Source organism: Haliotis rufescens, unplaced genomic scaffold (genome assembly GCF_023055435.1).
Source record: "Haliotis rufescens isolate VD_foot unplaced genomic scaffold, xgHalRufe1.0.p SCAF_6, whole genome shotgun sequence".
NCBI lineage: Eukaryota > Metazoa > Mollusca > Gastropoda > Lepetellida > Haliotidae > Haliotis > Haliotis rufescens.
Genome location: NW_025964334.1, coordinates 27,718,524 through 27,774,318, shown reverse-complemented (window position 1 = coordinate 27,774,318; position 55,795 = coordinate 27,718,524). Strand labels below are relative to the sequence as shown.

Here is a 55,795-nt window from a genome sequence, read left to right as displayed (position 1 = left end):
CTTTAACACATTTTTCGGGATTGGATTGGAGAAGTTTGTAAAAAGTCTGCTTATCTGAATAGAGATATAAAAATTATCTAAAAGAATATTTCTTGTGAAGTTTCTGTGTTAAAACTGAATTGTATCCAGTATACCCAATCATTTATGTGTTCTGGTTGGTATATTCGATGAACTTGACCGTTGTCTGATGAAGAATGTACGTGTTTGGATATGCGGGTCATCACATCTTATTGCCAATGAGGGTTGGTAAAGTGTGATTTTTACTCAGCACCGCTGGCCGTAGGTACAGATACCAAGAGGTCATGAGTCCCCCAAAGCTCGGAAAAAACGCGACACATGCTTCCAAAACGAGTCCATATCGAACATGTCAAACATAAATAAATGGAATACTTTGAAGAAAATCGTTAATAAATTACATAAAGTAATAAATAAATTCAACAAAAATATTTCTAAGAATTGTAAACTTGCATCTAAGTTTACTGTTTCCATCTTTTCGTTTGGTCGTGCAATATAAGTCAGATGACATCTCAGCATTTGTCGCCTCGTTTTATAGGCTCGGAAACATGTGGCAGGATTTATAATACTTTTTATTATCATTTTCTGATAAGTTAAAGATTGAAAATATATAAAAGATAGGTAAGTGTATATTATGAAATCTTATGATTGCCGAAGATCGCCATAATTTTCGCTTAATCTGGACGTTATGAATGTGTTTCGTTATATTTACAACGAACTTAAGTTATAAATGCATTATTTAAATGTGATAAACACAGCTTTCAGGTTTATAAACAGTCGGTTGAGACCTTTCAAATGGTGTTTGACATGTTGTAGCAAATATGTTTTACGAACTGAAAAATTCCTTGATAAATGTATTTTCATCTATCACGTCTCGGGGAACTCAATGTCACAGCAGTAAAAGCTACTGGTTGACTGCCGTTGAATGCGTTAAAGAAGCTGTTTGTTATCATTTTATTGAAATCTAGTTTTTATCATTATTCCATGGTCATTTAACAGCAGGAAAACGTTTAGATACATTGTACTGAAACCCGAAAGTGTAAACCACAAACCACACACCAAGAATGAATTCATTTTTAGCTATCTGAATCCCGCTCTGTTGAATAAATACATTTACATTTTCAACATCTCCCAAATTATCAAATTTCCATAGTTGAACTCTCAAGAAAAACTTAAGTTATGGTGTCTCCAAATATTCTTGACGAATTCTGTTTCGATTACGGCCAATGTGGCCATGTACAAAATGTTATGTGTGCCCATTACTCAAACACTTCTCCATGTAGCTCAATGAATGTGTATTTGAAGTGAGTTTCTGGTATGGTGAATACAATTTTAGAGTGTTTTGATTTTTCACCCAGCTGTGGCCATTTGAAAATGTCATTTTGTAAGTTTATGAAATTGTTATATGCATAACTTATGTTGCATGTCTAAAATCACCTTACATTTTGTTCTGTAATACGGCACAAACTCACCTTTGACCCTCAACTCTATATCAACCTGTATGTAATGTACATGCAGCGACAATATGTTGTATAAAACCGTCAGTTACTGTCAGCCCATCATACCAAACAGAATATACAATATGTACTTGTGGTTACCCAGTTTGGCGTTCGGCATTAACTCTTTCAACACCGTAGGCCGGTTATCCGGCCAAGAAGCATCGAGTCCCCAGACACCGCAGGCCGGTTATCCGGCCAAGCCGTAGTCACGTCAAAATAGTACTATATTTTTATGGACCTACCTGTAATATCATTCATTTATTAAATCTATCACATTTCACAATGTCTGAAATACATATTCCATTTCAATTTAACATTTTTTATCGTTCAATTAAAAAATTATTGACTTTTTCCCGCGATGTTATTGAAAATAAAATTCTCGGACACACATTTCGACAACCGGTCCACATCGAACACGTCAAAGAGGAAAATAAAGACGTTTTAAACAAATCTTTAAATATATTATACAAAGTAATATATAAAATCAACAAAAATATATCTAAAAGTAATCAAACTTACATCTAAGTTATTATTTTCATCTTTTCGTGCGATCGCGTGTAATGTAAGTCAAATGACATCTCGGCTTTCGTCGCCTTGAATTCTCGGCTCGGACACGATGTTTAATGCAAAAATATATGCATGAAAAATCTTTGTCACAGCTCGTAACCTAGCACGATACATTCACGAAGTTCCATATTTTTAATATATATCGTGATTTCCTGCTCAAAACGTTCAGAATAACACGATTTAACAAAATTATTTCGCAAACTTCTGTAATTTATCGAACACGAGCTTGGTATCAAAGCTGTAATTTGATTGGCTGCCTTAGGTCACGTGCTCAAAATTGACCAATCACGAAACTTGTAGCAGATTTCAGCAAGAAAGCGTCATTAGAAACCAATTTTAATCCAATGAAATCGCTTGTTATAACTACGGAAAAAAACCAGTCGATGTTACGAGCGTGTAGATGAAGGAATAAGCTTTCCAGCGATGTGTCATAGGCCATTCTTCGACGAACGTGTTATTCATACGAAACCTCGAAAACGGGGGTATTTCTTCATTTTACTGAGCGGACAGTCGCTGTTATCGGGAAATGGGTGATGACAGAGACTATTTATAATTCTTTTTAAAATGATTTTCCAATAACGTAAACAATGAAAATAAAATAGAAATAGGTACGTGGATATTGTGAAATCATATATTTGCCGAAAATCGTCAAGTTTTCGCTTCCTTGGTCCTTAATCTGGATGTTAACAACGTGTTAGCGTACATTTTTTATTTACAACGAATTTAATTAAGTTGTAAATGCATTATTTTAAATAATGTGAAAAACATAACTTTCATATTTATAAACCATAGGATCAGACCTTTCAAATGGTGTATAACATGTAGTAGCAAATATATTTTACAAGCAGGTATTTTCTTTGATAAATGTTGGCTTCATCTATCATACAAGAGCCTCTGGGAACTCGGTGTCCCAGCAGTAAACACTTCTGGTTGACTGGTGTTGAAAGAGTTAACAAGGGCTGGTCAGGTCGGAGTCAGTTTAACAGGGATAGAAACTAACTGTTTTAGTTCACTAGTCCTTTTAATGAAAGCATATAGCAAAACCCTAAAAAAATGGCAAATTTCTACTAGTCCTCATGATACCCTAACTATTAAGCAGTTTGGCAAGCTATAGGACTAGTGCCTATTTCTTACGCTGGAACTATACAGTGTTTATGTTAAACTGTGGCGTCGTATGTCAGTAGACAAGCACAATAAAACCGGACTGCTACAAGTAAAAAAAACACACACACACACACATTTTTAAATATTCGCAATATAACCGGTCTTCATAGAGGGACTAGCGATAGTTCACCTTGAACATAGAGTGAACGAGTGAATAAGGTTTTACGCCGCCATATATATATGTTACCTTGGGCTTTGCTATTATATATGAAATGAATATGATAGATGGTAAATACTGTTCAAGTAGTGTTAAGACTTTGTCATTAAATCGGGTGGAAATGGGAAATAGTATGACGTTTTATACTAATGGGGGGAAAAAAGTAACTGCTTGAAATGAAGGTCAGTAAAAATAAATTTATTCTGAAATTAAATGATGCCTCTTTCATGAAGACGTCGACTTTAAGATCAATTTGCACGGGCATGTCCATACCGCATTATCGAGAGCAACATGACAATTTACGACCCAAGAAGTCGAGTAGGATAATCAAATGATAATAAGATAGATAATGTACATTTAGCTGAAGTGGTCACTAAAAGTATGGTTGTGGAAGTAGTGTTTTACACCGAAAATCAAAGAATACAACACAATCCCATTGATTAACATATTCAAGTATTCGGTACCATACACTATTATTAGATGACATGGTTGGTTGTTGTCAAATTCACCGGCTAGTTTATCCAGGAGGTCAAGTAGGTTGCCAATATTGTCAGAACTGATATAATGATGCCGATTGGGTTTGTCTGCTTCATTCCGGAACTGAATGGACATTGCGGACGTTCGCTGGCCTGACCCCAACAGGCTTGTTGCTTAGTTTGAATTTTTTTGACGGCGTACGCCATGTACTGGCGGTAGGTGTCGGGGATCGTCCTGAAGTATCTCAAACCGACGAGGGAGAGGTTGTTGTAGCGGATGAAGTCGCCAGCCCTGAACTTGCATCTGCAACAAATCCAAGTTGATAAGTAACTGTAAATAGGTACTATCTAAGTGAATTTTAGTCGGTATACACAGTGAAATTACTGCATTTTAGACCAAGAAGACGTTTTCGGGAAAAGTAAATCATTTTGGAGGAAAACCTGAGACACAATTAAATTCCTGTATTATCTTGACAAATTATTTTCAAAAGCCAGTGTAACTGTCTCATTGTGTGAATAAAGTTACTAAGCTGCCGGCCAAAAGAAAGTATACACAAGAAAACGGGATTTGACCACAAAATTATTAACGTTATCAGAACGTTAACTTTACTTGGCAGAACACACCGAAACACTGCAAAACCATTTCTTGTTTGTTTCATATTAAGCCGCCTTCAAAAGTGGGTGCATACTTTATTTTGCCTGGCTGTTAATAGCACACCCGAATTTTTAAATCCATAGGACAAGGGACATAACTCTGTAAAGCATAGATTTACGAAGAAACTTAATTGTCGTCCTTGGACATCCGGAATATCCACACTGAAGTTGGGGGGGGGGGGGGGGGGGGGGGGGTAGCATTATTACAGCCCTAATATGTCGAGCGCCAGAGTTACCATGCATCTTTTACCTCTTTTGATATGACGTGGCCAGTGATGGAACCAACGACCTTTGGCTATTCTGGGCAAACGCTTTATCCAAGATCATGTAGTTTTTTGTTTATTGATTGTTATTTAACGCCATACTCAGCAATATTCCAGCTATATGACGGCGGTTTGTAAATATTCGAGTCTGGACCAAACAATCTAGTGATTGATATGAGCATGGATCCACGCAATTAGGATACGTAGCATGCATCAAACCAAGTCAGCGACCCTGATCACCCGATCCCGTTAGTCGCCTCTTACGACAAGCATAGTCGCCTTTTGTGGCAAGCATGGGTTGCTGAAGACCTATTCTATCCCGGATCTTCACGGGTCAAGAACATGTAGTGTAATGGGAAGTTCATGTACCTCGTAGCTGGACGGCAATCTGTTGATCCGAAGGATCCAGCTGTTGTGGTGCTGATAGATGTCGTCTGCTCGAACAAGGCAAACAGGTAGAGCTGATTCAACACTGGTGCCATGGGCAGTAGCCATTCATACACCACGTCACCGGAAGTGATGTCAGTACCCCGGATGTTGACCACCATCCAGTGGACGTAGGCGTCCTGTTCAGTTTTCCCCAGCTCCGGGGTGGGGTCGTACATCAACAGCGTGTACTGCTTGTCTGAAAACAGAAGCAGATCTAAGAACGTGTGTATACTGAGGTAAGTAAGACACGCACCGCCTTGGTATTGGTGTATAACCGTTATTATAATTCAGCGATATATTCATAATTGTCATATTTTGTGCATTAAGGCCATAATACTTTAATAATCAGATTTTCAGCTCCGCCCGCACCACATATTGTCTACAGACTGAGAAATTCAACTGTCTTTCCTTCTTTTCTCCAATTAAACTAGGTCAAATCGAACATCCATGCTTCCTGTGAATCAAATCCGTCGAAAGTAATCAGAAAGTAAAACATACATTTATAAACTGCCGGGGAAAAATAAAGACACGCTTGATGGTGGCTAAAAATTTTAATGAAAAAGAACAAAAAATGGTTCATTAGTGATGTACATGTATTTGATACGGGTATCATAATTGTGTTTTGGACCTTAAGTTTGCAGTGTATAAGTTTTGGCCCGGCAGTTTCTATCACCTGAATGTATATGAGATTTCCTATGTGACATTTTTCTGTGTGCAAAACCTGAGAATTAGTTTACTTTTTCTGGAAGAAATTATTATTTTTCACTCACCTCTCAGTGTGACGACACTGATTTCCTCGGGAACCAGACTGACTTCGGGGGACATCCGAGTCTCCACGGCGCCTAATAGATCCCTGCTTCGATAATCAACAGTGACGTTCACAGGGCTGGAAAAAAGAATTTCGTCTTCTTCAACCTACATGCTATTTGGACCAGCATTTGTTACCTTATTAACACGGCAAGTGGCATTGTTTACACGCACTTAAGATCATTCATCAACGGGAAGATCGGTTTGGTTTTGGTTTGGTTTGTTGCTTTACGCCGTACTCAGCAATATTCCAGCTATATACCGGCGGTCTGTAAATAATCGAGTCTGGACCAGACAATCCAGTGATTAATATCATGAGCATCGATCCACGCAATTGGGATCGATGACATGCATCAACCAAGTCCGCGAGCCTGACCACCTGATCCCGTTAGTCGCCTTTTACGACAAGCATAGTCACCTTTTACGGCAAGCATGCGTTGCTGAAGACCTATTCTACCCCGGAATCTTCACAACTGAGATGTAATGCATCTAAAATTCGGTGATTTTGACACTGAATAGAAATAATAGTTCCACTGAGAAAAATTCGTCTTCCACGATACGCTATTCCGCACGATATGTGTGATAGCGGGGGTATGAGAGTACCCACCTCTGAAATGCTTTTCCGCACGAAGTGTACGTTATAGAGGGGAGAAGAGGGTAGCAACCTTCTCTGATAGACTATGTCGCACGATGTGTACGTTATAGCGGGGACATGAGAGAGTGAGTGAGTATGGTTTTACGCCGCTTTTAACAATATTCCAGCCATATCACGGCGGGGGACACCAGAAATGGGCTTCACACATTGTACCCATGTCGTGAATCGAACCCATGTCGTGAGTCTTCGGCGTGAAGAGCGAACGCTTTAACCACTAGGCTACCCGACCGCCCAGGGACATGAACGAACCCATCTTCAGTGATTCACTATGTCGCAAGATGTGTACGTTATAGCGGGGACATGAGATTACCAACCTTCTCTGATACACAATGTCGCACGATGTATACGTTATAGCGGGGGCCGTGAAGGTGACGTCAATGGATACGGTGAGACCAAGACGCACCGGAAGTGACGGGAGCCCACCTCTTTCCTGAATGTAGCTGCTTAACCCTACGTAGTAAACATATTGTCAGAATTCAATCATAATTTTGAGTGAATTTATTGTTTAGAAATGTGTGCCCATGTTTGATATAATAACTCGATTGCATTCTACGTATGATAAAACGCTCATATCAACTATTGGTAAATCATCCATAACTAGACGTATTTCACAGTGATTTTGCCAATTCCCAGCCTATAGATTTGGAAATTGCTATTCGTGTCTTAACACATCATTGGTACGCAGGGTAATCGTGTGCTGCTAGACAGATATGGGCACAGCAGTTGATGGGTACCTGGTAGGACGATTGGATGGGATGGTAAGTGACTGTTAACCTTCTTGTTCCTTAAAGGCGGCCTGGGTTGTACAAGAATGAAATTCCAGTGCATACCGATCCATGTGGGGTAATACATGTATTTATGTAGCCCCCATGGGAATTCATTTTGTGAATGGAATCTGACGCATTTTAAATGGTCTTAATGTTGATATTACTTTATACATCGAATGTGATAAAGCAGAAATACAACGCGGATTTTGATTGACTTGAAACATACTTACTAGGATTGGCCCCACTAATTGAGATACATTTTCTTAGTAAAGTACATCCAGGATTTGAACCCACACTGCCAGAGTGAGGCACCTAATCGCCAGCACACAAAGTCAGCGATCTAACCAACTCAGCCACCGCGGCTTCCATCAAAAATAAAAGTCCGACTACTGGTAGTCTAATCAGGTACTTTGTCTAACCCTTTGACAAGTGTAAATTGGCACGGCTCCCATAGCGAGGGCTATGAACACACGAATGCCAGTTAGAAAGTGTTCGAATGTTACATATGTTATATTTGGGACAACACTTTCGCGAACTTTTTTGCGATTAGATTCATATCAGGTGACTCACTCTGGCAGTGTGGGTTCAAAGCCCAAAGCCCCCCACCCCAAAATATGAACAAATACGAGAATCTGAAAGTTTTTTTTGCATTTGACCACTTTCTTAATGGCATTCGTGTGTTCACTGAGAGATGGTTTGAAAGTCTGATGGGCGAGAGATTTCAGATGTTTCCTTCACTGTATAAATCACTTCATACAGACTCGAAACAATTAACCAGAATAGAATAGTTTGGTTTGGTGTAATTAAATAAATGACCATAAATGACCATAAATTAAACAAGTTAATGACTGATTTCTGTACAACTTACACTTCCCATAGAAGAATGGACATCCGTTGCGAAGTCCACGTGAGCGGAGGCGGAAACTGGCGTACTCGTCCGTTGCGGCCATGACCACGTTGATGCCATACGACTGCACTGCAACCATGAACAAAAAGTATTACCTTTACAAAATCAGGTTTGTGCACAATGGAGAGTAAGTGAGTCTGTGGCTCCAGATGAATGTTTGAGCCAATGAGTATTTTCTCACGTTATTCACTTGGTGTTTTGATAGTTTTCTTTTAGGCATTCAATATAGCTATACCCTTTGGTCCAGTATATTGGGTATTGTTAAACTAATGAGTAGCCCCTTGTAAACATAAGTTTAAAAAACTTAAAAAGCTGTTTCGGGTGACTTCTAATTTGCCCCAAGTGTGTCACACATCACACAAGATCATAAGTTACAATAAAGCCAGTTCTAGATCCTTTTTGCATGACTAATCGTGGAGTTTGTTTGTTTGTTTGTTTGTTTGTTGCTTAACATCGCACTCAGTACTCGTGATGAGCTGCACTCATTCCATCAGTAAATACAGGTGGGTAATGACATACAGGCCCCAAAACCGAAAAGGCTAGGTAATTACGCACAGTGTTATATTATTGTCATTTTTTTTATAATCAATTGGGTTATATCGATATATCGATTTATCGCACGTATTTTACCATATACAGCTTCTCTGGAGCACTGCAGTGAATATTTTTTTACGACGCTTTCACCGATATTCCAGCACTATCACGGCGGGTGACACCAGAAAACAGAAAAGGAATCTAAAGAATGTACGTTATATATATATATATATATATATATATATATATATATATATCTTTTACTCCTGGTTTGAAAAAAACAAACCATCTGATTCGGAAAAAAAGGCAAAATAAAATATCATTGTATCCAAACCAATTACGTTAATAACAGCTTAGAACCTTAAATTATTTCGTTAAAGCCGTTTCTCGCAATAATCGATTTATACGAAGTGTAAAATCACCCATCTTCCTGTACCAACTAAAGACATGTGACTGTGACTCATGTTGACAGTTCAGCATGGTTCGTGATGTTAAAATGATATTTTATAATAGAGAAATAAATAGTAAATAATCTTCCTAAATGTAATTCTTACTTGAGAGCCCCAGTGGCGAAATGAAGTCATCCACGAAGACACTGGATTGGTTGCGGGAGCTCAGTGTCGTGTAAAGGTTGTTGACAGTCGCGACGTCCAGTGACCTCTGTTGCTTGAACACGAGCCAGACGTACGGGTTGGCCCGGTCCACGGGATTGCCAGGCCCAAAGTGGGGAACTATAGTCTGCAACAAAGGATGTACAATTTAATGAAGCCATCGAGCAGTAACTCAAAGCGTAACGCGTGACCTAAATACGTCACAGTGGCATTCTCTGTTTTGGGACGTATTTGCTCCTTCATACACATAAGTTTGTGACGTATTTAGCTATACCTGGACATGAGGGCTAGTTTTAGAACTTATGTGTAGGGATGCAAATGACTCTAAAAATAGCACGATGATTTCATTTTATTTGGGGGATTAAGCAGTGCTCGGTTGATATCTACCTTTTGCACCAATCATGGGATTCAGTGACCTGATCATAGCGACCTTATGGATGCTTGGAGTTGCTTTTGCCAGTATTTCCTTACGCCAGATAATGTCAGCTTTACTCATAATTGATGGCATGAACAAAGATGAACGCTGCAGGGCACGGGGAGACATTTAGCCAGGTCACACATCGTTATCACCCTGTAGTCATTTGTAGGTTCTGAAGACAAAGAAAGACAAGCAAGGAAGACTTGACCTGCCCCGAATTTCCGCCAGATTTCGTCTAAAAGAGATCAGTAGTCTAACCTTACTTTTTTGGAATTTTCCTGATTAAATATTGAATTGGAGACAGCACCGTACTATGACTCTCAGTATCAAGCGACACGGTCTACACACAACCTGACATTGCAAGGTACATAAGTTGAAATTTCAAGATAATGATCTTGAAATTTCAAGATGATAAGTACTTCCGTACTATCGTGTCACTGGATTTACTGTTTCTTCGGTCACTTGATTGTCTGGTTCGTTTTCAGGCCACCGTCGCACGGCAGAACGGGGTCAGGCAATAAATACTTACTTTCCGTGCAAATTGTATCCCGCGCGCGTTAGAATTGGTTCCAAACAGCTTTTGCTTGTTAAAGGCGACTAGAACTGCACCTGGTGCATGGTTCGATGATTGGGTTACTGTATTACATATTATCGCACCCCGGTGTCGTTGGGCGCTGTACATAATGTGACATTGTGTCAACCACTGATTTATCCGGCCCAGATCCCCACGGACAGGGTATTGGTCTGTCAAACCATGCAACATATTCAGGTCAAATCTAGGATTCGAACCATGGATCAGCGGATACTGGCACGACTGAGTCACGCAACACTGCAAGCAAATTCAGATGACTGGACCATCCTCACCTATCTCTTATTGAAAAAGAAGAAGAAATAATTTAAGTGTGTTAAAATTCAAATGCATGTCATGGTTGGGCGAAGTCTCGTGGTGTATTCTGGGATTCTCAGTTAAATATATAAACTGCCAGGCAAAGGAAAGTAGACACCCATGTCTGATGGTGGCTAAATATGAAACAAACAAGAAATGGTTATTCGATGGTGATGTCTTCAAAATGCGTATTAAAGTTGTGTTTTGTACCTTAACTTTGCAGTGTTCTGGCAACTGTTTCAGACTTGTAACGTTTTGAAAACGTTCATAATTTGGTGGTCAAATCCCATTTTCAAGTGTATAATTTACTTCCTTTTGCCCGGCAGCTTATCTTGTACAGAGGAAATGTCACCCACGTCTCCACCCTGCAGCCTGCCGCCGGCGACGTTGACGTACAACCCATGCGTGAAGCAAAACCCAGCGTCATACATTATAACAGTGTAGAGGGCGTTATCCTCCGCAGGCCACGTCACTTCCGGTAGTTCGCGCACGTCGAATGGGGGATACTCGGTGCCGCTGAGGGGGTCGATGGATAAATATTGTGGTCCTGCCAAGGGTACGTCCACTATCCTCCCACATCCGGTGTATGTTCCTGGTGATTATCAAAGACACGTATATAATTATGACGGCATAGTTTGTCGATTTTAAGAAATGTTCAAGACTAATATGAAGAGTCCTCTCCGAGCTGTAACATAACTTGTCTCAGCCAAAGACGTATATACGTGTATGTACGTCCGTGTCTCAGCTCACCATGATTTGCAACATATCTAAAAAACTTGCAATAAAAACTTACCATATATTGTTTATATATTCTTACTTTTTAGTTTAAGATCTTTCCGGTGATGTGATTGGTATATTTGCTGCTCACATAACCCGTTCATTTTTCAACAATCTTTAAAAAGTAAAGTTTACAAAGTATAAACTTCACGTTTTGACGTTTACATGATTTCGACCGAAACTTACTTTTCGTAAGCCCCGGCGTTTACATGACTTGGTTGGTTGGTTGGTTGTTTAACGCCGCACTCAGCAATATTACAGCTATATGACGGCTGTCTGTAAATAATCGAGTCTGGACAAGACAGTCCAGTGATTGATATCCTGAGCATCGATCCACGCAATTGGGATCGATGGCATGCTTCAACCAAGTCAGCGAGCCTGACCACCCGATCCCGTTAGTCGCCTTTTACGACAAGCATAGTCACCTTTTACGGCAAGCATGGGTGGCTGAAGACCTATTCTACCCCGGATCTTCACATGACTTTAATTTGCACGGTCCAAAGCGTTCACACAATATCAAAATTATTTTCTTAAATGTCTCAAATCCACTTTGTGAATATATCAAAAGATGTATTATCAGGTAACACAAAATGAATAGTTGACATCACTTAATCGATATTTTTAAATTTAAAAAATACTTCTGATTTTGTAATATCACAAATTCATGTTTAATGTTATAAAATACACATTTTAAGATCCCACCAAATATATATTCAGATTTCATTTACTGATATCTTTTGTGAAATCAAGAAATAGTTTCTAAAATAAAATAAAATTTGTGATTCAATATACTCGTATGAATTATTGGTATTATTAAATAGCTAATGGGTAACAAAACAGCGACTCATATGTTGATTAAATGAGTATTTATTGGAGTAGGCAAGGAGGGTTAAACTCACGGTCAGTGCCATCAGCTGAAAATATAAGAAATCACATACATGTATGTGTGAAGGGTAGTATATTGTTTATCTAAGACTGTTTTCGTTGCAGAGTCTTGACATAAACTCTAAATAGGTCTGCATTCTCTGTATCCCCCTGTGTTAGCACCTGTCACTAAGTGCCCCCTCCCCCCGTGATATATTGCTGAAAGCGGCGTAAAACCATACTCACTCCCTCACCTGCCACTATATACAATATACAAGAACACAAAATGTCTGACTCTGCCTCAGCAACGGTATAGTTTTAGTTTTCTAACAACATCATATAAGAGTGACCTCCCTTTAGCTTAGGTCAAGTAAAAGTCGGAATCAAACGGAATTGGGTTCCATCGTAAAGTCAACTGTTTTCCTGTTTCACTATATATAGAAACAAATAATTTCTCATACTATGTGATTCGAAACTACAACATTGAGTTTATTTCTAACTGAATTTGTAAAATGTTAAGGAAAAACGCCGCCATAGCGAAGAAGTTACTCACCCGGAAGAGTAATTGGGTAAGTGACGTTGATGACGAAGGTTAGACCGCTGGGGTCGCTGGCGCTGTCCCCCAGCAGTCGAGTGATGAGGGAGGTTCCTGATGGTCTAGTATTTCTGCACAAGACTCCCCCTCTGCCCGGTGGGCAGTCCGTCGCGAACCTCGTCCCAAACCAGTAGGCCGAGGTGTTGGTGTAGAGGGATCTCATCTCCGCCACACACGCCGCGTCTTGCCGGACGCTGCAGGCAGTCTGGGCGTGAACATCTGTAGGGCGTTGGATTCAAACAAGAATAATGATAATATACCTACCCTTATCATTTAGTGAATACTTGGTGCGATAAACTTGTTGACATGGTATTGTATCAACATTGCAAATGTGGTCCAGGCAGGAAGGACGATTCATATACATCGATGCAGAGTCTATTTTGCACTATACCAGCGTTAGAAATTGGCACTAGTCCTGTAGTCCTTACCAAACTGCCCAATAGTAAAGGTATCCTAAGGACTAGTAGAAAATTGACCCATTTTAAGGGTTTTGCTATATGTTATCATTATAAGGACTAGTGGACAAAAACTGTTAGTTTCTAACCCTGTATACACGTGCTCGGACATTACAATAGTGTTCATCTTTGGACAGTAACCCATGCTTGTCATAAAAGGCGACTCAGGGGATCGGATGGTCAGGCTCGCTGACTTGATTGATGCATGTCGTCGTATCCCAATTTACGTAAATAGATGCTCTTGATGTCAATCTTGTTCAGACTTGATTATTTACATATATATACATCCAGCTGGAATATTGCGTTAAACAACAAACACTAAAGCGGTAGTTTCATCACTTCAGGCTTGACAGTCAGGATATAACTGATGGACGTTAAACATTAAACCAAACTCACTTTAGACGCATTGAATTTCTCCAGACCTCGGTAATGGGGTCGATCTCTCTCTCTCTCTCTCTCTCTCTCTCTCTCTCTCTCTCTCTCTCTCTCTCTCTCTCTCTCTCTCTCACACACACACACACACACACACACACACACACACTCTCTCTCTCTCTCTCATCTGTAACTGCAAAATTAGAAGTTCGCGACGTATATACATTTACAGGAGATTTGCTCTAATCCTCTAGACCGCGTAAACAAACATGTGCTGCTCTCATTTTTGCCAGTACAGAAACCTCTCTCAACGTATAACGCACTAGGATCGGAATGTATGAGCAAATATCACTGGGCCACATTCCTATTTACAGTTTGCACTCAAACTTGTGCATAAAAGGTTTAAGAAGCCCTTTACAGATGAGAGTAATGACGGCTCTGTCCATAGAAAAACGAATGTATACGTATCATCCCAATCGCGATGTGAATTATAAGAAAAGGAAACGTATTAATATATTCGACACCGACACTTCTAGAGATCAGTTTACACACGACATTTCAACAACGTATACACGATAACATATCTTCACAGCGTACATGTGATTCGGTTGTATAGTCACGTCTTTTACTGTCGGTTTAAATCCATGTTTGATTGCTCCTAACAGTGTGTTTCGGTCTACTAACGTTTAGGGTCAAATCTGAAGTTTGGGGTAAAATCCAGTGTTCAAGTGTATGCTGTCTTTTGCGTGGCGGTTTATTAAAGCTAATTCCATGTAATGAGTCTGTGGGCGTATGGATGAGAGAAAGGTTCTTCTTGTGTGTCTCAGACGGGCGTATTTATATAAGTCTGGTGACAACGCGGCATTCATGCCCAGGAATATTCTCCCTACAGTTCCCTTTGTTGGAGGATCAGTTATTATGTGATGTTGCCTGTCCCAAGACAGCAAGGTGGTCGCTGTGCAGATATGTGACAGATACGGGCGTCAAATCCTGGATCCTACCGTTGTACCACATTTTAATAACAATCCTATGTCTGCAAGGAAGACAACGCGAGACCACTTTGTTCCCGACAGGTATCTGAGACCTGCATCACTCCGGGTTTCCTCCCACACGCCGTGATATGACTGGAATACTGTTAAAGCGGCGTTAAACCCAACTCACTCACTCACTCTCGACAGGTAACCGGGTTCCTCCAGCTGGACACCTTCACGTCCATCCCTTGGCCCGACAAAAGTCCAGAACACATCTGGGACACCTGGGCCCACTTGCACAAAGCGATCTTAGCGCTAAGATGATCGTAACTCCCATACTTTAACATAGGCTTACAATAGTCTTAGCGCTAAGATCGTTTTGTGCAAGTGGGCCCTGGTACAGAAGCTGGACTAACCAGTAGCCAGTCTATAGAATCACGGACAACCATTGCATCGAGAGTGGCGAAAGCTGACGTCACAATGGAGGCATGAGACGTTGGTATCCGTGCACGCCAGTGACAATCTCGTCACAGGGAGATCATGCTGGGTCATTTGTAGCAACGGTATTTTATACCAGCCATACCTTAAGGTCCAAAACCGGGGTAAAATAGGTCTTAAGCAACCCATGCTTGCCGTAAAAGACGACTATGCTTGTCGTAGGAGGCGACTTATGGGATCGGGTGGTCAGGCTCGCTGACTTGGTTGATGCATGTCATCGATCCGAATTGCGTGGATCGATGCTCATGATATTATGCACTGGATTGTCTGGTCCAGACTCGATTATTTACAGACCGCCGTCATATAGCTGGAATATTGCTGAGTGCGGCGTTAAACAACAAACCAAAAAAAAAAAAACACAATTATGAAACCCGTATCATATACATCAACATTAAAACAATTCTTGGTTGTTTTTCAGCCACAATCAAAGATGGGTGTATTTTTTCTTTTCCCCGGCACAATCGTCTTGAGACTGGATTTCAAGACTTACGGGGATTCAATGTGTCAGTATGATATGTTATCCTCTAATGGATAGTGTTATCGGTGCAATAACCCAAATTAATAATTTTGGTACCGATAAATATGCAAATGAGGAATCTTGCAGGAACTTTTAGTAAGCTCTATGCATCGTTGCGAAGCCCACTTGCTCAGAAATCTTTGCATGGCGTTCCCAGTTTAGATAGGTTTCCCGATTTTCCCGATGTGTGAGTGCTTGTGTTTAGAAACATTGCTGCAAATATATTTGGCACAATATAATAAATTGGGCGGTTCACTCAGACATTATATAACTACGCTATTTCTGAAGTCACTTTAATGAATCAAAATGGTCTTGACAATGTCTAAAAAGTATCCCAAAAAATTATTATTTTGAAAATGACATTATATGATATAACTACGCTATTTCTGAAGTCACTTTAATGAATCAAAATGGTCTTAAACAATGTCTTAAAAGTATCCACAAAAATAATTATTTTGAAAATGACATTATATGATAAAGACATCCTCGTATTTTCCCGTATGTTAATTATCATATATTACGAATGAAAATGCTATCATAATACAGTTTGTATTCCTAATATATATTACTCATGCGGTAACTAACACGCTCGGCCGAAACCTTCTCTGGTCCCACAATGGGTTGTTTCCGAATTTAGAAGCACTTCGTGTCACGAAGATTAGATGAAAGGCTGATCCTGCGTGAGGCAGTTGTTGACAGGTGGGTGCACGGATCTGTATATAGCCCTGCTTTGTCATCACGACACAACCCTTTATTACAACCTATTCAACCACCACGTGACATTCTTCGCTGCATGCTTATTCATGTATTGATGAGAAATGATGATTTCAGTTCGTATTTCGTCTTTTCATCATTACATGTTATTGGCATGTTTTAACATACGTCAACACTGTATTAACCTCAAACAAGTATTTACACAGTATAACCTCTATCTAGGGGAACCATTGCAACAAACGATGCAGAACATCGGCAAGGATTCTGACCCCCCCCCCCCCCCCCCCCCCCCCCCCCCCCGCGTCAACACGTCTGCACCCTTTGTGACCAGCACCGAAACGTCGCTCTTAATTGTAATAAAGAAATTGTTCATCCATAAATTATTATCCTTACTTAGTACTCCAACTTCCTATGCCTGTCAAAGAAATTACATCCAACCCAATCATCCAATTTAAGAAACAGACAGACAGACATATTTATTTGTATAAAGCCATTTGACCCATTGTACAAAATACATTTACATTATATTTATCTAAGAGTTACCTGATTGATTTTGTGTGTGTGTGTGTGTGTGTGTGTGTGTGTGTGTGTTGAGAACACGTACATTAGAAATTTTGCAAAATGTATCATTGTATCGTTGTTGCATAGTTGACAGAGATTTTCCAAACAAAAATAATTGTGATTAACTGTCTTTTGGATATACATTTCCCGCCGACTTGCATAAAGAGGACAGTTGTATATAACATGTTCATCCTCAATTACATGACAGTGTTTACATAAGACGGCGTCATCCTTAATATTAGCATCATTCCTACGAATAAGTTGAATACCAAGAGTATTCTGTCCACATCTAAATTTGGTTATTAGCCTTCTATATTCACAATGCTGAATATTTCATAAATATTTTTCACAAACGATATAAAATTTATGCAGTTTATAGAATGAGAGGGTCTTGCTGCCCAGAAATGCATGTCAACTCTGAAACGAACAATCTTTAACTCTTTCGCTGAACACATGTACAAATAATTCTGCATTGCCAATGCTTTGTGCAGCCCATACATCCCCAAAACCATAATGACTTAGCAAAAGTCTGATATGCGATGCCCAGTTAGGACGTTTTCTGTCAGCAATGGATAATAACATTTTATAACACTGGTATGGGTATCTGTTTGGACTCATTTGCAAAATCTTAAACCAATATTTAATGGATTTTACATAATAAATAGTATGAAGTTGAAACCTACCACATTCACTAGGCTACTGCGTTTGCAGTTCTGTAGCCCGTGTGAAGTAAGAATTTACAAAATTGGTGGTGAACCAATTCAATCGAATTCCATTTTTGGTATCCCCAAATCTCAGCACCATACATTAATATCGGAACAATTTTTGTTATCAAATATAAAGAATGCTTCAGTAACCGAAATGTCATAACGTCTTATTAACGCTTTAACTGACCAAAGTGCTTTGCTTGCATGCTCACATAAATTTTACAGACCTTAGTCAAAATTACTTTGGGAGTGAAAACAAGTTCCAAATATTTATAGGCATTAACCGTATTCATACGTTCACCGTTATAATACCATTTCTCATTTTTTGTCAAGGGTCCTCCCATTTTAAACTCAATAATTTTACTCTTCTCAGTATTAATATCCATACCCCATTTATCAGGTAATTCATCAAGGCGTTTTTGTAATTTTAATACACTGTCTGCAACAAGTACTACATCGTCGGCAAACAACAGGGCAATTATATTTAACATTTCCTCCGAGATAAAAACACCATCCTGGAAGTTTCTTTCCAAACATATAACTAATTCGTTGATAAACAAAGAAAACAGCTCTGGACTGAGAGTACAACCTTGTCTTACCCCACATGAAATATCAAAATACTCAGTAAAAAAGTTTCTTGCCACAATCGTATGTTACAGGTGCTTTAACATGATTATACATACTCTGGAATTAAGAAACAGCTGTCAATACAATTAAACACATCACACTGATAACACTTACAGGGTGTGGCCGTCAACAGCAGAGCCAGCAGGGCGGGTACTTGCCCCATCGCGGTTGTGTCTTGATGTGAGTCTACTGCACATTGGGGTAAATATAACCACATATACCCACTGAACTGATTGAAGCAGGTCAGCCTACGTTGACAACTATTGCGCCATCCACACCAATGCATACCTTATTTCCCCTAATTGACGCCAACACACACCGGCCTCTAATCCTCTATTTAACGCCCGGTGTTGAATACTGTGATATGATGATTATTAATGACCGTTTCCTGCAAATGTACGCAAAAGACTTTAGTATTTGGGATTTGGTAAGATAGTGAGTTGCCACTGTACAGCAATACACAGAATATACAAGGGGGCCCTAAATACACGCCAGGTCATCGGTTTGCGCGAAATTAATAGACGCCCGAATTCAGGAAATGCCCCAAGCGTTAAGACTGTCGTTTCACAGTGATATATGTTCAATATATTGTCATGCATAGTGCGTGTGATTGATTGCGAGTGACGTCATTAATATGTCTTTTGGAAATGGTGGTCCCCTTGAGACACTATGGTTATTCTTTTCGATACACACACATCCATTTATTCGTGTTCCGATGTTTGTTTTGTTTGTTTATTTGTTGTTTACGCCGCACTCAGCAATACGACGGCGGTATGTAAATAATCGAGTCTGGACAAGACAATCCAGTGATTGATATCACGAGCATCGATCCACGCAATTGGGATACAATGACATGCGTGAACCAAGTCAGCGAGCCTGACCATCCGATCCCGTTAGTCGCCTCTGACGACAAGCAGAATCTCCTTTAAAGGCAAGCATTGGTTGCTGAAGACCTTATATATTCTAACCCGGATATTCACAGGGACGTGTTCCGATGTACACACAGGGGCCTAAGTGTGTTCTAAAAGCAAAACCTCAGTCAGGTATATATTGCATCTGTTTGTCATTTCTTTTGACTGAAAATTAAAACGCTAAATCCCAAAGGTCATAGATGGTGTTTTATTAAGACTTCACAGTTATCTATATCAATCTCATTAAAACCAGATCTTAGTTCTCCCTATCGCTAAACGTATATCTGAGGACATCCCATTAAGGGTCACGCCAGAACGACCTTTCGGGAATTTGAAAGACCAATAAAATGAGTAACAAGAAATGGACATTAGCCAATCAGAAAGCAGTTTTCTCGAACTTTAGGGCACTAGTTTTAAAATGACCACTTCCCATCCAGACGTTGCTTTGAAAACTATTTTAACAACATTTCAGATTAAACGTTTGAAAACTGAACTAAAAACATTCTAGGAATGTCTTACAGACGGTCGGGATTGTATGGCAATACCCCCACGGGTCCGTTTCAAATGTAGCGAGAGAGAAAGACCATAATGTTGACAGAATCAGACGTAATGAAATAAAAAGTCGAGGTCGTGACAAAGAATGGGTACAACCAGGCTATCAATCATACAGACGGAGGAAGGGGGCGAAGTAACACTTGAGCTGCTGATGGTCTGGACTGGCTGGTCAGTGTTCGTCCATCCTTGTCCCTGGCTTGCGTGAATATCCTGTCAGCTTTTAAAGGCAGATGACCGACCCATTCTAATGAGCTGGATATTTCTAATTGGGTAAACAACTCTGTTAGATGGACATAGCTCGGGGGTGTTCGGGGCTGCTCGGGGGTGCCCGGGGATGTACAAGTCATGATAAGTTGTAGGATGTGTAACTTGTTTTAAGATTCCTAGAAGATGACCGACCGCCATTCTATTTATCTGGACATTCCTCGGTGTGAAGAAGTCTACTTAACGGACACAGTTCGGGGTTTACATGTCATGATAGGTTGTTTCAGGTGTAACTGTTTTTTAAGATTTGTAACTGACCATGTTTCTATGGCCCTCCAACTATGTCCGACGACTAAACAATGTAGTTGGCCATAGTTTGGAGACTCCCATGACAAAAAGTGTTGCATTCGCCCTTTCCTCAACAAAAAAATGTCATCACAAATTTTCTATTCTACTACTCAATTGACATGGTTAATCATTAAACTACTTCCATCACATGTCAAGATAAGTATCACAACATTACTACATAGATTATGGTCAAGGAGAATCCATCGATTCAACAATTACTCAATACTAATAGAAAAGTCGTGATACAGATGAGTTGTGATACTGTACATCAATCTTCAGCAACGTGTATAGTGTTATAGGGTATCATGTTGATATCGCACAAAAGTATTTAGATCCATGCATATTCATACATCACCACCTTCGTACGGTTGACGAATATTCATACGTACCGTATTAATAACAGGCCGTGTGCATCAATCTGCAGTGAATTAAATATGGCAACATGTCCACATGCTTATATAGTTACCGAAAGGCCCTTAGTTCTGACATATGGAGTTTATCTTAGCGATTGGTCCACCATTCTAACATGGCTACTGACCTGTTCTTCGTAATTCTTCGATATCAATCACTGGATTGTCTTGTCCAGACTCGATTATTTACAGACCGCCGTCATATAGCTGGAATACTGCTGAGTGCGGCGTAAAACAACAAACTCACATCTCTTATCAAGTGGTCAGCTGTTAAATATTCTGCCACCGGCAATATAGCATAACTTCTGATTTGGCAGTAACTTTGGTGAGGGATGAGTGCACATTTCGACCTCAATAGTGCATAAGTAGTAGGTTTGGCATTTACAGATGGCAAGGGTAAGTTATTACCTTGATAAACTTCAGATTTTCCATTGATACTTAACAAGGATATCGGTTAATTATCAAAATGTTATCAGCACCAAATACCCCGGTGTCATTGTTTTATAGAAGTTCCATTAATCACCCTCCAGTTTGGCGGCTAATTTATATTTTGTAGGCTGGGAGTAATCGTGATCGGAGATCAACGTTCTGGTTCCCCCATTGCCCCTGGCTTAGCTCCCTGGTGGACTTACTGCTTTACCTTCGATGTTAGCCGATTCTGTGTTGCTTGCATATCCTGCCAGATGACCGATCGACATTCTAGTTAGATGGGCATTTCATAGCCTAACAACTGTGTTAGACATTGTACATCTTGTGATAAGTCTTTCGACATATAATTGTTTTTAAAGATTTCAAACTGACCACGTTCCTATGGCCTTCCAACTATGTCCGACTAAACAATGTAGTTGACCATCTTTCTGAGACTTCCATGACAAATGTGTAACTTTCAAATAACATCGTGTTTTCTACTCGTGATTATTACTTCGGGAACAGTGTATCAAGTCAGAGAACGCTGTATAATACGCGTCATGCACGTGCAGTTACATTTTGGGCGCCTTGTTTTTTAGGAAATGTTTGTGCGTATACCAGTACACTCTTGTGTATGTTGTTCGGTACTGGAGTCATTCATCTCATTCTGAAACCACGGAGTCCAGAAAGAGTATATTTTTCTTTGTGTAAAGTTATACTTACATAATACTGGCCGGGCATGACCCATGTGATGTAGTTATGAAATGGTTAACAGATGCTATCATAGCTGTGTTTTGGACCTTAAGTTTGCATTGTTTCAGCGACTGTTTTCACTCTTGTAACCTTTAATATTTTTGGGTCAAATCCAACTTTTAAGTGTATACTTTCTTTGCCCGGGAGTTTACTTGTTTCAAAGGTGACACAAGCTGGATGGGGTTTGTGAAAATCAAGTACATATTAGCAGCCACTTTGGTCTGCTATTCCCGTTCAAACGGTCAACACAACGACCCAAATAATAATAATTGAGACTGGTAGTCAAACAGCCGCGCCCCGAGAGAATTCGTGTAAGGTATTCTCGCACTAACAACACTCTAAACACCTGACTGAGACTCCGTGCACGGAAGCAAAGTCCACTTGCGCAATACGCTTTCTCACACGTGAAAATGCTAACTCATATATGTTTATATAACAACTAAGACTGGTGTCAATTTACAGCTTGAACAAACAGGCGCCGTCCTCATTTGGCCGGCAAAGACAGAACCCCCTCGTGTGGAGAGTATTCGCAGGACGTCGACATGTTGGCCCAAATTATTTTCACTTAATCTCAGTGGGTATCCTTTCGTAATTAATCCACTGAACGTTTTTTTAAAAAGGGATCAAAACCGAGGGGCTATCTTGTGAGCGATGTCAGTGGTTATGTTACTCAAATTAGTTAGTGTCAAGTTGTCATATAGACGTCTGGGTTAGACCTCTAATGTGCTTGTGTCATATGGTACTTCTACAATAATTAAACTGTAGCGACCACGGCAACATACTACTATTACTACTACTACTACTACTACTACTACTGCTACTACTACTAACCTCGCCACTAGTTGATGTCTAGAACTACGGCTAATACAGCTACAACTACTAATACTGCTACTACTACTACTACTACTACTACAACAACGACATAGTGAGTAGTCAGTGTAACGTCAGTATGGTTTTGGGCAATATTATGCACAACACCAGAAAGGGTAGCCTTATATTCAGAAGGTTTCCGGTCATATTCAAATAAAACCCTGAGAGGGAAAAAGTGCGATATGAAATAGTCATGATTTTACTTTTATTCACTATGATGAATCATTTGAATGGTATTAGCATGTGTAAAGTCGTAGCATCCTACATTGCAAGGAGGGTCACAAGGACATGGAACCCCTGGAGATCATGAGTTGGCCTTTAGCAGCCCATGCTTGTCATAAGAGGCGACTAACGGGATCGGTCAGGCTCGCTGACTTGGTTGATCCATGTCATTGCATATCCCAATTACGTATAGCTCGATGCGCATGATGTCAATCACTGGATTGTCTGGACCAGACTGGATTATGTACAGACCGCCGTCATATAGCTGGAATATTGCTGAGTACGATGTTAAACAACAAACAAATAAACACAAAGACAGCGATATGCTCTGCTTTGACAAGACGTTGGTGTCATCGCAGGGCGTGGGACACGAGTTGACACAACCTGACTGATTGAAATACGATTTCTTTCTGACAGTGACATCCTTTCAGTAGCATCGCTACTTAAAGTATTCCCATTTTCTAGATTATTCTGTATAGTATGAAAATTTATTCTCTATCCTATATAAGAGATTGTGTTTTAAACATGCTTGGTAGCATGGGGGGTAAGACATTTAGTGAGTGAGTATGGTTTTACGCCGCTTTTAGCAATATTCCAGCTATATCACAGCGGTCCTCCACGAGGTCGTTCAAATGTCGTTCCCGTGTCGTGCCCCGCTCATGGCCATTTTGCGACCGGGTTCCGTCTTAGCGCAAACGGGCATACCTAAAACAATTGTCAATTCGTTGCGTAATGGTTCACATATATATTCCCCATATATTATAATATATTTCAGAAGCAATTTACAGCACATCTGGACATGCGGAATTATACAGTATGATTGAACGCATTTAACTGTGTCTTGGGTATATTTTTAAATGCAAGACATGTGTAAAATCAAAAATTGGTTCTGAGGGATTCTTTGACAAAGAACTTGAAATCACATGCGCATTCTGATTGGTTTGTCGTATTTTCGCACATAACATTCATCGATAGGGGGACGAGTCTTCTTTCAGGTTACGGAAAGGGGCGAGTGGTGACGAATGCTTATGGGCAGACTACGTTCAACCTTTTCGCTAACCCCTGATCTCGTCACTACTTGATAGTGATTTATAATCGCATGATCACGATATTGTCAGAATCGCACAGGATTTGGTAACCTTGAATTGAGTTATTTACTCTTTGCTTTAGAGACGACCCCACTCTTAACCCGTATTAAACAAGACACCTGCGTGACTGATTTCCAGAAACATTTGCACGACGTCCCAGTAGGGGATTAATGAAAAATCAGTTGGTTACTTTCCTGCGACTGATCCGTATAGAATATGTAAAGTTATACACAAGCTTACAAATCCACTTAATTAATCATTATGTCCCTTAGACATTAGGCAGTTATAGCTTTCATAATACTGGCAAATAAACATTTACGTCGCACAGTACTTTGATCGGTGTACGATTAAAAGTGGCCAAATTTGCAGTTTTTCAGGCATAACAATAGTTCAGACAAAACTCTGCGGCATGTTTTTCATCCAATCTGAGACTTCCAATTAGTTTTACACCCTCAAATATGTGTGGTAGTGAAATGGGGTTTAACTTCGTGTCCAAGATTATTGCACATATAAAGCGACGTGCGTGCACTTGTGTGTGTGTGTGTGTGTGTGTGGCACACCTATTTATGAGCTAGCCCACTGAGATACCCCATGTTTAACATGAATACCCCACTCAGACACGGTATACTGACTCCGAGCCGACCAGTCCTTGTTTGAGCCCCTTAATGCCGAGCGCCAGACAGGGTAACAACTAGTACCATCTTTTAACGTCTTTTGGTATGAGGCGGCCGGGGATCGAACCCCGGACCTTCCGCTCTCCGGGTGGACGCTCTACCATTAGACCACGGAGGCGGTCTCCCTCAAATATGAACTTTAACATTCATCTCTATGTAAATTGTATATAGTCAGAGGTAGACCCAATGCTGCGCGACAGCAATTCTCACACCGTACATTTTTCAGTACTTATATAATGTGCGTCAGAGTCATAACTCTGCATTCAGGCGGTAATACGTCTGAGTAGGGGAGGACTTGACCATTACTGCGTTCAGTGCAAAGAAGGCGGTCTGGTTCGATCATCAGGACAACTGTAGTGTATACCTTCTTGGTGATCAGATTCGGGGGCACGGGTGACACAGTCGTCTAAAGCGATGCAATTCGCCTTGCAGAGTTGCGTCCCTTGGGCACGCCAGAAACCTTTGATTGTGGGTTCGAATCCCGATTCGCCCCGGTTATGTTTCTAGGTTTTTGTGAGCACAATACCACGTGGTAAACATCCGAGGCCTGCATCACTTCGGGATTTCCTCCCACATTAAGCAGACACGCTGTGCCATAACTGGAATACTGTTAAAAGCGGCGTTAAACCAATTCACTCACTCATGATTGGCACCAGTCGCTCAATAGCTGAAGCTGCCGATGCGACGTTAAATTGAAACTCGCTCGCGCCTCCTGCCCACAAAGACAACATGGTTAAATGATTTATCAAAAACGATTTAATGGGGAAATCAAATCAAAGGCACAATATCAGATGATCGAGAGTAACATGACAATTTACGTTCCTTGAAGGCGAGAGGAATAATCAAAAGATAAGAAGACGGATTATGTACATTTAGCTGAAGGGGTCCCAAAAGGATTGTTGTGGAAGTGTGTCTTTTATGTCATTAAAGGGGAAGTGTACACGCAAAAATCACTTTCTTTCTTTTTCTTAACAAAACGCAATTTTAGAATTAATTAGTATCTGTGTTTGAAAATATACACTCATTTTTTTCACAGTGAAAGTAGGAAGCTCACAATAGTGTGAAAATGATATGCCGTTATGAGGCCTTCGTTTTTCGAGCTAAACAGGCCTGAGTTATCCCCCTTAGATTATGACGTAATTGGTGCCAATTCAACTGGGTCCCTGTCTATTCTCAACGCAAAAGATATCAAGTACCAGTTTGCGGTAAACAACATGGCCTACGACACACTCCGGCGCAGTGGTGACTCAGCATAACACTATGCTGGCTGGCATCTGAGACGCTAGAATCACACACCTAGACCTACACAACGTGAAGCGGCTCTAACAAAGCATGATGACGTCATAATGTTTATCAATTGGCACCAATGACGTCATATTGCAAGGGGCATAAGCCATGGTGTTTTTGTTGTGGAAATAGAACACTTGGTAAATGTGAAAAATATAAATCGTTTTAATGCGAAAAATATGTTAATTCATTGTGATATTTTTATATTTGTGTCTATGACACTTCTAGGTTAACACTTTTAATGTGGAAAAAGTACAAGAAAAATAGGTTCATTTCCGTGTGAACTTGCCCTTTAATCAATAATTGATTACCATCGTATTTAAGTATTCTGTACCATACACTATTATTAGATGACAGGGTTGGTTGTTGTCAAATTCACCGGCTAGTTTATCAAGGAGGTCAAGTACGTTGCCAATACTGTCAGAACTGATATAATGATGCCTATTGGGTTTGTCTGCTTCAATCCGGAACTGACTGGACATTGTGGACGTTCGCTGGCCTGTCCCCAACAGGCTTCCCCCTTGGTTTGGAACTTGGTCACGGTGTACGCCATGTACTGGCGGTAGGTGTCGGGGATCACCCTGAAGTATCTCAAACCGACGAGGGAGAGGTTGTTGTAGCGGATGAAGTCTCCAGCCCTGAACTTGCATCTGCAACAAATTAAAGTCGGTCATTAACCTGTAAATAGGTATTATGTGAATTTGAGTACTTATACACAGTGAATGGAATGTGTTTTGAGGATCCAGTGAACGTTTCCGGGACAAGTAGACAGTCATTTTTGGGGTACAATTTCAGGCACAATAATTTTCCAGCACTATCTTGAACAAATTATGTTCAATCGTGCGTCCCTTAACGGAGTATACGACCACAGAGGAATTGTCTTAATGTGTAATTTAGGTAATTACACTGGCAGGCAAACAAAGTATACACCTATGTTTGAAGCCGGCTAAAATACAACGAACAAGTATTGTTTATTCGATGGTGATGTTTTTGAAACGGGTATCATAGTTGTGTTTTGGACCTTTATTTTTAATGTTTCGGCCTAGTTACCTCATCATAACGTTTGTACAGTAAACTACGGTTATAACGAACACGCTTATAACGAACTGACGGATATAACGAACTAACTTTTTAGTCCCGACTATTTGCTGTAGTTATGCTGTATATATGCTTATAACGAACTACGGTTATAACGAACTAAAAATAGTAGTCCCTTTGAGTTCGTTATAACCATTGTTTACTGTAATTGTTTGGTCAAATCCATTTTCCCAGTGTATACTTTCTTTTGCCCGGCAGTGTAATTATTTTAATAACACAATGAGACTGCTTGTAGACTCCTTTAAGGGTATTAACTGCAAGAGTGCTAGGTAACTAAAATGTGACAAAGCATACAAGTAACTCTCTGCAGTAACATAACTATAAAGTGGTAATTCTTGATGCTGGTTTTCAACTTGACGAACATATTTATACTTGCAAAATGTGGTTTCCATAAATGTCTCCTATTTAAAAGTATAAAGCAAAGGGACATAACTGTGAAATATATTTAAACGAAGACTTGATTCCTTGTTGTTGTACATCCGTAATACACACTGAAGTTAAAGAGTGACGAAGCATTCTTACAGCCTAATAACAAGGATCCTAGGAGGTTAGGTGAAATGGGGTTTAGCTTCGCGTTCAACACTATTGCACATATGTACATTGGGACGTATGTGTGCTTGTGTGTGCGTGCGTACGTGCGTGCGTGCTTGTATTATAATGAATTATGCCGGTGTTATACTGACAGCCCTGAGATATGCGGCAGTTGAACAGTATACCGCCTCCCAACCAACCAGTCGTTGTTTGGGCCCCTTAACGCTGAGCTCCAGGCAGAGTAACAACAAGTATCATCTTTCAACGTATTTAGGTATAACTCTGCCGGTTATCATACCACTGATCTTCCACTCTACCAGCAGACGGTCTATCAACTAGGCCATGGAGGCTAGCAAAATGGTATTGTATTATATACACGTCATGGCAGCTTAACCTATTTTTAAGATGTATTTTCAAATACTTCATCAGCCTCAAATAACATCTTTTTGCTGGAAATGTCCAAGACAACAATCCCAAGTATTCTTCTGTATACGTTGCATAATTGTCATGTGAAATTGATACCTTGAAATGTCAGTGTAGTGTGTATTTAAACGTTTTCTTTCCTTAAATCAATTCGGCCACTGAGGCGATCAGCAAGTACATGAAATGTAATGGGATGATTTTGTACCTCCTGGGTATAAATGGAGGACAATCTGTTGCCCCGTAGGATCCAGCTGTTGTGGTGCTGATAGATGTCGTCTGCTCGAACAAGGCAAACAGGTAGAGCTGATTCAATACTGGTGTCATGGGCAGTAGCCATTCATACACCACGTCACCGGAAGTGATGTCAGTACCCCGGATGTTGACCACCATCCAGTGGACGTAGGCGTCCTGTTCAGTTTTCCCCAGCTCCGGAGTGGGGTCGTACATCAACAGCGTGTACTGCTTGTCTGAAAACAGAAGCAGATCTACGAACGTGTGTATACTGAGGTAAGTAAGTAAGCCTTGGCTGCCTCACTGCATAATCATCCTAAGCGTTTGATAAATAGCAACTTCAAAGAAAAAATGTGACATATTCATAATTATCAGTTTGGGCGCATTAAGGCCTTAATACATTTATTATAAGATTTTCAGCCCCGTTCGCCCACATGTTCTGTTCATAAGTGTCCACAGACTGAGAAAATCACTTGTGTTCCCTTCTCTCCTTGACTTCATGAAATAACCCTACTCATACCGACCATCCATGCTTCCTGTGAATCAGATCCGTCGATAGATCTGTTTGATAAACTGCCGGGCAAAAAATGTATACACCCATGTTATATGGTGGCTAAAATGAAACAAACAAAAAATGGTTATTCTATTGTCTGTTGTTTAACGCCGCGATCAGCAATATACCAAAATAATCGAGTCTGGACCAGACAATCGAGTGATTGACAACATGAGCATCGACTCACGCAATAGGGATACGATGACATGCATGAACCAAGTCAGCGAGCCTGACCACCTGATCCCATTAGTCGCCTCTTACGACAAGCATAGTCGCCTCTTACGGCAAGAATGGGTTGCTGAAGACCTATTCTACCCCGGATCTTCACGGGTATTGGATGGTGATGTATTTGATACAAGTATCATAGTTGTGTTTTAGACCTTAAGTCTGCAGTGTTTCGGTGAGTGTTTGCAGCCAAATAACGTTTATGATAACGTTTGTTTGCTCAAATCCAATTTTAGGTGTATACTGTCTTTTGCCCGGTAGTATATATCCACTAATTGTTTTCGGTCACATGTGTGTGTGTGCAAAAGCTGAGGTTTAATTAACTTTATTTTCTGATACAAATTAATATCATCCGAAACATCCCTGAACACCCCCAAATGGGTGAGTTCACTAACCTCTCAGTGTGACTGCCGGGGGTTGACCTGAGAGCTGCTCGGGAACCAGACTGACTTCGGGGGACATCCGAGCCTCCACGGCGCCTAATAATAGATTCCTGCTCCGATAATCTATAGTGACGTTGACGGGGCTGGAACAGAGAAATTCGTCTTCCTCACCTCAAGGCAGAAAACCCTCACGCTATTTGGACTAGCATTGCCAACAGACAGGAACGTGAATGTGAACCTTATATACACTGCAAGGGCCACTGCTTACACGCATTTTAAATCATTCATCAACGGAAAGATCGGAGTAGTACCTATCGGAGTAGTGTCCTGTACCTAAATGCATGACCACACAAAAATACAAATGAGACGTAATGCGTCTTAAATTCCGATTTTGACAATGAATATAAATGAATAATTCGAAAGCGTTAAATACACCTTCTATGACACACTATACCACAAAGCGGGGATATCAGTACCAATCTTCTTTGATACACGATTCCGCATGATATACGTTATAACGGGACATGACAGTACCCACCTTCTCTGATACACAATGTCGCACGATGTGTACGTTATAGCGGGGGCCGTGAAGGTGACGTCAATGGATACAGTGAGATCGAAACGCACCGGAAGTGACGGGAGCCCACCTCTTTTCTGAATGTAGCTGCTTAACCCTATATGGTAAACATATTGTCATAATTTAATCATTTTATTTTTCAGTGAATTTATAATTGTTTTAAAATGTGTGCCCATGTTTGATATTACAACTCGACTGCATTCTACGTATGATAAAACGCTCATATCAACTATTGGTAAATCATCCGGACTAGACATATTTCACAGAGTGATTTTGCCCATTCCCAGCCTATAGATCTGGACATTGCTATTCGTGTCTTAACGATTCATTGGGTACGCAGGGTAATGTGTGCTGCTAGATAGATATGCGCACAGCAGTTGATGGGTACCTGGTAGGACGATTGGATGGGATGGTAAGTGACTGCTAACCTTCTTGTGCTGTAAAGGGAGCCTGGGTTATATACTCATCTGGGAGCTGAGAATGAAATTCCAGTGCAATCTGATAACATGGCCGGGGTAGATATAATGTGGCGCCAAGAGAATTCAGTAAAATCCACCGCACAAAAGTCCCCCCTGTTGGTCTTGTTGTCTATCCCTCTGTCCGGTTATTAAACAATAGACAATTCTTGTTACATTATGAAACTGACTCAAAAGGCAAGATAAGGTACAAAAACAAACACGAATTCCAATGATTATTCTAAAAGAGTTTCCGTACTTGAAATAAAATTATTACAATTTATAAACATAAACATTACATTAACATTTACTATCTCGTGCAAATATGACCATAATGCTAAATTAAATGAAGGATAGATTTTTGTGCAACTTACACTGCCCATAAAAGGCTGGACACCTGTTAACAGATCCAATTGATCGGATGATGGCAGCGGCATACTCGTCCGTTCTGACCATGACCACGTTGATGCCATACGACTGCGCTATAAGCAGGAACAAAGGGTACTAACCTTTACAAGGTCAGGGTTGTAGCAACAATAGAGAGTTTATGTTTGTCTGTATATTGTACACTAACAACTAAAAATCAGTTGGGTTATTGTGATTTATCGTGGATATTTTATGCAAACATAGTTCATCTGGAGCTCTGTATTGATTATTTTCTTACTTAAGAACATTTCCAAATTTGACGCATCAGTGATAAAAATGATGTCCGATGCATTTCCCTATTTTGACTTGTACCATATGTTCTCGTGTTTTTTCGGATGTACAATTGACTTGCCTTTGCGTCTGTTTATGACGGGTGCTATCGGTGTGGCAGGGTATTAACACTTGGTATTTTTGACAGAGAATTCTTATGAATATAGGGTTTTGTCGCTTTTGTTTTCACTTCTCCTTTGAAGACAAATAAAAATAAAATGTCATTGTATCCAAATTAATGAAGGTAATAATGGCTTTGGATCTTAAATTATTACCTTATAACCATTTTCGCAATATTCGATAAGTGTAAAATCACCCACCTTCGTGTATCAACTAAAGACATGTGACTGTGACTCATGTTGACAGTTCGGCATGGTTCGTGATGTTAAAATGATATTTTATAAATAGTAAATAATCTTCCTAAATGTAATTCTTACTTGAGAGCGCCAGTGGCGATATGAAGTCATCCACGAAGACAACGAATTGGTTGCGGGAGCTCAGTGTCGTGTAAAGGTTGTTGACAGTCGCGACGTCCAGTGACCTCTGTTGCTTAAACACGAGCCAGACGTACGGGTTGGCCCGGTCCACGGGATTGCCAGGCCCAAAGTGGGGAACTATAGTCTGCAACAAAGGATGTACAATTTAATGAAGCCATCGAGCAGTAACTCAAAGCGTAACGCGTGACCTAAATACGTCACAGTGGCATTCTCTGTTTGTGACGTATTTGCTTCTTCATACACATATCCAAGTCTTTTAGAGAACAATAAGTATCCAAAGACTATATTTTAATGCTTTTAATGATTATGTTACGTTCTCAATGGAATTCCCTTTTTGAGCACAGGACACTCTGACAAATTTAGTTTTTTCTACACATAAATTTTAATTATTAGAACTTACGTGGAGATAAACCGAGTGACGCTGTGAATATATATATATATATATATATATATATATATATATATATATATATATATATATAAAAAGTAGCAGGATCCTCTTTGAGAGATTAAACAACGTTTGAAATGAACTCTTGATGACTACCTTAGGCCCAATTATGTGTTTTGTGATGACCTGATCATAGCGAAAAAGTCCTTAGAAATGTTTGGAGTTGTATTGTGACGCATACTGTCAGCTTTACCCAATGGTTGATAGTATGAGCAAAGATGAACGCTTTGGGGCACAAAGAGACATTTCGCCAGGTCACACATTGTTATGCCCCTGTACTCATATGTAGGTACTAAAGACAAGCAAAGGATGACATGTTCTGCCCCGAATTCCCCCATAATGTCTGAAACGGTACTCTAATTTTCACCACCTTGTAACACGAAACACACGAGGCTAATGATCAGCAACCTGTTTATGCTTCTAAAAGGCGATTTAAAGGTGGTTCGACTCGAGGACTTGTTGATTGTGTGTCATCGTACCCCCACCACTGACTTGGCTGGCCCAGACTCGACTACGTACAGGATAGCGTGACACAGCTGGAATATTGCTGTGCAAAATCATGAACAAACATGCGGACACATTTCTACCGAAAAAGTAGACTTAATATGGTTTTTTTTATCGGGCGTTCCCCGCGACAGAGATTATCGACAGTACTCGATAGACATAGGACGTAGACTTTTGTGAAACCCACGGACATGGTGCAGACAAACCATGCGACATAATCGGGTCGAATATAGGATTCGAACCATGGCTCAGTGGAGACCCGCGCGACCAAGGGACAGCAAGAAACTTCTTTAGATGACTGGGCCATCCTCATCGATCAGAGAATGGATCTTTTTATTAAAAAAATTAAGAAGAAATAATTTTAACCTCTCAAAACCCAAATGCATGTCATGGTTGGGCGATCGCTTTATTTTAAAAAGAAGAAGAAGATGAAGAAATCATTAATACCGTTAAGACCGCCTCCGTGGTCTAGTGGTAGAGCTTCCGCCAGGAAAGCGGAAGGTCAGGGGTTCGATCTATAATCATCTTCTGTTTGGGCGATGTCTAAAGACGTATTCTGGGATTTTCAGTTAAATATATTGTTTGTTTTTTAACGCCGCACTCAGCAATACTCCAGTTATATGACGGCTGTCTGTAAATAATCGAATCTGGACCAGACAGTCCAGTGAATGATAATATGAGCATCGATCCACGGAATTGGGATACGATGACATGCATCAACCAAGTCAGCGAGCCTGACCACCCGATCCCGTTGGTCGCCTTTTACCACAAGCATGGGTTGCTGAATGTATAAACTGTCGGGCAAAAGGAAGTAGACACCCTTGTTTGATGGTGGTTAAATATGAAAACAAAGAAATGGTTGTCCCATGGGGATGTATTTTTATACGTGTATATCATTGTGTGTTGGTGCGTTTGCAGTGTTTCGGCGACTGTTTTCAGCCTCGTAACGTTTTGGTAACGTTCTTTTAGTCAAAACCAATTTACTTTCTTTTGCCCGGCATCTTATCTTGTACAGGGGAAATGTCACCCACGTCTCCACCCTGCAGTCTGCCGCCGGCGACGTTGACGTACAACGCATGCATGTAGCACAGGCCGGCGTCATACATCATAACAGTGTAGAGGGCGTTATCCTCCGCAGGCCACGTCACTTCCGGCTGCTCGCGCACGTCGAAAGGGGGATATTCGGTGCTGCCGAGGGGGTCGATCAAGAAATTCTGTGGTCTTGTCAAGGGTACGTCCACTATCCTCCCACATCCGGGGTATGTTCCTGGTGATTATAAAATAATTATATAAATATGACCGCATGGTTTGTCAATTTAAGACATCTTAAAGCCCAAATGTGAAATTCATCTTAGAGCTATTACTTAACGAGACTAAGCTCTATGTCACCATGACTTGCAACATTTAAAAAATTGTTATAATTTTCAGTATCTTCATATTTATAAGGTGCGGTAGAGTAGCCTCGTCACTTCGAAAACCGGCGTAAAACCATTTTCACTCTCATATCTCAAATTCATTATTTAATGATATCACAAAATAAATTCTAACATAACAGTAAATTAATTATTGACATAACTAATTCGTATTTTTATATGACAAATTTGAGTTTTTATGTATTATATCACAATTTAATAATTAAATATCACAAAATACATATTTCAGATATCATATTCATTCATTTACTGATATATTAAGATGGAATTTGTGACAGCAATAAATAGCTAATATAATAAAATTATATAAGTAATTTAATTTGTAAATAGTAAAACGTCGCCTCGCATGTACTGAATGAGTGTATATTGGAGGACCCCATTCGTCACCACTCGCCCCTTTCCGTCCCGGAATAACACGAGTTGGTTAGGAATGGGAGTGCCCCGCCAGCATGAAGGCATGGGGCCTCACTTTGGGGTTAGAGAGGGCCAGGTGAAGCAAACTGGTCAAGGGTTTCAGCAGCTGGGTTCCACATGGGTCCCAACCCCATGATTTATCGAGGTTGTCACGAGAAGGTGTATCATGTATTATTTAATAAACCTCGCATTAAACGAACCTTGGTGAGCTAACTATATATATTGTATATGTTGTACGTTGTATATTCCTTATACATAATATTTATCACCTAACACACACAAATGGACAGGGCTTTTATCCAAAAAAGAATAAATTGTCCCCGAAAATTCTTGTAAACATTAAGTATGTTTCAGACTGTTGAAATAAGGAAATTGTCTGTTTGTCTTTGACAAAAAAATCTGGCTTATAGTTTTCAAATTGGAGATATATAATATCAAATGGTCGGCCCCTTTGTCAGTCGGAAAGTGACAACAGGCAATATTTGTCCAACTGAAACTTGTTTTTAGGCAGTGGCGTATCGACCATTTATGCAGAAATTAGGACTTATTACGTAATAATCCATCTACATCTTTATGGACACCCGATTCGGGCGATAATATACAACTTGACGATCAGGAAGATTCGTTTCTTGGCTGGTATCGACCTGAGCTATAACCAGGAAGACAACATGTACATCGGAGCCTGCGTCAGAGGAACTACTAGTATCTAAAATCCTAGACAATGTATTTGCCACGAAATTAAGTTTTAATTAAAAATGCAAATAACTTAATGAAAAGTACAACAGGCTAGCCTTGAAATTTGGAAGAAAATGAAAAATATGAATGAAAGGAGAGAACTCCGATTTTGCAACATTCAGAGATCGTTAATCAAGGCTGGTATTTGTGTGACAAAATGCACTGAAAACCAGAATTGACGGTACGACACCAAACCTAAAGTCGCTTACGACTAAACTGGTTCCACTGTTGGTACGCGACGCAAGCTTGGCGCGATTTCACAAACTTGTGTCCAAGTTAAGTGGATATAAATAACACAGTTAACTCAGGGTAATGACTGAAATGTATCAATCTTCTGCATGTCACACCAAAAGTGCATTAAGTCTAATAGTTATGACTACACAGAAGCTATAGATCGGCACTAGCCAAGTTTAGATGTCGAGTGGCTCCTATTCGAGTGGAAACCGGTCGATACGAAGGTGTACCTGTCAATAATAGAAAATGTTTTCACTGTAATGACAGCGTAGAAGACGAGGTCCATGTTTTGTTTCACTGCGCATTATATGATGATATCAGGGCAACTCTTTTTAATGAATGTATTGATAAATCTTATAATTTTTTAGATATACCTGATATCGACAAACTTTGTTTTATTTTCAGTGACTCCAGTGTGTGTTTTATACTTGCCAAAGTCTGCTTTTTAATTCTTAATCGTAGAAAACATCTTTTATATGGATAACTTTTTACTACATCATCTTTATATCATTTATGTATAAATTCTGTGCTAATTCGTCTCTCATAATTCTATTAAATGGTTCTGTACATTTTATCTATGTCAGCTGTTTTATGTATGTACAGAAGTGAGACGTTAATAAACTATTGTCTGTCTGTCTGTATCAATCTTCTGCATGTCACACCAAAAGGGCATTAAGTCTAATAGTTATGACAACACAGAAGCAACCTCCATAGTGGGATGAAAAGTTAGAGACTGTTAAACAGAGAATAGATGCAGCTTTGAGAGCTCACTGAGACTATGGAGAGAATATTGACAACTTCAGTGTTCTACGTAGAAGGACACCTGTGAAGATCCGGGGTAGAATATGTCTTCAGCAACCTATGCTTGCCGTGAGAGGCAACTAACGGGATCGGGTGGTCAGGCTCGCTGACTTGGTTCATGCATGTCATCGATCCCAATTGCGTGGATCGTGCTCATGATATCAATCACTGGATGTCTGTCCAGATTCGATTATTTACAGACCGCCGTCAATTAGCTGGAATATTGCTGAGTGCGGCGTTAAACAACAAACAAACAAATACATAGAAGGAATAGGCTTGTTGTTGCTAGGAACAACCCCAAGTTATTTTGGAAAACTAGATGTGTCCAGTGGCTTGAGAAACACATTGATTGTGATCCTAACTCTCTGATAACAGGTATACATGACGAGGATCCAGCGTTGTCTCACACAGACATATGTCATGATCTCAACATGCCTTTCACTGATGACGAAGTTCTTATGAGTTTTCACATAAAACACAATACATCTCCAGGGCCCCGTTCCACAAAGCGATCATAACTACAATCAATCTTAGAGACTTACGTCGATTCTAAAATTGTCTTAGCTAAAGTTTACAACCGTTCCACAAAGCGATCTTAGGGTGATTGTAACTTTACAAGTTCTTAAGTAGCCGATCTTAACAAAGATCGGAATCTTCAGCCATAAAGATACGAAATTTTCCCTTGGAGTGGCCTCCCTTGGTCATGTTTAGCAGACGACGCATTTCCTTGCACACCATAATAAAAGTCGCCATCTTTGTTGTTATGGTACAATATTTAAGATCGATTTTAGCAATCCTAAGTTGGTCCGGGACAACTTAGCATTTTGATCTTAACTTACAACTCTCTTAGTTAAGATTGCTTTGTGGAACGGGCGGCTGATCGTAACAAAAATTTAAGATCGCATACTTAGTGAGTTACAATCAACTTAGCCCTAAGATAGCTTTGTGGAACGGGGCCCAGGGCCTTACGGTATTTTAAGTGAGTTTATGAATTCAGAAGACATTATATTGCACCAATTTACAAAAAAACGCATTGTTCAACAGAAGCCTCTACACTGCCTTTTTTCCTGAGGAGTGGGGAAAGAGCATAATATACCATATTCAAGGGAGGGGAATATTTCTTTATGTAAGGTATTGACTTCCACTCTAGACAGACGCCTCTAGTCCTGGTGTGACACTAATAATATCTTAAGTGAAACACAAGCAGGTTTTAAACCAGGATACACCACCACAGACTCTTCAAGTAACTGCACAGAAATACATCTCAAAGACCAAGGGTAGATTTTACTGCATCTTTATTTACTTTTCGAAAATTTTCGACAGAGTAAATCACAACATTTTTTTAAAAGGTAGAGCTGGAATAAATGGGAACTTATCATCATGTGTGCGAATGAAGGGTAATCTTTCTGATTATTTCACCTGTAATGTCGGCATCGGTCAGGGATGTGTTTTGAGCCCAAAATATTATCTTTTTTAATGAAGTCATAGTGATGTTTGAACAAAATGGTGGTCAAGGCATATTTATTAGAAGTGAGATACCACATCCATTTGCGTTGTTTTGCGTGGACGATGTATTGTTGCAGACAGTGCTTTACAGCTGCGAAAGAAAATACATGTTCTTGAAAATGTCTGTATCCACTGGTGTGAAAGTGAAGCTAAACAAACCTAATATTATTGTCCTAAAAGCTACGAAAAATGGTATTTCAAAGGAGAAAAAATGAAGTTGTGAATTTTTATAAATATTTATGAAAGGTTTTCACCCCCAAGCTATCGTGGAGTAAGACCTTCAGTAGCCTATCAGCTCAAGCAAACAAATCATTCAGATTCATCAACTACTATCAAAAGAATAAAATGGATACCTATCATTTCAAAATGCCTTTATAATATTTGAGTGTTATCGTTCCGTGTTATGTTACGGAGCTGAATTTTGGGGAACCAGGGATGCAATTTGGATAATTTTAAGTGTAAACAAAACCGATGTTTTTAAGGGCATTTTCTACTTTGCTTCTATCCAGTCAACCTCAAGAAACCCATCCACTTCACCCGGTATATTTGGATAGAAATGTTTGGTTATCAATAGGCCAGTAAAACAAGACCAGTCCCACATATTATGCCTGAAGAGCTGTTTTCACTACCAGAGGACCGTGAACTGTGTATATTTTCTTGTTTAGAATTAAGCAAAGACTGACGCATTAAGGGACGAAAACCCTCAGTTTTGTTCAGTTTTCAGAAACATTTTTGGGCCTGTTTGCTGTGACACCATAAGTACATGGTTGGTAGACTAAGCAAATCTGGAATAGATGTCAGTGTACATGGTCCATAGTTTTCCGACAGCATCTTCTTCTACACCTGATCCGAATGGTTGGATGTTGAAATTGCAGGTTAGAGGCAATTGTTTAAGTAAGTATTTTTCAGAAATTTTCTTGTAAAACAGTAACTACCATGCAGATGTATGGTTCTATGTTCTTAAACATGTTAAAATCATTTACAGGCTGACTGATTTATTTGTGAAGATATTTTATGATGCTCGTTCGTAATTGATAAGCCAATGTCAAAAATACACATGAACTTCATGGGACATAAAGGGTTTAATCTGTTTTTGGGGCAATTATTGTGTTTGTTTTTTCTTCAGGACAACAGTGGATAAAAATTTCACATGAATATGGAATGACGTCAGAGACGAAGTAGAATTGCTTTCTTGGATGGTATAATTTTTACAAGGTCTCTAAAAGGAAATGGAGTTTTCAGGTGCCCTCCCTCAAACAATATTTTTTTGGGGGAAGTCCATTTCTATCACCGCCATGATATTGCTGGAATATTGCTAAAAGCACCGTAAAATCATACTCACTTAAGGAGACCTCGTAGAATTACAATCATTCTTCAACTTCCAAGTAAATTCGTTTACTTTAACAATTCCGTTACGAAATGTATTCAGGCGCTCCCCACACAGAAACTATGACAAAAAGCAAGGTATGAATGCAGTCGAATAACTTGCAACACATCATCCTTGGTTTCATTGAAAATATGATAGAAAAGCCAAAAGGTCGAAATATGCATGACTGCTGTTTTTGAAGGCACTCAATAAACAACCAAATCTGTAGTCTGTTCTTTGTGCTGACTGTTAACTGTTGTCATGAATGGGTTTTTTTATATATTAGAGTAGAAAACGGGGTGTTTATTTATCATTATTTGACCAATATATATTGATAAATTCATAATAAACCATCTCATGTGTAACTTACGGTGAAGTGTGATCATCTTGTTCACGTGCACAACAACTGGATAACCGTGATAAAGTTGCGTTGTGACCTGACAATTAACCCCGTAAAATATGCATGGCGCGTGGCGCGTACCATTGTGAAGAAAGGGGGTGCGGGCGGTCTGCGACAAGTGGTAGGATGGATACACGTGTCCAGTCTCGGTTTTTGACAATGCTTGAAATTTATTTTTACATTCTTTCTCCATGCAATTTATGACATTATTGGCCATGCTTATTAGCTTTGACATGTGTATTTGTTCTTAACTATAACTTCTATCACACATTTCAGAGAATTCTGGTATCGACTTGTCATATCGACCTCTTAATAGTCTCATGAGTAACACATCTGTCCGATAGTCAATTTCATGGTCATGGCCTGCTCGTGAACAACATGCGTACTACCTGTCACAAATAAATATGTTTGCCTAAATTCTGTTCACGCCTACTTGTCTACTTGTCTCACACGTGAGACATGTTTTGGGAGTTCGCGTAACAATCCAGGATTACCAGTATAGTGTTCATCTTAAAGATGGTATAAATGAGGCCCCACTCGCCCCTTTCCGTAACCTGCAAGACTATTCGGCTTGTCCCGGAATAACACGAGTTGGTCACGAATGAAATGAGGCCGTTTTATTAGACAAGAGGAACTATTACTCAGTATTGTAATGTTGAATTTGAATCATAACAAGAGTTACTTATAAATAATATTTTACTAACCCATGCAGTAATTACAGAATGTATTCAATCATGACAAGTACTCTTTTAATTCTTAGCATTCTTTAAGTATTATTATTCGGGAAAATGCAATATGTATATCAATAAGTTGTGGAATATATACCTAAACAAAATGTGAATATATGAGGTAGTGATACCCCAAAAGCATTCGTGACCAACTCGTGTTATTCCGGGAAAAGCCGAATAGCGACTCATGCCCCTCTCATGGCCATTTTTGCGACCGGGTTCCGTCTTAGCGCAAACGGGCATACCTAAAACAACTGTCAACTCGTTGCGTAATGGTTCACATATATTTCCCCTTATATTATATATATTTCAGATGCAATTAAAAGAACATCTGGACATGCGGAATTATACAGGATGAGTGAACACATTTAACTGTCTTGGGTATATTTTTAGATGCAAGACATATGTAAAATCAAAAATTGTTTCTGAGGGATTCTTTGACGAAGAATTTGAAATCATACGCGCATTCTGATTAGTTTGTCGTATTTTCGCACATAACATTCATCGATAGGGGGACGAGTCTTCTTGCAGGTTACGGAACGGGGCGAGTGGTGACGAATGACCCCAAAAGGGTTCCATTTAGAGTAAAAACACGTAAACAGCTTCACAGGCACATACAGCCGATCTTGGTCCCTTGTGGTCTAAAGATGTATGCCCGGCCACGCAGGACCCAGTTGGAGCCTGTGGACATATCCGAAAGGGCTACTCATTTAGGACCCATTCCCCAGCCCACATGAACCCCAAACTGTTTCGTTGCCTTGGTAGTGGAGGAGGGATGTACTCACGGTTAGATCCATCAGCTGAAAATAAATCACATGATTTTTTTTATGAAGTTTAGTTGGTATATTGTTTGAAGCGTATTGAATATAAACTCCAATAAGCCTGCGCCACCTGTATTAGCATATGCCACTATATAAAAGAATACAGTCTTACTCTGCCTAGTAGTTTTAGCGTTTATATGCAACCATCATAAGAGTTGCCTCCCTTTATCTAAGGTCAAGTAAAAGTTGGAATCAAACGGAATCGGATTCGCAAAGTCGTAACGCAGCCGTATTGTCCCAATACGTGTCATAAAATATAATTATGAACAAATCATGAATTAACTTTACTTTTCTCAAAATATGCGATTAAAATATGTAAAAATAGTTTTATATTTCTTCTTGAAATCGACAAATGAAAGGGAACAACGCCGTCACTGTCACTGATAGAAAACATGTTGCTTACCCGGAAGAGTAATGGGGTAAGTGACGTTGATGACGAAGGTTACACCGCTGGGGTTGTTGGCGTTGTCCCCCAGCAGTCGAGTGATGAGGGAGGTTCCTGATGGTCTAGGATTTCTACACAAGACTCCCACTCTGCCCGGTGGGCAGTCCGTCGCGAACCTCGTCCCAAACCAGTAGGCCGAGGTGTTGGTGTAGAGGGATCTCATCTCCGCCACACACGCCGCGTCTTGCCGGACGCTGCAGGCAGTCTGGGCGTGAACATCTGTAGGGCGTTTAAAAAGAAGAATTAGTTTTTTTCAGTTCAGCAAACGAAATGAATAACAGCATCAACAACTCCAATCCCACCGTTCTCTCATGTAGGTATCTGAATACAATAACAGTTCAAAATCAACGTTACCTTATATAATATGACATAAAAACGCCTGCCTTAATTACTTGTATATATACGCGTATTACTATTATGTAGTTGAACATTGGAAGAACTGTTGTTAAAATTGATTGTCTTTTTAACCATCACTCATTCCTGCAACAATTTGTAAAAAGTAATCTGTGGACGGGTAACTTTGCGTAAAAATAAATTGGTTCAATGAAGACTGGGGTAAGAAATGAATTTGTCATTGCATGACCCCTACCGTGTTTGAAATGTTGTAAATTTGGGCCGAAAACATAAACATAAGATAAAATCATCAGATGTCTAAGGTACATGTACCTGTCAGCAGTTGTGTATTGTGGTTTGTTGTTGAATTGTTAAAAGCTTGAAATCAAATTATATGTAATCAATAAAACCATGTAAAAGTATTCTTCGAGTGCTGACTAAGCACAGGTACAGTTAATGATTTTGAAAATAATATCGCTAACTTAATATATTCCAATTGAAGATCCAACATACTGATAAAATAAACAGACACCTTAACGCACACTATTGGCTCATCTTCAAGTTTAATATTAGACTTATGCATTGTTATGTTCATATAATCCCTCAGGCTGCTTGAACAAACATGCGCCGCTCTCATTTTGGCCAGCAAATACAGAAACCTCTCACAAATTAAAGTACATGTATAACGTATTGCTATTACACATACGTATAACGTATTACTAGTACATACACGTATAACGTATTATCATTTAATGGGTAGGTTTCTCGGCTGGATAAAGCCAACGGATAAAAACGATAGTGATGCAAATATCAAACTCAAAGGTCAAGTAGGGACTACCTTCAGTGTTTATAAACAAACATGGCGTCGCATTGTCATTCGGCAATCGAGTCAGAATTAACCATCGAGAATCTGGATAAACTACAGAGATAATTGCTATCATTATCAAAAGAACAGTCTAATATACTTAAAATCAGTGTCTAACTGTGACGTCGCTGAAGCATTTTGTATGTTTGGGCAACTTTGGAGATATAAATTTCGAAACAATTTTGCGAGGGCGCTAGGCCTAGCCAAACGGGATCAGTAGCCACATCTGTGCTTTTAGACCTTAGTCTGAAACCTTTTCCACAAATTAAAATAGTTGGATTTGGCCGAAATATATTTGAATTGTTACCTTGTTTCGTTTTGTCGCTGTGTGTACATCACTTCTTAACGTTATGACAGGACAGGCCGACTATCAACAACGTCTGAACGTGGCCGTGACGTCTCATAGACAAGGGTTAGAGTAGCTTCCCTTAGACAAAGGGCCGTTACTCTAGCGGACAGACCGATGGATTGCCGCGAAATGCAAGTAAAAGCAATTGCTGTTTTGCATATATGTTTCTTCGCCACTGTATAAGAAACAGATTTCAGTTGGAACTATATTGGCTACTGTCACTGTCAAACTGACACATCACTTAACCTGTGACGTAATAAATATTAATGCGCGCATTCCGTGAAAACTCGCAATGTTGAGGTAATATTTGTGAGAGAGGGAAAGCGATTTCCAAGCACAGGATTAAAGAATGACATTAAATGATAAAGAGGTTATCACGCTTGTGTGTTTGGGGATGGTAAATATCCTGCATTAGGAATAACATTGTATAACGCATTGCTAGTACATACACGTATAACGCATTGCTAGTACATACACGTATAACGCATTGCTAGTACATACATGTATACCGTATTACTAGTACATACACGTATAACGCATTGCTAGTATAAGCACGTATAACGTATTGCTAATATACACGTATAACGCATTGCTAGTACATACACGTATAACGCATTGCTAGTACATACAAGTATAACGCATTGCTAGTACATACACGTATAACGCATTGCTAGTACATACACGTATAACGTATTGCCAGTACATACATGTATTACGTATTGCTAGTACACACACGTATAACGTATTGCCAGTACATACACGTATAACGTATTGCCAGTACATACACGTATACATGTATAACGCATTTGGATCGGATTGCATGAGCTTTTAGTCTCCCTTACTCGCATCACCCTAAATAGATTGGGTTTTTTTTCATTCCAGCAAAGGAAAGAAATAACGGCATCAAAAACCTAACCGTTCTTCTGGAAGCTATTTTGCGGAACTAAATAACAGTTCAAAATCTGCGTTACTTTTTCATAAAGTGACATAAAAACGCCTGCCTTAATTTCTAGCACATACTCGTATAATGTATTACTAGTATATACAATAAGGTATTACTAGTATATACACGTATAACTTAGTACTAGTACAAACACGTATAACGTATTACTAGTATATACAATAAGGTATTACTAGTATATACACGTATAACTTAGTACTAGAATATACACGTATAAGTTAGTACTAGTACATACACGTATAAGCTAGTACTAATATATACGCGTTTAAGGTATTGCTATTACATACACGTTTAAGGTATTGCTATTACATACACGTTTAAGATATTGCTATTACGTACACGTTTAAGGTATTTCTATTACGTACACGTTTAAGATATTGCTATTACGTACACGTGTAAGGTATTGCTATTACGTACACGTTTAAGGTATTTCTATTACATAAACGTGTAGGGTATTGCTATTACGTACACGTTTAAGGTATTGCTATTACATACACGTGTAAGGTATTGCTATTACGTACACGTTTAAGGTATTGCTAGTACATACACGTTTAAGGTATTGCTATTACGTACACGTTTAAGGTATTGCTATTACGTACACGTTTAAGGTATTGCTATTACGTACACGTGTAAGGTATTGCTATTACGTACACGTTTAAGGTATTGCTATTACGTACACGTTTAAGGTATTGCTATTACGTACACGTTTAAGGTATTGCTATTACGTACACGTGTAGGGTATTGCTATTACATACACGTTCAAGGTATTGCTATTACGTACACGTGTAGGGTATTGCTATTACGTACACGTTTAAGGTATTGCTATTACGTACACGTTTAAGATATTGCTATTACGTACACGTTTAAGATATTGCTATTACATACACGTTTAAGGTATTAGTAGATACACGAATGAGGTTCTAATAGTACATACACGTAAAAGGTATTGCTAGTACATACACGTAAAAGGTATTGCTAGTACATACACGTAAAAGGTATTGCTAGTACATACACGTAAAAGGTATTGCTAGTACATACGCGTAGAAGGTATTGCTAGTACATACACGTAAAAGGTATCCAATGAATCATGTGTGGTTAATCAACCAGTTATAGACTATAGTTTTGCTCTAAATCGAGAATGCATCGAGCTGATGAACTGATCAGCTTTTAATTACTTTTTTTCATAATTGTTTCAAATTGCTGGTTAGTGATCAAACTGAAAATATATAGAGAGTCACGTGATGCACGACTTTTGTGTATAGTATGGAGAGTGTAGTCTTTAAAGTACGTCCGTCCATAGGAACCGAACTCGTGACAACAAACGTAAAACGTTCGAGTCACGATGAATTCGCACTTGTTTCGGAAGCGTGCAGATTTTGTGTGCTGTTGTATAAGAAAATTTACCGAATGGTGTTGCTCTAAACTCATTCACCCGAGTGACTGCACAAAGGTTTACGAGACCCTTTGCAGATGCCTTTCATACGAAATTCTGCAGTCCCCGGTGCAAAGGAAATGGGGACGAAGTCTACAGGCTCTGTCTATTGAAAATCGCATGCAAAACATACCGTACCAATCCCGCTGGGTATTAGAAGAAAAGAAAACGTTTACATACATACAACACAGACATCTCAATAGATCAGTTCATATGACATTTCTAAAACGTATTCAGAAGAATACGGCTCACTCGGGAGTACGTAATTTAAAGATAAAGATGTGTGTGTGTGTTTATTTTTGTTCCTTGAAAATGGGATACTAGTATATTACACATGTATAATATTACACATGTATATAATACTATATATTCTGGACCGTCTACGTAGTCTAGTGGATACAGCGTCTGCCGTAGACGGAAGGTTTGGGGTTCGATCCCAGGCCGCGTCATATCAAAAGACGTTAAAAGATGGTACTTGTTAATGCCCTCCCTGGCGTTCGGCATTAAGGTGATAAAACAAGGACTGATCGGCTCCGAATCGGTGTACTGTGCCTGAGTGGGGTACCCATGTGAGCCTGCGGCATGGTATCTCAGTGGGCTAGCACTATAAAACCTATAATAAATCTGGACTAGTACAAGCAGTCACAGTACTCCTCTGTGGTCTAGTGGATAGAGCGTCAGCACGGGGAGCGAAAGGTCATGGGTTCGATCCCAGGCCGCGTCAAACCAAAAGACGTTAAAAGAGGTACTTGTTATTCTGCCTTGCGCTCGGCATTAAGGGGCTAAAACAAGGACTGGTCAGCTTGGAGTCAGTATACTGCTTCCGAGTGGGGTATTTATGTTAAGCTGGGGGCGGTCGGGTAGCTCAGTGGTTAAAGCGTTCGCTCGTCACGCCGAAGACCCGGGTTCGATTCCCGACATGGGTACAATGTGTGAAGCCCATTTAAGGTGTCCCCCGCCGTGATATCGCTGGAATATTGCTAAAAGCGGCGTTAAACCATACTCACTCATTCATGTTAAGCTGCGGCATGGTATCTCAGTGGGCTAGCACTATACGATCGGACTAGTACTTCCCTGAAGTGGTTACCCGTGAAGATCCGGGTTAGTATTGGTCTTCAGTAACCCATGCTTGTCATAAGAGGCGACTAAGGGGATCAGGTGGTCAGGCTCGCTGACTTGTTTGATGCATGTCGTCGTATCCTAATTTACGTAGATAGATGCTCATGATGTCAATCTTGTCCAGACTTGATTATTTACATATATTTACGGCGGAGTGCGGCGTTAATCGGCAAAATAATGTGGTAAAGGACCGTCCGTAAAGTCTGAACGGCATCGTGTGATGTCACCACGCGAATATCGTGATCTCATCTGGTTGGTAAGGCGACAAACCTTTGCCACAAACACATGTCTGAAGGAGAACTGGATGCCTCACGGACATTGAGAAATCGACTCAAATCAGCAAGTTTCCGGTTCAGGAGGGTATTCAAGCGTCCGGTGCTGTCAGACCAACCTCACGGGGACCATTTGTCCTGGTGCTTCATGTGGCTGGAACATGGAGGAAGATCCACGGGATGAGAGCAGGTTCCTGTGTGTCTCGGACGGGCGTATTCAGTCGGGTCTGGCGGCAAGTCACACGACACACACGCCAATGAACCGCCGTCCCACAGTTTCCTTTGGTGGATGATCTGTCATGATGGTTGCCTGTCCCATGACTGAAAGCTGGGCGTGGTCACTGGGGAGCACGGGGGGCACGGGGGTCCAGTAGGCTAAGGCGTTAGAATGGGTTGTGCAGTTGCGTCCCTTGGATACGCCAGACACCTATTGTGGGTTCGAATCCTGGTTCACCCCGATATGTTTCTAGGTTTGTAAGCACCATACCCGTGCTCGTGGGTTTCACCAACGTCGTAAACGTCTTCCTCCAACCTCAAGCTGTCACGCCGTGAAATAACTGGAATACTGTTCAAAGAGGCGATAAACCCAACTCACTCACATTCATGGAGCGCAGGGTACAGAGGCCAATCTACAGAATGTGCGACAACCATTGCAGCAAGAGTGGCACAACCGACCAGCAGACGTCTCACTGGAGGCCGGTGGAGGAATGATAGCCCACTTATATTGTGAATACCACTACTTGAATGTCATGATTGTTGTCCTTTTTGATCCGACAGATATAATGCTGACAGTAGTAGTGAGTGAGTGAGTGAGTGAGTGAGTGAGTGAGTGAGTGAGTATGGTTTTACGCCGCTTTTAGCAATATTCCAGCAATATCACGGCGGGGGACACCAGAAATGGGCTTCACACATTGTACCCATGTCGGGAATCGAACCGGGTCTTCGGCGTGACGAGCTAACGCTTTAACCACTAGGCTACCCGACCGCCCCAGTAGTAGTAGTAGTAGTAGTAGTAGTAGTAGTAGTAGTAGTAATAATAATAATAAAACAATAACGACAATAAATGGTTTCGTAACAATAGTTGTACTTTATAACTGATGATTTAACTACTACTACTTCTACTACTACTGCCACCCTGACGATACTAATTAGTGTCGTTTTCAATTGTATCGCATTGCAATTTGCAAAAATAAAATAATATTTAAGAAATCCTGCGACATTGTACTTTTACCTTCATTAAAGAGAAATAATGTAATACATATCAACCATAACATTGTTTAAGTGATTTCTCATGATTTCTCCATTGCATCCTCCAAATCAACGAACCATTATCAACATAGTACCTTTTCCGTTTGGTAAATATCAAATATCAAGATTAAATGTCTCTTTGAATACAAAATGTTTTCCTGAAATGAATATTTATTAACACGATACCAAAACACACTCAGCTAATATTCTCTATGGCCCTGCATTTAGAAGTTTAATATATAACTTGATGTTACAAGGACTAGAACAGGTTGTACCGACTGGAGGAAGGCGGCTCATGACTGATGGGTGTATTTGGCTATGTATTTCGCTCTTCTCCGTCAATCATGACATTGCGGGTTTTTACAACCTATTCAGCCATCTCGTGACAGCCGCATGCGTTTATAGATTGTGATTGATGACATTGGAATGTATTTCGTTTTTTTCATCGGATCTTAAATTGTTCGTAATTTCGTATGGATGTAGGCATGTTGTAAACACTATCTTAACGTCCCACAATTATATTGCTGATAGTAGTAGTAGTAGTAGTAGTAGTAGTAGTAGTAGTAGTAGTAGTAGTAGTAGTAAAACAACAACGACAATAAACGGTTTCGTAACAACAACAATATTACCCTAACGATACTCATAGTTGAAGTGTCGTTTTGACTTGTATCTATGGGGCAATTTGCAAAAGGGAAAAAATATATAAGAAATCCTGCAATATTATACTTAGATTTTAGCAAACAAGACGATTACCATGTTTTTCAACGGTTACCTTAACTTAAAGAGATCTTTAAATATAATACGCAATGAACATAAACAAATACATCCAATGTGGGTAAATATGATGTTTATAGCCTCTTTTAACAAAGATGTGGATATACATCACGAAATTGAATAATATTTCTATTGTCGTGGGTACCACAATGGTCCAAGGGTTTTCCCGATATATAGCTGCAATAGTAGGTTTATTGTGACTAATTTCGAATCCAAGATCCTCCCAGACAATGAATGACCCTTGGTTGGTAAAATCCATAACAGTGGTTACGACTTTAAACGGAGTGGAAAATCTGCAAACTAACCTAATCATCTGCCCCTGTTATTATTGCAAAACAATTACATTCAACCCAATCATCCAGTTAAGAAACAGCTGTCAGTACATATAAATACATCACACTGATAACACTTACAGGGTGTGACCGTCAACAGCAGAGCCAGCAGGGAGGGTACTTGCGCCATGATCGTTTCTCGGTGTGAGTCAGATTTGATAATGTCAACTGTCTATAGTTGGTTGTAAATATGACCTACATATACCCCATTGAGTTAATGATGTTCCCCAGCATACCCTGACAAGTACTACGACAGTGAAATCCACGCCAAAGACTGTCGCTTCGAAAAGTGCTGTTTGTTTCGCACATTGTCTGGCTGTCTAGCTGGCTGATTGATTGTGTATATAGGCTATTAACCTTTAGCCTGCTGAATTGTTGTCACACTTAATTCTTAGATCCGCCTGCTGGGTTAATTTTAGCATGAGGCACTGTAAAGAGTGAGTGAGTGAGTGAGTGAGGTTTTACGCCGCTTTTAGCAATATTCCAGCACTATCACGTCGGGGGACACCAGAAATGGGCTTCAAACATTGTACCCATGTCGGGAATCGAACCCGGGTCATCGGCGTGACGAGCTAACGCTTTAACCACTAGGCTACCCGACCGCCCCTGTAAAGAAGGTGGGGGATTTTAAACAGTCGAGGCTCCATGAAACAAGGGACAATTGAACCAATATGTTGCACATTCATTCATTCCTGAGAGAAAAAAGGGGGCACGGGTGTCCCAGTCGTCTAAGGCGCCGCGATTCGCTGTGCAGAGTTGCGTCCCCTGGACACGCCAGAAACCTATGATTGTGGGTTCGAATCCCGGTTCACCCCGATTATGTTTCTAGGTTTGTCAGCACCATACCCGTGCTCGTGGGTTTCACCACAGTGGTAAAAACTGCATCACTTCGGGCTTACCTCCCACATCAAGCTGACACGCCGTGATATAACTGGAATAATGTTACTGGATAACAGGTGTCTATGTTGTGATAAGCAGCAGGTTAACATTGACAACAGCAGGTAATAGATAACAAGTAGCATACAGATTTGGTTGAAACCAATTGTACAGTAAGAATAACAAAGAGCACGCAGGTAATGAAGCACACGGGTCATAAAGCCAGATGGCGTCGGCCCGGGAGCGCCATATTTGATATTTAGGAGGACTCCTCTTGGTGTTTTGGACCATTTGGGACCACACGGTTCATTAACACGAGATTTGGCGCTCTCCCGGTACCAGGCAAATAAAACGAGAACATGTTAAGTTATAATGTTTTTATTGTTAAAATTTACATATCGATTACTATGTTCAGTCTTGTTTTCATCTTCTTAAGCGCTTTATCTGTAAACACATCCGCATCATGAGCAGACTCATTGCCTGTAAGTTGATAATCCTGTGATCTGTTTAAATTAATTGTACTTTTGTTTTAGTCATTTTATGTATTTGTACTCTGTACTCTATAACACGTTTATATCATAAAGAGTACTTCTACTTCTGTATTTCGGTATGCCTCTTTTATATCATAAATCGGTATGCATTCACGCTTAATCCATCGATTTGGCGTTCGCGGTACCAACAGCAGAATCAGTGTTCGTCTTTCCCTGGACTATGTGATGTTCTATTGTGGCGTTCCCGGCCCATAACCAGCCAGATATACAGTAAGGATAATGAGTACATGGATTAAACTGTTGTGACAAGCCGATTGGATCCTAACTAAAATAGTCTATTGCTTGATTAGATCTTCATAGGCAGACGAGATGTAAGGAGTAATCTATAAGATTAATTGTGACAATGGTGAGTCGTACATTGGTGAAACCTCCCGCCCAGTAGATACCCGAATCTAAGAACATAAGACGTCAACAGCCAAATCAAACCAGCAAAAATCCCCAAGCCATCAAATTCAGTTTGACAAAGTTCAAATCCTCTTAACCAAACATCAGGACTTCACAAAAATAGAACTCTTAGAATCTGTACAAATCCGCCGTCACGTGCCTTCGATCATCAGAGATCAAGGATATTACATCTCGTCAAACATTTCCAACTATTGGTAGTGTTTGTTCAACTAAATAAATCACGAGTTAGGCCACGCCCTCGCGTGTCATCTACTCTTGTCAATAGCATGTTGATGTCCGAACATTTATCAAACGAAATCATTTACAAACTCGAAAAAATACATAGCAGATAATACCTACAAAGGTTTATACATCTATGTAAGTATTTCTGGAAAATGAAGTTAGATATAGCTAAAGAATCGTAATAGTATTATAGGATCACGATGCATTTGGAGTTGTTTGGTTACCGCCGTTGCCATGATCGTGTCACTTTTATCCAATCGTTGATGTGTCGATCAAGATTATTTTGGTTTATGATTAACTAGAACGAAAGTTGCTACTTTTTAGAAATTTAGAATCTTGAGTGTTTTCTTTTCATCCAGGGGCGGTCGGGTAGCCTAGTGGTTAAAGCGTTCGCTCGTCACGCCGAAGACCCGGGTTCGAATCCCGACATGGGTACAATGTGTGAAGCCCATTGCTGGTGTTCCCCGCCGTGATATTGCTGGAATATTGCTAAAAGCGGCGTAAAACCAAACTCACTCACTCACTCTTTTCATTCAAGAGCCAAAAAATTATAATCTAATGAAAAAAATGATAACATTTGATTACGAGTTAAGAAAATATCGGACTACATGCCATTCGACGTGAAGTGCCTCAAGTCAACAATGGCCGTGTCGGGTGGTTTTGTGTCTATACATTTCTTTTAGGTTCGTAACTACTTTTGATATTTAGAAAGCTTTTATACATAACATACATAATTTAAATGACACGCCGAGTTTTGCCGAGTTTTATTCGGTGATGTCGTTGTGCTACTCGTTTGTCGAATGGGTTGGACAGTAGCGGCACGGCTAGTGACACACTCTGTCCAATGGGTTGGACGGTAGCAGCACGGCTAGTGACACACTCTGTCGAATGGGTTGGACAGTAGCGGCACGGCTAGTGACACGCTCTGTCGAATGGGTTGGACAGTAGCGGCACGGCTAGTGACACACTCTGTCGAATGGGTTGGACAGTAGCGGCACGGCTAGTGACACATTCTGTCGAATGGGTTGGACAGTAGCGACACGGCTATAGTGACACACTCTGTCGAATGGGTTGGATAGTAGCGGCACGGCTAGTGACACACTCTGTCGAATGGGTTGGACAGTAGCGGCACGGCTATAGTGACACATTCTGTCGAATGGGTTGGACAGTAGCGGCACGGCTAGTGACACACTCTCTCGAATGGGTTGGACAGTAGCGGCACGGCTATAGTGACACACTCTGTCGAATGGGTTGGACAGTAGCGGCACGGCTAGTGACACACTCTGTCGAATGGGTTGGACAGTAGCGGCACGGCTATAGTGACACACTCTGTCGAATGGGTTGGACAGTAGCGGCACGGCTAGTGACACACTCTGTCGAATGGGTTGGATAGTAGCGGCACGGCTATAATGACACATTCTGTCGAATGGGTTGGACAGTAGCGGCACGGCTATAGTGACACATTCTGTCGAATGGGTTGGACAGTAGCGGCACGGCTAGTGACACACTCTGTCGAATGGGTTGGACAGTAGCGGCACGACTATAGTGACACACTCTGTCGAATGGGTTGGACAGTAGCGGCACGGCTAGTGACACACTCTGTCGAATGGGTTGGACAGTAGCGGCACGGCTATAGTGACACATCAAATTCAGTTTGACAAAGTTCAAATCCTCTTAACCAAACATCAGGACCTTCACAAAAATAGAACTCTCAGAATCTGTACAAATCCGCCGTCACGTGCCTTCGATCATCAGAGATCAAGGATATTACATCTCGTCAAACATTTCCAACTATTGGTAGTGTTTGTTCAACTAAATAAATCACGAGTTAGGCCACGCCCTCGCGTGTCATCTACTCTTGTCAATAGCATGTTGATGTCCGAACATTTATCAAACGAAATCATTTACAAACTCGAAAAAATACATAGCAGATAATACCTACAAAGGTTTATACATCTATGTATTAAGTATTTCTGGAAAATAAAGTTAGATATAGCTAAAGAATCGTAATAGTATTATAGGATCACGATGCATTTGGAGTTGTTTGGTTACCGCCGTTGCCATGATCGTGTCACTTTTATCCAATCGCTGATGTGTCGATCAAGATTATTTTGGTTTATGATTAACTAGAACGAAAGTTGCTACTTTTTAGAAATTTAGAATCTTGAGTGTTTTCTTTTCATCCAGGGGCGGTCGGGTAGCCTAGTGGTTAAAGCGTTCGCTCGTCACGCCGAAGACCCGGGTTCGAATCCCGACATGGGTACAATGTGTGAAGCCCATTGCTGGTGTTCCCCGCCGTGATATTGCTGGAATATTGCTAAAAGCGGCGTAAAACCAAACTCACTCACTCACTCTTTTCATCCAAGAGCCAAAAAATTATAATCTGATGAAAAAAATGATAACATTTGATTACGAGTTAAGAAAATATCGGACTACATGCCATTCGACGTGAAGTGCCTCAAGTCAACAATGGCCGTGTCGGGTGGTTGTGTGTCTAAACATTTTTTTTAGGTTCGTAACTACTTTTGATATTTAGAAAGCTTTTATACATAACATACATAATTTAAATGACACGCCGAGTTTTGCCGAGTTTTATTCGGTGATGTCGTTGTGCTATTCGCTTGTCGAATGGGTTGGACAGTAGCGGCACGGCTAGTGACACACTCTGTCGAATGGGTTGGACAGTAGCGGCACGGCTAGTGACACACTCTGTCGAATGGGTTGGACAGTAGCGGCACGGCTAGTGACACATTCTGTCGAAAGGGTTGGACAGTAGCGGCACGGCTATAGTGACACATTCTGTCGAATGGGTTGGACAATAGCGGCACGGCTAGTGACATACTCTGTCGAATGGGTTGGACAGTAGCGGCACGGCTAGTGACACATTTTGTCGAATGGGTTGGACAGTAGCGACACGGCTAGTGACACATTCTGTCGAATGGGTTGGACAGTAGCGGCACGGCTAGTGACACACTCTGTCGATAGGTTGGACAGTAGCGGCACGGCTAGTGACATACTCTGTCGAATGGGTTGGAAAGTAGCGGCACGGCTAGCGACACACTCTGTCGGATGGGTTGAACAGTAGCGGCACGGCTAGTGACACACTCTGTCGAATGGGTTGGACAGTAGCATTGAGAGCTTTTATAAGAAAATGGTGGTCCACGTGAGACACCCATCGCTGAAGTGTTCCGAAGAAAGTAAACACAAGCGACTAAGTATGTTCCAAAATCGAAACCTCTCTTCACTAGAACTTAAGTGTTTGTCCTCTCAATTGTTAGGAATTAGGACCCTTAGGGCATAGGATTGTATATATCACCAAGCTATTCAATCTTATATGTCAATCTCGTTGAAATCAGACCTCAGTTCTCGAAAAACGGAATTGACCCAGAAAATCCTTGAAAATTATGCTTTAACCGTGGAAATAAATTGTCTGCCCATAAGATACATTGTTGCAAGGTGTGTTTATTTTTATATTAATATATATTTGAGCTCATAGTCTAATTTAAAAAATATCTAGTCTCCATACAATATCCCAGAGCGATTTCGAATCCCAGATCCTACAACAGAATTACCCTTGGTTTGCGAAAAACATACCAATGGGGTTACGACTTTCACAACTTTGTTATTAGTGTAAAACAATTACATTTAACTCACTCATCCAATTAAGAAACAACGGTCATTATCATATAAATCACACTGATAACACTTGCAGTCGAGCCAGCCGGACGAGTAGCGCCATCGCTGTCATCTGTTGATGTGAGTGAACTTTCAATAGGGGTAAACATAACCTACATATACCCCCACTGAACTATTGCGCAAGTGCAATATACACCCATACAAACCTAATTCCTCTCTTAGAAGCCGGAAATTCAATACACCTCGGCCTCCAATTGACGCCTTGTCGTTCTCCAGGCCTCTATTACGCGCCCGGTGTCGAATACTGTGATACTATGATTAATAATGACCGTTTATTACTGAAAATGTACAGTTTATATGACTGTAGAAATTGGGATAAGAGTTGCTACTGTACCAGCATTAAACAGAATATACGCCTGGTCTCAATACTTTACCGGCCTCCAACAGACGCCGGGTCAACGGCTCGCTCGAAATTAATTGACGCCCGCGTGCCTAACAGAGGAAATATGGTAAGCGTCAAGACTGTCGCTTAGAAGATGTGCTGTTTTTGTTTAATTTATTGTCATGCTGCGTGTGTGTGAATGATTCTGTTTGACGTTATTAATATGTGACCATGAAATGGTGGTCGCTGTGAAACACCATGCGGGGTTATTCTTTCCGACACACACACATACATTTACCTGCGTTCCAATGTACACACGTCCCTTAAGTGTTCCTAT

At 40.3% G+C, this 55,795-nt stretch overlaps 2 protein-coding genes across 4 annotated transcripts; both read right to left on the bottom strand.

Annotated features, from left to right (window-relative positions):
* Positions 1-3,584: 3,584 nt before the first annotated feature.
* On the bottom strand, positions 3,585-18,688 carry LOC124141098 (uncharacterized protein C56G2.4-like). Its single transcript, XM_046508998.2, has 10 exons — positions 18,582-18,688; positions 13,004-13,264; positions 12,486-12,500; positions 11,166-11,401; positions 9,449-9,632; positions 8,322-8,429; positions 7,001-7,136; positions 5,995-6,110; positions 5,165-5,420; positions 3,585-4,182 (listed from the first exon to the last, which is right to left on the bottom strand). Exons 1-10 carry the CDS (start codon positions 18,682-18,684, stop codon positions 3,915-3,917), a joined length of 1,683 nt encoding a protein of 560 aa, XP_046364954.2. The 5' UTR covers positions 18,685-18,688; the 3' UTR covers positions 3,585-3,914.
* A 6,960-nt stretch (positions 18,689-25,648) lies between these two features.
* On the bottom strand, positions 25,649-49,666 carry LOC124141099. Of its 3 annotated transcripts, XR_006862002.2 has the most exons (12): positions 49,468-49,666; positions 41,660-41,920; positions 41,221-41,235; positions 33,850-34,085; positions 31,807-31,990; positions 31,048-31,155; positions 30,180-30,315; positions 29,654-29,784; positions 28,455-28,716; positions 26,825-26,847; positions 26,494-26,575; positions 25,649-25,838 (listed from the first exon to the last, which is right to left on the bottom strand). XR_006862002.2 is itself a non-coding variant. In XM_046509000.2 (11 exons), exons 1-11 carry the CDS (start codon positions 49,514-49,516, stop codon positions 26,544-26,546), a joined length of 1,437 nt encoding a protein of 478 aa, XP_046364956.1. In that variant the 5' UTR covers positions 49,517-49,665; the 3' UTR covers positions 26,470-26,543. The 3 variants fall into 3 exon arrangements, 2 of the variants coding, with proteins under 2 accessions (XP_046364956.1, XP_046364955.2); XM_046509000.2 differs by lacking the exon at positions 25,649-25,838 and having other exon boundaries at positions 26,470-26,575; positions 49,468-49,665; XM_046508999.2 differs by lacking the exon at positions 25,649-25,838 and having other exon boundaries at positions 26,470-26,847; positions 49,468-49,663.
* Positions 49,667-55,795: the final 6,129 nt, after the last annotated feature.

What these genes read in the sequence shown, in the direction of transcription:
- LOC124141098 (XM_046508998.2), bottom strand. Translation starts at nt 18,684, where the DNA reads ATGTGGTTATATTTACCCCAATGTGCAGTAGACTCACATCAAGACACA. An exon ending in GCAGGCTGCAGGGTGGAGAC is followed by an intron (nt 9,633 to 11,165) that starts GTGGGTGACATT and finishes CCTTTGTTGCAG; the next exon opens with ACTATAGTTCCCCACTTTGG. An exon ending in GATTGCCGTCCAGCTACGAG is followed by an intron (nt 4,183 to 5,164) that starts GTACATGAACTT and finishes GATTTGTTGCAG; the next exon opens with ATGCAAGTTCAGGGCTGGCG.
- LOC124141099 (XM_046508999.2), bottom strand. Translation starts at nt 49,516, where the DNA reads ATGGCGCAAGTACCCTCCCTGCTGGCTCTGCTGTTGACGGTCACACCC. An exon ending in GCAGACTGCAGGGTGGAGAC is followed by an intron (nt 31,991 to 33,849) that starts GTGGGTGACATT and finishes CCTTTGTTGCAG; the next exon opens with ACTATAGTTCCCCACTTTGG. An exon ending in GACATTGTGTATCAGAGAAG is followed by an intron (nt 29,785 to 30,179) that starts GTGGGTACTGTC and finishes TCTCTGTTCCAG; the next exon opens with CCCCGTCAACGTCACTATAG.